The sequence below is a fragment of the Mauremys mutica genome, chromosome 13 (genome assembly GCF_020497125.1).
Source record: "Mauremys mutica isolate MM-2020 ecotype Southern chromosome 13, ASM2049712v1, whole genome shotgun sequence".
Taxonomy (NCBI): Eukaryota; Metazoa; Chordata; order Testudines; family Geoemydidae; genus Mauremys; species Mauremys mutica.
In genome coordinates, this window is record NC_059084.1 from 44,084,146 (window position 1) to 44,154,222 (window position 70,077).

The window sequence follows — 70,077 nt, forward strand, 5'->3', positions numbered from 1 at the left end:
CAGGGACTAATGTGCAAATATTAAACATGGAGCCAGGGGAACAACTGACCCGGGGCCATGGTGGAGGCAGGAGTCGCTGGGTGGCTTCTGGCTCTGGGATATCCTGGGGGCCAGGTTTGACGGTGACCATAGTCCCTCCTAATCTTGCAATTGATGGGTCTGAGTATCTCGGTGCAGAGAAGCTCAGGGGTGTTTCTTACACCCGTAGTAGGGAAGGGCCTACTGCAGCCAGGCCGAGTGGGCACCAGAGCAAGGAGGAAACCTTTCTCCTGCTCCATGGTGCCCAGGTGGGGAATGGGGCCTGTGGGAAGCAGGGCCTTCACCGGGTCACGGAGCTGTGGGCTGCAATGAGGGTCTCCCCACTGATCCTGCTGGGGCCAAGCACCTGTAGCGAACCCTGCAGCCTCTCTTGAGTGCGGCCAGGGCTGGATTTCCCATTAAGCACAGTAGGCATCTGCCTGAGGCACTCTAGAGAGCAGGGGTGGGGCTGAGGGGAAGACGGCTACATGCAGCCCTGCTGGAGCACTCCTCGCTCAGCCCGGCGGAGAGAGTCATCTCCCAGTGGGGCCACGGAGTGCTTGAGAGAGGGGGTCTCTGGGGCAGATTGTGTTTGGGGGTCTCTGGGCAATGAGGGGTGGGGGGTGCTGGGCACTGGGGAGTCTGTGTGGGGGACTGGGACGTTGTGCTGGGGCTGTGGCAGGGGGCCTGTGGTTAAATTTAAAAAAAAAAAGTGGTGGGGGAACCTCTACCGCCCGCAGTGGTGTGTGTGCGTGTGCGTGTGCAGGGGGGAGGGGTTCCCAACCCCTGCTCGTAGGGGTGCCCAAAGTGCAAATCCAACCCTGAATGCAGCTTGGGTTCTCAGACCAGCCCAAGGGATTGGGTGACCCAGCCCCCATAGGCTTCTTTGGGTCACTTCTTCCAGTCTGTGTCCCAGACAGGGAGGCCAGCTAAGGCCAACTAAGACACAAGGCTAGAACCCAAGAAATCTGGGACCAGTTCCCAGCTCTGCCCAGGATCTCTGTGGACAGAGACTTGCATGGAATTGCCAATGGGCATCCAAATCCCTTAGGCAGACTGACAAAGAATCTCCCTGGGCCTCAGTTTCCCCATCAGTACAATGTGAATAATGATTCTGCCTAGGTCTGTATGCTGTTAGGGGCAGGGTTTGTGGGTAAGTGCAGCGCCCGTCACAATGTGGGGCCCTTATCTTGGTCTAAGTACAACTTGTTAAAGTTGGGATTTTCCAACACACCCACCCACCTGGGTGAGGACTTCTTCACAGCTGATCACAAAATGTTTTTTTTTCCTTGAGAAAAATGCCAAAAATGTTTCTTTTACAGTGACCAAAACCTGAAAATGTTCACCTCTATATTACCCACAACTGGAGGGAAAGAATCAGTTTCCCCACAATAATTCAGGCAGGTTCGAGAAGAGGCTTTCTGAGAACAAATGTCATTTGTAAAAACCACAATTTCCCATTGGAACAAACATTTCATGGATCGGTCTTGGCACAGCCCTGGCTGGTCACCGTTGGCTGATGGAGAAGGAGAAGTGTCCACAAGGTACCTGTCAGTGCCTGTCTGGAGGCTGCCTGGCTTAATTTGGGGTGACCTCACCCCCAAAGCCGTTAAGTTAAAGCAGTGCAATTACTGACCAACTCCCAGTGCGTTTGGCATCGATTCTCCACCCAGGGAGGTCAGTGCTTTAGATTTATCCTCCAGTCCCCTGGGGTGTCCAATCTGGGGGAGAGCTGAGGAGGGGGCAGGGTTTCAGGCACAGGGATCCTCCAAGGAGATCATCACAGGGGTGGGTTGAGGTTGTGGGGACTCCCCTTCGGGATGGGAAGCTCAGTCCCAGCAGGAATCAGATTCTCTCTATTCAATCCTATAGGATGGGGCAAAGAAAAAAAATAGAAAGGTGTGTAGTGGAGCTGGCGCCTCTCAGAGGGGAAAGGCCCTATTCCCATTCCACCCCAGCTGGTCCCCCCGACGGGTTTAGTCACGGAGACCCCCTTGAGACTCTCCCTTGATGTGCTGGGATACCAGAATAACCCCCCTGACAGAATGGGCTCCCCTCAACTCTCTCTTGCTGAGCTAGACTCTCCAGTTCAGCTCCAGCACAAATGCAGAGATTGGGCCACACCCTACAAGATCTTTATCAAGCATTATTAGAACTACAATGACCACCTGGGGAAGTGAGGAAACAGATTGAAAGAGCAAGACGGGTACCCAGAAATCTCCGACTACAGGACAGGTCCAAAAAGGAAAATAACAGAACACCACTAGCCATCTCGTACAGCCCCCGCTAAACCTACTGCAGCACATCATCAGTGATCTACAACCTATCCTGGAAAACGATCCCTCACTCTCATTGACCTTGGGAGGCAACCCAGTCCTCACTAACAGACAGCCCCCCAACCTGAAGCAAATACTCACCAGCAACTACACACCACAGAAACACTAACCCAGGAACCAATCCCTGTAACAAACCCCGTTGCTTTCTCTGTCCCCATATCTACTCTAGCGACACCATCATAGGATGCAACCACACCAGCCCCACCATCAGGGACTCATTCACCTGCACATCTACTAATGTGATATATGCCATCACGTGCCAGCAATGCCCCTCTGTCATGTACAATGTCAAACCGGACAGTCTCTACATAAAAGAATAAATGGACACAAATTGGACATCAGGAATGGTAACACACAAAAGCCACTAGGAGAACACTTCAGTCTCCCTGGACATTCAATAACAGATTTAAAAGGAGCCATACTTCACCCAAAAAACTTCAAAAACAGACTTCAAAGAGAAACTGCTGAGCTACAATTCATTTGCAAACTTAACACCATCAATGTGGGCTTGAATAGGGACTAGGTGTGGTTGGCTTGCTACAAAAGCAATTTCCCCTCTCTTGGTATTTATACCTGCTCATCAATTATTGGGAGTGGCCAATATCCACCCTAACTAAATTGGCCTTCAGCATTGGTTCTCTACTTGTAAGGTAACTCCCTTCTCTTCCTGTGCCAATAAATATTTATGCCTGTATCTGTAATTTTCACTCCATGCATCTGAAGAAGTGGGTTTTTTACCCACGAAAGTTTATACCCAAACAAATCTCTTAGTCTTTAAGCTGCCACCAGAATCCTCCTTGTTTTTGTGGATACAGACTAACATAGCTACTCCTCTGAAACCTGTTGCCACAGCGGCCTGTTGTGGGCAAAAGGCAGAACTGCAGCGCTTCTGTTGCAGTGTGTATTTGCTGTGGGAAAAAAAGTTCCATCTTAATATGCTTAGTAAGGAATTTACCAGAATCCTTTTTTTTTCCTCTGTATTTTTACAGACATACTGGCTGACAGATATTTTGAAATAAATAACCAAAATAATTAAAACTGGTGTGATTATATTGTTTTATTTTGACAAAATATACAAAATTTTGCAGAATTTTAAAATATTGTGTGCAGAAATTTTAATTTTTTGGCACCTTTTTTTTGGCAAAGAATTCCCCTAGGAATAGGAATTGTTGCAGAAGACTTTACTAGATGCCCAGAAAGACACAATTAAGGAAAGAGTCTGTGTTGGTGAAAAAATTGACCAATGGCTTCCTTTTATTTACTCCATTCAACATTCAAACCCACAGTACTTTTTTGCAGGCAGCATTTTCCATTAGCAAGAGGTCCATTCAAAAATCCTTTTTAATGTGATGGCCTGTGATGGCCCATCTGATTTTGATCGTCCTTCTGGATGTGTGGGGTGGGGGTGGAGGGAAAATTCCAGTGCCCGGGTGCTCATGTTCAGAGCAAACATTTTGGTGTTATAAAGCAAAATGTACATCTTTCCTTATAGCCTGGATCACAGACACTGCATGTGAGATCGATGCAGGGAGGTACTTCTGAGCATTTCATAGAGTCTCAGGGGCGGCTCTACAAATTTGGCCGCCCCAAGCAGTCATGCCCGGGAGGCGCCCCCGAGCCGAGGGAGCAGCGGACCTCCCGCGGGCATGACTGCGGAGGGTCCGCTGGTCGCGCGGCTCGGCTGGACCTCCCGCAGCTGCGGGCGGTTCGCTGGTCCGGCGGCTCCGGTTGAGCTGCCGCAGGCATGCCTGCGGGAGGTCCAGCCGAGCCGCGGGACCAGCGAACCGTCCGCAGTCATGCCTGCGGCAGGTCCACTGGAGCCGCCGGCCGAGCGTCCCCTCCGCAGTCATGCCTGCGGCAGGTCCGCTGCTCCCGGGGCTCCGGTGGACCTCCCGCAGGCATGACTGCGGCAGGTCCGCCGGCCCAGCCTGCCACCCCCCCGGGAAAGGGCTGCCCCAGGCGGGTGCTTGCCCCGCTGGGCTCTGGAGCCGGCCCTGGCGTCTGAACACTAAATATTTTCTTGTAAGACTCGTCCCTATTTTGGGTGAAACTAACACACGGGTGAACAGTCTGGTCTCCAGCTATGAGTTTGTTAGTTCTCAGTTACTGCCAGCTGCCTAGGTCTGCCAGTGTCTCACCGTGTAGTCCACCACTGGCTAGCTGGGGGGTGGGGGTGAGGACTGCCAGCTCACTCCTGCATGAATGGGCCATTCCCAAGCCATGAGATTCCCTGGAGGATCACCCTAAGACCATTAACCGTAGGTGTCAGGATAAGGACATTAGCCATCCATATGCAGGGCTTGCAGAGGGCATGAGGCTTAACAAGTTACTGGCTTTCAGTAAAGCCCTCTCATGCAGTAAAGCCCAGGGAAGTGGTGTCTGAGCTGCAGTGAGTTTGTTTGGTCTGAGACCGGAGTGGCTTGTAAAGGACAGTGAACACTTTGCTTGTTGGTACCAACGGGGTCACAGAGAACTGGGAGCCAGGAGTCCCCATGTTTCCTGCAAGCCGCGCAGCCACACACCCATCTATTAGCGCTGTGCAGGTGCTCATGGAACCTGCCCGGGGACATGCCGCAGCCAGGGGAGAGACGCCCCTCCCCCAGCCCCAACCTAGCCTGTCCTCCAATGAGCCATGGGTGGGGGAGGAGTGGCTGGAACCCAGCGCCGGCCTGGACCTGCCACTAACGGGGTGCCCCTCCCCTGGCTGTAACTGTGCCGCAACCCGAACCCAGCCGAGGCCAGGGTGCCCCTACCCTGGCCTGAACTCAGCCAGGGCTGGGGCAGCCCGGAGCTACTGCGGCCGGGGCACCAGGATCTGCGACCCTCCCCCTGCTCCAACCCAGACCCAGGTGAAACCTGCAAGGGCCGGGGGAGGGGTGCCTTTCCTGCAGCCCCAGCCCTGGATCTGCCACGGTGGAGGGAGGCGCCTCCCCACCCCCCGGGTGCTGGTGTGAGGAGAGTGCTGGGGGGAGTCCTCTCTCCTCGCATTAGCCCCAGAGCACCGTCCTTCACCCCAAACCCCTCATCCCCAGCCCCACCCTGGAGCCTGCACCCCCAGCCCTCACACCCTTGCACCCCAACCCTCTGCCTCAGGCCTGAGCCCCCTCCCGCACTCAGAAACCTTTGGCCTCACCCCCGCCACATGGATGTTGCTATGTGCACCAATATGAAGGTGATGTGTTACACAGGGTTGTGCCACACCTCACCTCCATACTGGTGCACATAAGAACATTCATTCGGCAGAGGGGTGGGAAAAATGAGAGGGTACACTGGTGCCGGGCCCAGGACTCCTCGGTTCTATCTCTGGCTATGTGAGGGGAGTGGAGTCTAATGGTTAGAGAAGGGGAAGAGGAGTGGGTTGGGGGCCAAGTCTCCTGTGCTTTCTCCCTGGCTCTGGGAGGATTGTGGGGTCTAGCAGTTAGGGTGGGGGAAGGGGGGAGGGTTGGGAGCCAGGACACCTGGGTTATATTGCTGGCTCTGCTGTGTCATTTCCTATCTGATGCTGCACAGTCATAGCTCCCAGCTATACAGCAGCACAGATGCTGCCGCATCCCCTTCATCTGGTCACAGACTCCCCGAAAGGTGGAGGGGCTTGTCAGAAACCCTCCCACTGTGGGTGCTGTGATCAGAGCCAATGGCTGGTCTGCCCAGACCCACCCTGCTCACAGCTGGGCCAATATGAGAAAGATCAAAGGGCCACATTCCTATCAGCCACTTGAGATCACTCGCTGCCACCCACAGCCCCTATCACAGAGACACGGGCAGGGAGCCGGGCAAGGATGGAGCCAGGTGAGTTTGAATCCCAGAAGTACCCAGCAGTGTCTTCTCCATCCAGCGGTGCATAATCCAGCCAGCTGTGCAGGGAGCCAGCCATGCAGGATCCAGCCAGCTGTGCAGGATCCCCAGCTGACGTACGGCCTGTCCTTCCCCCAGGCCTATGTAGTTGGCTGTGGCTGGAAATTGAGACGCCTGAGCCCTGCATTTAGATGAGTGTGTGGTCGACCCTGAGGTTTCCTGCCTCCCCCCCCTCCTCCATCCCCTCCAAGCTGAGTCTATAAAGCCTGCAGGCCTGAGGCAGGTTCACCGTCCCTGCTCTGACTCCAAACATGCAGGCCCAGAGCTTGCTCCTGCTCCCCATGGCCTTTCTCCTATGCCCCGGGGCTTGGGCTGGTAAGTACAGCTGGGATTAGGGCTCCTGGGACATTGGGGTGAATGGGGAGGTCTCAGGGATTGGGGTCAGTGGGTGGTATCTAGGCATCTGTGACAATCTGTACCCATATATTCACTACTTTTACAGGACTATGATAAATTTTACACAAAGTGTGCCTTGTGAGTTATCATCTGAAAACTCATAATTTGCTGATCATTATTGTTCTGGTAAACTATGTGTGGCATGTAAAGTTATAACATTTATTGCATGGAGTTACTCAGACATGTTTCAAGTCTGGGGAGAACCACAAACCAGTTCCCCAGAGACAAACAGCTAGCCGATACCTCAGCCAAGTGTCAGTGTAATCAAATGGACCATCACCTGGTTACTGTCCCTGCGAGCAGGTATATGGGATCTTGGGGAGCAATTACCACACGGGTGGGGTGCAAAATAAACTTTATTAAGCAAATGCAAAAAACAGGGAAAATTCAATAGTGAGTGGTATGGGGTTGTTAAGGTAGACAATTGGGAAGGGGTTTCTTTTTGGTGAACAGTAAGGGGGTTTCAATAGTGGGGTACAACACAGTAGGATACAATACAGTGGGTAATCAGTTAACACTGAGGTATAAATGTAACAGGTAGCTAGCGATTTCTATGTAAAAAGGTGTGTCACAGCAGCATATAACCAACTAACAGTTATGGATAAAATGTGTTAAATAACAAACAATTTTAGGTAAAAATGTGTCACAGTGGTGTAAATGTAGAATGTGAGGGGTATCAGAGAGAAAAAGGTAACCAATGGGGTTTTGTGCTAGACTTCAGCAATACAATCGAGGTTTGGCAGTAGGAGCACAGACACACAGAGAACAAGCAGGCTAGGAAGACAGAGAACAAGCAGGCTAGGAAGACACAGAGAACAAGCAGGCTGTAAGTTTAAGCAGCAAGGACTTCAGCAATATAATCGAGGTTTGGCAGTAGGAGCACAGAGACACAGAGAAGCTGGGGGGGGGGGTGTTTGCAGTGGGAAGACAGACAATTACAATTATACAGAACACAGCAAAAATCTTATCTATGAGCTAACTTAACCAAGACTACACAAATTAAAACACAATGCAACAATTCTCTAAGCCTAACTTACAAAGTATAATGCTAAACTTAACTTAATGGGTGCACCTTATACTAAGGATAGTTCCAGAGGGCTGAGTGGTGTGTGTCCAGGACACAGCTCCAAAGAGGTGGGGGGGGGGGGGTGACTGTAGCAGTGGGGTGTGACTGCAAGCAGGCTTATTTCTAGCAGCAAAGGCACTGCAGAACTAGAAACAGATTACAGATATAGACCAAGGAGTTAGCTTGGGTCTGTCTGTTGGGGAAACAGAACCAGCAGCCAGGACAAGGGTGGGGGTGGTAAGAGAGGTTTTAAGACACAGACCAAGGTTTAGCTTGAGTCTGTGTGCTGGGGAGACAGAGCCAGCAGCTAACTTAATAAAATAAAAGTATAGAAAGTTTCACAGAGGGATTCTTACCAGCCCCCAAGGCAGCAGCAGAGGCAGAAGCAGCAAGAACATCAGAAGGCTCGGTACAGTCTTGATAATCAGGAGATCTCTCAGGCAGCAATTCGTTCTTCGTGGGGGGGGGGGGTTTTCAAAAACGGGGTATGCTCAAAAATAAAACGAGAGCGGAGAAAGGACCCCCAGAACCCCTGGCTGATCAGACCAGGCAGCAATGCAAGAACCTTTCTGAAGTCTGTTCAAAAAATGTCTGTTTATAAAGGCAAACCCTGGCAGCTTCCCGCCAGTAACTCTGATTGGCTCCCCCTCTTACAGGTAGGAGAGAAGGCAGAGAAAAAAAAAACTGCAGGCAGCCACCAAAACATGTTTGGACTAGCCCTGAGCCCAGAGGTATGACTCATGCCCAGGATCCTAAAAACACAATAGGTCTTGCAGCTCTGGACAGTGGCCACCCTACACCAAGCCCAGGTTTTAACAAGGTGATAACAGGACTAACCCTTTGAACAGGGCAGTGGTCCCACTTAGCATAAGTGGCCATTCCTTTGAGAAGGGCAATGGCTCTGGTTAGACAACTTAAGGGGCCCTCCCTTTGAGAAGGGCAGAGGCCCTGGTAAACAACTTAACAGCCAGGGAGGGGCGGCCACAGAGGAGAACAAGAACAAAATGGAGTAAGGGGACAGCTTTAAGAAACAAAATGGAGCTGTAACAGACAGTTACGTGGCCATTCTTGGGCAGGAAAGATGTGGGTGAAAAATGTACATCTTGACAAAGAAACAGCTCGGTGTTACTGTCTGCACAGACTTTCTGTCTTCTCAATCCCAGCCAGAGATGATTCTTGAAGAAGAAAGACCTATAAGAAGGGGAGCAGACCCCTCCCCCCCATGACCTCTCTCTTTCTTTCTATCCATGGCACACACAACACTGGAAGTACAAAGGAAGCAGCATGGGGGATGGATCCTGACTGAAAGTAACTCAGCCAGTAAGATTGCAGAAACATGCGGCGAGAGAGCCCTCCCAAGGCATGCTTTGTGCAGAGTTTATCTCCATTCTGTAATGGGTTTAACACAGGGGTACAGAATGTCAGGGGGGATCCGGGCATGGTGTCTTCCCCAGCACTGATATCAATCAGTGTCACCCACCGCCCACGTAAGGAAGAGCTTGGGAAGGGCAAAAAAAGCGACAACAGCACCGAGCAGCTCAGCACCGAGCAACAGACCCTGTGTCCCATTCCTCACCCAGTGGTGAGGCATAAGCCGGGGTGAGGTTGGCCCCCAAAGCCGTTAGCTCAAGGCAGGGCAATTACTGACCCGCTCCTGGTGCGTTTGGCACCGATTGTCCATCCAGAGACATCAGAGCTGTAGATTTACCCTCCAGCCCCACGGGGTGTCCAGTGTGGGGGAGAGCTGAGCAGGGGGCACGGTTCCAGGCACAGGAATCCCCCAGGGAGAGCATCACAGGGGTGGGATGATGTTGTGGAGACTCCGCTTTGGGATGGGGAGCTCATTCCCAGACCGGCCCAGGGAGATGATGGGATTCTTTAGATGAACCTGGTCTCCCCCTGCAGGTGAGATCATTGGAGGAAAAAATGCCAAGCCCCACTCCAGACCCTACATGGCCTATCTGGAAATACAGCGCAAAGAGAAGACCTATATCTGTGGAGGGTTCCTGGTGTCGGAGAACTTCGTGCTGACGGCCGCTCACTGCAATGGAGAGTAAGCGCCTCTGTGCTGGGGATGTCGGGGCAGGCTGGGTGCTAGCAGGTGATGGGGGGGCCGGGAGCTCTGGTGCCATCGTAGGTTGCAGGGAAGGAGCAGTTAGCAGGACAGGCTGGGAGAGCAGAGCCCAGGGGTCTGATCTGTTCAGGGGGCGTCAGTGTGTCCCTAGGGGCCTCTGCAAACCATGGTCCAGATCCAACGCTGGGTAAATCAATGGAGCTACGGCCACTGACACCAGCTGGGTTCTGGCCCATTGCCCAGATGGGACAGGGAGGGGCTCACAGCCCCAGGACAGCTCTGCAGGGCTCTGGGCTGGGGGGAGTGGGGCATAGCCCCGTATGGATCTAGGCAGGGATTGTTCTCCAGGGTGCAGAGGAGATGAGACCCATGTTCCTGGAGAACAAGGGGAAAGTGAAGCAGCTCAGGGGGACAGCCCCAGGGTGCCCTGCCCCATCCATATCACGGTTCGTGAATCAGACCGACAGGTGCCCACCCCTCACCTCACATACGCTCCTGCAATTGATGCCCCATGGGTTGTACTTGGCTTTTACAGCGAGATCACTGTCAAGCTGGGAGCCCATAACATTAGTGAACAGGAACGGAGCCAACAAGAGATCCCCGTGTGCCACCAGATCCTCCACCCACAATATGACAATGAGACCACTAACAATGACATCATGCTGCTGCAGGTACCAGCCCCATCCCATCACCCAACCCGCAGTGACCTCACATTGCTGCAGGTACCGCCCCATTCCAGAACCCCGCCCCCAGTGACCTCACACTGCTGCAGGTACCGCCCCCATCCCATCACCCCAACCCCAGTGACCTCACATTGCTGCAGGCACCACCTCAGCCTATCACCCTGTCCCCAGTAACCACATGGTCAAGGGGTTTTGCTGGGAACAGGGTGTGGATGGGTGTCCATGAGAGTGACCCTTACATTGATTTTCATTATTCTTGTCACTCAGCTGGCAGAGACAGTGAAGCTGAATAAATGGCTGAAAACCATCCCCCTGCCACGCACCAACAAGAGAGTGAAGCCAGGGACCAAATGCAGCGTTGCCGGCTGGGGCCGCACCAGCAGACAGAGTAAATCAGCCCCAGTCACCACACTCCAGGAGGCGAATTTGAAGGTGCTGGAGGATGACGTGTGTCTGAAAAATCCTGACGTGACCTACTATGACTATGATGCTTTCACCATGATGTGTGTGGGCGATCTGAAGAAGGGCAAAGCCTCTTTTATGGTGAATCTCGTTCTGGCTTCAAGCTCCCTTGATAAATCGTTATTATGAATGAGGGTTTTGGGGTTGCAGTTGGGCCTACGAGAAGCCAATAGGGGATCAGGCCCCACTGTGCTTGGTGCTGTACAAATGAATGGGAAAAGAACTGGTCTTGTCTCAGGGGAAGGCAGAGAGCAGCTGGACAGGGGAGTGGGTGGGGTGTTTAGACCAGCTGGGCTGTGGGGTTCCAGGAGAACTGGGTGGACATTGTGGGGGGACACTGGGACCAGCTGCACCCGGGGGGATCACTGAGCTGCAAATCAGCAGGAAACGACTCACTGAGCTGTTCTCCAACTGTGACTTGTTTAATTTTGCAGGGCGACTCTGGGGGCCCCCTGGTGTGTGGGAAAAGAGCCCAGGGCATCGTTTCCTGGGGATCCCAAAAGAGCGCCTCCCCTGGAGTGTACACCAGAGTCTCCACCTTCATCCCCTGGATAGAGGAGATGATGAGGACGCTGGAGCCCTGAGCAGAGCCGGGAATCACTGCACGGGCCAGAGCTGCACCACTTCTGTCCTTTGGAGAGGCCCAGACATAGGGCCTGCTTTGCAGAGGGGTGGAGCCCCTCTAAACTGAGCCCCTCCCCCAGCCTTTGTTACCCTCAGGCAGCCCCCATCCCATGAGCATCAAGGTAGGGAGCTTAGGGGAGTTAGAAGCTAGGTTTGAGGCCAGCTCCCGTCAGCTTCCTTGGAAATCCCAACCCTTAGATGACCTCTTTGCTGGGGAAACAGCTGGGTTATTTCCTCCCAGGTAACAGACTCGAGTTGAACCCTGGACTCAATGGTTGGTAGCTCTCCTCCATGTCAGCCTTTCCCATGGGTTTGTTCCTCCTGTGTGGCCACCTGCTGTTCCAGACACACCTGTTCCTGGTGCCAGCAATGACAGTGGGAAGGCAACACAGCGACGGCTACGTTGAACTGATCGCAGATCAAACATTAGCGCTGATCCTCCCCTTCCCACTTCCCCTGCCCTGCTGAGTGGCCTGCTGCATTTCGCTCCCTGCTTCGTAGCCAGCAATGAATAAAATGAAGTTATAAAAAAGAGTGATTCAGGTACTGCCACATTAACCTGAGCCGTGAAATCCAGAGCAGCTGCTGCATCTGCCACGGCCAGGAGGGAATTGGCCCCTACAGGGGAAGGCTGGGCTTGTGGTTAATGCACTAGGCTGGGACCCAGGACACCTGGGTTCAGTGATTTCATGCAGAATGAGGATCTGGCGGGTGCCAGGGGGGATTTAACCCCCTCAGGGCTGGAGGAGTCCCTGCCTGCTGGGACAGAAAGGGAACTACAAGGAGAAAAGCAACCTGAGCAATCGGCTGTCCAGGTTCCAGAGGTTCAACTTCTGGGACAAAAATGGGACAGGTTTGAAATAGTTCTAGTGACAAGAATTTGATCTGCCTCTTCCCATCCCCATCCCTCCATCGAACTATCCTATATCTATCTATCTAATCTGTGTCTCTCCACACACCTATCCCCATACACATAAGCTTCTGTCTATCAATATCTCCATGGGGCCCCCCCCCCCCCCATGCTATGTCAGAACCAGTTTTCATCTCTTTCATCTCTAGGAGGTGTGGGCACTGTCTGGCTCAGGGGAGCAGAGAATGGGACATGGGATCTTTCCCCTTTGGCCCCTGTCTGCCCTGGGCAGGGGGATTGACTAGCTCAGGGGCGTTGAGAATCAGACACATTATTCCCCCCACCTTATCAAGGGGTCTGCGGGAAATGATGCTGTCACAGATGGGGGGATCTGGTCTCTCTGACCCACATCTCTCCTCCCAGCTCACACCCACACTCAGGGCGGGGGGCAGTCGAGAAGAATTCATGACTTCCAAGGCCAGAAGTGACCATTGTGATCATCTAGCCTGAGCTCCTGTCTTACACCGGCCATGGGCCTGCCCCAAAAGAATTCCTAGAGCAGGTCCCATAGAAAAACACCCAATCTTAATTCAAGAATCAGCTGTGCCGGACTCTTGGGAAATTGTTCCAATGGTTAATGACTTTCATTCTTAAACATTTGCACATTATTTCCAGTCTGAATTTTTCAAGCTTCAACCTCCAGCCATTGGATCACATTAGACTTTCCTCTGCTAGACTGATGAGCCCATTGTTAACTATTGTCTCTAGATATTTAGAGCCTGTCATCAAGGAACCAGGTAACCTTTTCTTTGTTAAGCTTCAGAATGAGCTCCCTGAGTGTCTCACTCTCAGGCCATGGCTACACTTGCAAATTTGCAGCGCTGCAGCAGGGTGTGAAAACATACCCTCTCCAGCGCTGTAAATTGTGGCGCTGCAAAGCGCCAGTGTGGTCAAAGCCCCAGCGCTGTCCGTTATTCCCCACAGGGAGGTGGAGTACGGACAGCGCTGGGAGAGAGCTCTCCCAGCGCTGGCGCTTTGACTACACTTAGCGCTTCAAAGCGCTGCCGCGCTGAAAATAATTATGAGCCAAATCGTCGATAAGAATTTAACCAGAAAAATGTCACGGTTAATTGGGAATTTATTCCTGTGGGAATTCTTCACCTCTGTTCACATGTCCCACGTACCTTTTTCCCCCAGCAGAAACCGCATTTCCACGGAAGAAGTGCTGCAGCTCCACCTTCTGCCCACCCGGGGTCCCTGCCTCTGGCTTCTGAAGAGCCAACACCCGGCATGCAGATGGATGCTCTGTTGCAAGAGCGCCCTTTTGTGGACAAAAGGCAGAACTGCAGCGCTTCTGTTGCCCTATGTATTTTCCGTGGGGGAAAAAAGTTCCATGGTAATATGTCTCCTAAGGAATTTACTTGTTAAAAAAAAATAAAAAGACCAGAATCTTATATATTGGTCTGTATTTTTACAGACCGACTGGCTGACAGATATTTTGAAATTAATTACCAAAATAATTGAAACTGGCGTGATTATATTGTTTCATTTTGGCAAATAAAATATACAAAATTTTGCAGAATTTTAAAATATTGTGTGCAGAAATTTTATTTTTTTGGCACTTTTTTTTAACTCAGCCAGTAAGTTTGCAGAAACATGTGGTGCGAGAGCCCTCCCAAGGCAGGCTTTGTGCGGCGTTTATCTCCATCCTGTAATGGGTTTAGCACAGGGGTACAGAAGGTCTGGGGGGATCGGGACACGGTGTGTCTCCCCAGCACTGATATTGATCAGTGTCACCCACCGCCCACGTAAGGGAGGGCTGGGGAAGGGCAAAAACAGCGACACCAGCACCGAGCAGCTCAGCACCGAGCAACAGACCCTGTGTCCCATTCCTCACCCAGTCCCCTCTGGGAGCAGCGTGGCCTAAGACGGGGTGAGGTTGGTCCCCAAAGGCGTTAGCTCAAGGCAGGGCAATTACTGACCCACTCCCGGTGTGTTTGGCGAATGAACCCCCGCCGAGCAGGAGGGGTCCCGCAGGCTGGAGCAGAGATGCAAAGGGAATTCCAAGGAGGAAAGCAGCCTGAGCAGTCAGCTGTCATGACTCCAGACGTTCAACTTCAGGGATAAAAGTGAGACGTGTATAGGTTTGAAACTGTTCTGGTGACAAAATAATCAATCTACCTCTTCCCATCCTCATCCACCCGTCTATTTATACCCAACCCCACCAACCTGTCCCCATAATCGATATATTCTATCCCAATCTGTCTCTCTAGCCAATCCCTATCTAATCTATCTAATCCCCATCTATCTGTTTCCTCTCTATCAATCCCCACAGCCATTCATCTATCTTCACTCATACATCTATCTGTCCCCATCTATCTCTCTGTTCCACCCCCATCCATCTACCTGTCCCCATCCATCTTTATATCCCCATCCCCACTTACCTATTCATCCACATCCATATCTGTCTGTCTGTCTGTCTGTCTCTCCGCACCCTCATCCAGCTATCCCCACACCTCTATCAATATCTCCATATTTCTCCCACCAAGTCGTTAGAACCAGGTTCCATCTCTTTCATCTCTGGGGGGTGTGGGGACTGGCTGGCTCAGGGGGTGTTGAGAATCAGACACTTTATTTTCCACCCTCATCAAGGAGTTGGTGGGAAACGATGCTGTCAGAGATGGGAGGATCTGGTCTCTCTGACTCACATCCCTCCCCTTGGCTCACACGCAGGGTGGGGGACACTTGACAAGGATTCATGACTTCATAGGGCCAGAAGGGACCATTGTGATCACCTAGCCTGACCTGCTGTTTAGCACAGGCCAGAGACCTGCCCCAGAATAATCCTGGAGCAGATCTGTTTGACCAACATCCAACCTTGACTGAACAATTGCCACTGATGGAGAATCCACCATGACTCTTGGTAAATTGTCCCAATGGTTAATTACTCTTTCTGTTAAAAATGTTACGCCTTATTTCCAGGCTTGATTTGTCTGGCTTCAACCTGCAGCCATTGGATCATGTTAAACCTTCCTCTGCTACGCTGAAGAGCCCTGATTAAATATTTGTTGCCCAGGTAGATACTTACAACTTGTTATCAAGGAACCTGGTAACCTTCTCTTTTTTAAGCTAAATAGATGGAGTTCCTTGAGTCTCTCACTCTAAGGCTGATTTTCTAATCCTTTCATCATTCTTGTGGCTCTTCTCTGACCCCTCTCCAATTTTTCAACATCCTTCGAGAAGTGTGGACACCAGAACTGGACACAGGATCCTAACAATAATTGCCCCAGTGTCACATAGAGAGGGAAAAAAACCTTCTCGGCTCCTACTGAGTTATTCCCCATTTTTTACCTGTGGATTTGATTTTGCCTTCCTAAGTGAAGTACTTTGCATTTGTCTTTACTGAATTTCATCTTGTTGATTCCAGACCAATTCTCTCATCTGCCAATTTCATTTTGAAATCTAATGCTGTCGTCCAAAGTGCTTGCAACCCCTCCAAGCTTCGTGTCATCTGCAAATTTCAGAAGTATATGCTCCACCCCTTCTCCAACTCATTATTGGAAAGATTGCAGGACTGACCACTGTACTGACCACTAGAAACACCCTCCCACTTTAACAGCAAACTATTAAGACCTTTTTTTGAGGATGGTCTTTCAACGTATTTTCCCCTCACCTTATAGTAATTTCATTTACAGCACATTTCCCTACTCTGCTTATGTAACCCTTCTGCCAGGTGCAGTGGGCAGCAACAAGGGCCGGGTTCAACATCTAGGGGTTCCTTGTCAACAATACAACACAAAACCGGCTCAGGCCCCAACCAGTAACCTAGGAGAATTACACAGCACCCCCTGGGTGCCCACTCACAAGCACAGACTCTGAATATAGAAAATAAACTTAATTAAAAGGGGGAAGGTAACCCAGCATTAACTTGGAAAGACACCACAAGAAGGATTTGTAAGCATAAAACCATGAGCAACCCCCCCCCTCCCCCTCTTCAGACTCCACTGGGCAGTGTCCTTTCACCTCAGGTTCTTAAGTCCAGCCACCAAAAGTTCCTTTAACGTGCCCCTCATTTCACTGCACTCGCTCACAGTTGTTCTCCTTGGTCAGTGCAGACCCAGAGTTCAGAGGTGAATCTGCAGAGTTCACCTCCCATTCTGGCTGGAGGGGGCAAGAAGGCACTTTGCTCACTCCTCTCAGCTGGCTGCTCTGCTGGCTGCTCTGCTGCTCCTCTCTGCCAACTGCCCTCCGCTCCGCCAGACACCTGCCGGCTACTCGCTGCTTCTCTCCACCAGCCACTCTGCTGCTCCTCTCCACTAGCCACCTGCTGCTCTGCCGGCTGTTCGCCGCTTCTCTCTGCTGCCCCCACTGCTGGCCACTTCACTGCTCCTGTCTGCCAGCCACCTGAAGCTCTGCCAGCTGCCAGCCCCTTTGCCAGCAACTTCCAATGCTCTCTGCCAGCCTCCTTGCTGGCCGATCACCACTCCTCTCCACTGGCTGCCCGGCTGGTTGCTCCCCTCCACTAGGACGTCTTCAGGTCCCACCAAGTAACACAGCCCTCAGTGATTTCAGCCCTCAGTGATTTCAGCTGTTAGTGGGGAACCTCACTCCTCATGCACTGTGGGCCGTCTCTTGCATCAGAGACACTGTCCCAAAGCAAGTCTAATGCTTAGACCTCATTGTCAGTGATTTCAGCTCTGTGGTGTGTAACAAGACCCACCACTGAATCTTAATCCGCCCTGTTATTGTGCAGTGGAGAGAGGAAGGGTCAAATGTTGTCTAGGGCCCACACCACCAAGTACAAGTACCTATCCCCACCCTTTCTCAACTCCCTGGGCTTTGGCACCCATGTCCCCAGCCTAGCGAGTGCAGTTTAGTTCAAAGGTGAGTCCCTCAATCAGGGCATACCAAGCACAGTTCTGATGCCCTTGATTTACACAACAAGGATAGCACCCCATTAGGACCCCTCTTCCAACAACAAAGTGACTTGCGATTAGGGTGACCAGACAGCAAGTGTGAAAAATCAAGACAGAGCATGGGGATTAATGGGCACCTATATAAGGTAAAGCCCCAAATATCAGGAGTGTCCCCAGAAAATCAGGACATCTGGTCACCCTACTTGTGACCCTGCACCAGTCAAAAGTGATCGTTTGGGCAAGGCAGTCCCATCATGCAGAGCAGCTAGGCAGGGTGGGTGTGGCCATGCAAATAAGATTGGAGCCCGTAATGATCTTCCCCAGCTCACCACTAGATGTCAGAGGAGAGCTCATTCAGAGCCTGCTTATACTTATGAGAACGTCAGGTAGCACCGCGTCAGAAGGCTGACTAAAATCAAGATACAGTAACTCCTCACTTAAAGTTTTCCCGGTTAAAGTTGCTTTGTCGTTACGTTGCTGAGCAATTAGGGAACATGCTCATTTAAAGTTGTGCAATGTTGCACTCTTATGTTGTTTGGCTGCCTGCTTTCTCCACATCTGGCAGCCCCCCTACAGCCCCCCCTTCCCCACAGCACCTCCCGCCCGCCGGCAGACCCCGTGGATCAGCACCTTCCTCCTCCTCCCCCCGCCTCCTGTCCGCGGCAGTCAGGTGGCTTGCAGCATTCAGAAGGGAGAGAGAGAGGGGAGGAGCGAGGACGCAGCATATGAAGTAAAGGGGGAGGAGGGGGAGGGGGAGAAGAGGTGGGTCAAGGGTGGAGGCTTGGGGGAAGGGATGGAGTGGATGGGCCGAGGGTTGAGCCCCCCACCCCCAGTAAAGTCAGTGCCTGTGCTTGCAAGAACAGCAAGAGGAGCAGCCGGACAATCTAACCTCTTCCAATCCTTGACTCCACCACCTCAACCAAGCTTCATACTCAGCAGGGATGACTATAGTATTAAATTGTTTCTTTAAAATTGTTTAAAACTTCTACCTGTATTAAATTGTTTAAAATTTTTTAAAATGTATAGAATGCCTTTTGTCTGGAAAAAAAATTAAAAAATTCCCTGGAACCTAACACCCCCCCGCCCCCCTTTACATTAATTCTTATGGGGAAATTGGATTTGCTTAACATTGTTTCACTTAAAGTCACATTTTTCAGGAACATAACTACAACGTTAAGTGAGGAGTTACTGTATATCATGCCTAACATTTCACCCCATCCACAAGGCTAGCAAAACTCTCAAAGAACAAATTATAGGTTGGTTTGGCATAGAATCATAGAATCATAGAAGACGAGGGTTGGAAGAAACTACAGGAGGTCATCTAGTTCAACCCCCTGCTCAAAGCAGGACCAATCCCAACTAAATTATCCCAGCCAGGTCTTTGTCAAACTGGGCCTTAAAAATCTCTAAGGATGGAGAATCCACCACCTTCCTTGGTAACCCATTCCAGTGCTTCACCACCTTCCTAGTGAAATACTGTTTCCTAGTATCCAACCTAGACCTCCCGCACTGCAACTTGAGACCATTGCTCCTTGTTCTGTCATCCGCCACCACTGAGAACAGCTGAGCTCCATCCTCTTTGGAATGCCTGTTCGGGTAGTTGAAGGCTGTGATCAAATCCCCCTCACTCTTCTCTTCTGCAGACTAAATAAGCCCAGTTCCCTCAGCCTCTCCTCGTAAGTCATGTGCCCCAGCCCTCTAATCATTTTCATTCCCCTCTACTTAACTCTTTCTAATTTCTCCACATCCCTTCCGTAGTTGGGGCCCCAAAACTGGACGCAATACTCCAGATGTGGCCTCACCAGTGCCGAATAGAGGGCAATGCTCCTACTAATGCATCCCAATATGCCATTAGCCTCAATCTGGGACCTTTCCTCAGATCTGTCACCTAAAAAGAATGGCTGAGGTTTGGGAATCTCCCTCACATCCTCAGCCGTGAAGACTGATGAAAAGTATTCATTTAGTTTCTCCGCAATGGTCTTATCATCCTTAAGTGCTCCTTTAGCACCGCGATTGTCCAGTGGCCACGCTGGTTGTTTTGCAGGCTTCCTGCTTCTGATGTACTGAAAAAAAATTTGCTCTTACTTTTCAAGTATTTGGCTTAATGTTCCTCAAATTCTTTTTCGGCCTTCCTAATTGTATTTTTACATTTCATTTGCCAGAGTCTATGCTCCTTTCTATTTTTTCTCACTAGGATTTAACTTTCACTTTTTAAGGGATGCCTTTTTGCCTCTCAGTGCTTCTTTTACTTTGTTGTTTAGCCACAGTGGCTTTTTTCGGTTCTCTTACTATGTTTTTTTTATTTTGGGGTATACATTTAATTTGAGCCTCTATTATGGTGTCTTTAAAAAGTTTCCACATGCACCTTGCAGATATTTCACTTTTGGCACAGTACTCTTTAATTTCTGTTTAACGAACCTCCTCATTTTTGTGTAGTTTCCTGTAGTGAGGCGGTGTGGCTCCCTGCCACCTTGGAGAGGAACGAGCCCTTCTGGACACCAGATTGGGCAGAGCTAGGGAGCTCTTAGCCTGCCCCCCAGAGGACCAGGCAGTGCCCCTGAAGTATAAAGACTTGGCCTCAGAACTCACTTGAGAGACAGCCGCTGGGGAGACCAGACGCCTCCGGCCTGGCCTATGACTGGGAAGCCCCCGTGGCCTATGGTGCACCTAATGACTGGCCTGACCTCCCCTGCGCCCAATACCTGGAGCAGTTACCGGGCCTGCCCCAGGCCAGCTACCTGGAGGAGCTGTTGGATCTGCCTCTTGCCAGCTATCCCGGGGAACCCATGGTGTTGGACCCCCCCGGAGGACACCACCCTGACCCAGGTACCTCAAGAGGGGGAGTCTGGAAGTAGCCCGAGGGCAACCGACCCTAGTCTGGCTGCAGCACACCCAGAGCCTATGTCTGTGTGTTGCGGCCAGGATCCCCACTGACACAGCAGCGGGTCTTCCGCTGCTGCTAGCGCCCCGGGCTTGGACGTTCCCTCTGCCACCCAACGTGTGGGGGCCTGGGCTCATCGCTACTGTTTGCACTGCTACTGCTCAGCCCCTGCCTGAGGGCCTGACTTATTGCTGCCCCGCCCTGACCCAGGGCCTGGACATACTGCTGTTCGTGTTGCTACTGCTCAGCCCTGCCCGAGGGCCTGAGCATCTGACTCACTGTTGCCCCGCCCTGACCTAGGGCCCGGGCTTTCAGTTGCTGTAAGGGCCGCCGAGGCAGACTCCCGCGGCCAGACTAATTCCCCTCCCCCCCGACATCAACAGTGTATAGTGAGGAGGTGTGGCTCCCCACCGCCCCGGAGAGGGTTGAGCCCCGGCTAACCTCTCTACATTCCTCTTTCGGAAATTAAATGCTACAGTGTTGGGCCGCTGTGGTGTTTTTCCTGCCACAGATATATTAAATTTAATTATATTATGATCACTATTACTAAGCAGTCCAGCTATATTCACCTCTTGGACCAGATCCTGTGCTCCACTTAGGACTAAATCATAGGATAATAAAGATAGGATTTGAATTAGCAATTTCTCACCCTGACTGATGATACAAGCAGGCTTGCAGATTCTTATGGCACAGACTGCAATTGCTGTGAAGCTTGAGACCCCTTCCCCCATTCCAAGTCCTTGTCTTCCAGAGGATCTTTCACGTGTTGAGTTGAGGAGGGATGAAGTCATGATGTCACTTTCCATATAGTTTCTCCTTATGTTGGGAACCCTTTGTTCTAAGCTGAGTTCCCAGCCCAGTTTGTGGGAAAATACAGGTACTAAAATGGAGTTCAGTGTCATGAGATTTTGTCACATGTCCATGCATGCTTTGCAGAGCCATTAGCAGCCATTACTTACAGGCTGTCTGAAACGTTTACAGGACGGCTAAGCTCCTCGTGGTCCATTGTCTTTGTTGATGGGCCACCAGCATGCTTTAGCTTCTTCCTTGTTGTACATGCAGTCATGAGCGCTACTCAGAGTAAGCACATTTGAAACACATATCTGTGACAGATTGGATCACAGAACCCCCCCTGGGAGCTGCCAACTGATGTGCCAGGACTACATCTATCCCTGCTTTCCCTGCCAGCTCAGGGCCCCAGCACCCTGTCTTGCTGAGCCAGACACTCCCATCTGCTCCAACACAGACCCAGGATCTGAATTACTTGCCCCAAAGCTGCAGGTTTACCTGAAAGCAGCTCACAGACGTGTCCTCGCCTTTAGCACTCAGATGCCCAACTCCCAACGGGGCTAAACTCAAATGAATCCGTTTTACCCTGTATAAAGCTTATAGAGAGACATGCACAGCTGTTTGCTCCCCCCCCGCAGGTATTAATACAGACTCTGAGTTAATTAATAAGTAAAAAGTGATTTTATTAAATACAGAAAGTAGGATTTAAGTGGTTCCAATTGGGACAGACAGAACAAAGTAAGTCACCAAGTAATATAAAATAAAACACAAAAATCTATGTCTAATCAAACTGAATACAGATAATCTCACCCTCAGAGATGCTTTAGTAAGTTTTTTCCTCAGACTGGACACCTTAAAGGCCTGGGCACAATCCTTTCCCCTGGAACAGCTCTTGTTCCAGCTCAGGTGGTAGCCAGGGGATTCTTCCTGATGGCTCCTCTCTTTCTTCTGTTCCACTCCCTATATATCTTTTGCATAAGGTGGAAGCCTTTGTCTCTCTCTGGGTTTCCGCCTCCCTTCTCTGGAAAAGCACCAGGTTAAAGATGGATTCCAGTTCATGTGGCATGATCACATGTCACTGTAAGACCCCCAAGCCTCCATTCCTCCCAGCCTGACTTACAGGAAGGTTTGCTTGCAAACAGAGCCCAGTCAATTGTCCTGGTTGATGGGAGCCATTAAGATTCCAAACCACCATTAATGGCCCACACTTTGCATAATTACAATAGGCCCTCGGAGTTATATTTCATATTTCTAGTTTCAGCTACAAGAGTGATACATTTATACAAATAGGATGACCATACTCAGTAGATTATAATGATAAGCTTTGTAATGATACCTTACAAGAGATCTTTTGCATGAAGCATATTCCAGTTCCATTATATTCACTCATTACCATATTTTTAGAAAACCACATAGACTGCACAATGTCACACATGTTCCCACCCACCACCCAGATCAGTCGCTGTCATACACAGCCCCCAGCACAGAGCCACGGGCAGGGAGCTGAGCGAGGATGGGGCCAGATGAGTAAGTGCCCCCAGATGTGCCCAGCTGTGAGCCAGCACCCAGAGCAGTCCTGGATCTCGTTAGACACATCCTCACTAGGGTCTTCTGCATCCAGTGGTACATCATCCATCCAGATGCAGGGACCCGGGTGGTCAGCATCCATCCAGCTGTGCAGGATCCCTGGCTGACACATGGCCTGTCCTTCCCCCCCAGCCTGTGTGGTTGGCTGTGGTTGGAAACTGAGACGCCTGAGCCCTGCATTTAGATGAGTGTGTGTGACCCTGAGGTTTCCTGACCCCTTGATCCCCTCCAAGCTGAGTCGATAAAGCCTTGAGGCCTGAGGCAGATTCACGGTCCCTGCACTGATGTCGAACATGTGGGTCCAGATCTTGCTCCTTCTCCCCATGGCTTTTCTCCTGCCCCCCGGGGCTTGGGCTGGTGAGTACGGTTGGGATTGCAGGACCCTGGGAATTTGATGTGAATGAGGGGGTTTCAGGAATTGGTTTCAGTGGGTGGTATCTAGGGGCCTGTGACAGACTATACCCCTATGTTCATCCCTTGTACAAGACTATGATACATTTTATAGCAAGCATGCCTTATGAGGTATCATCTGAAAATTCATAATTTTCTGATCATTATTTTCCTGGTAAAATATTTGTGGCATGTAAAGTTATGGGATTATACTTTATTTCCCCCAGGGTGATGGACATTATGTTACTAAGACATGTTCCAAATCTGGAGAGCAATCACAAACCAGTTTTCTAGAGACAAAATGGCAACCGACACCTCAGTCAAGTGTCAATGTAATCAAAAGGACTGTCACCTGTTTAAGTGGCCATTCTTAGGCAGGAAAGAGGACGTGGGTGAAAAATTTACATCTTGATGATCAAACAGATTGGGGTGCCCCTGCCCAGAGACTTTCTGTCTCCTGAACCTCAGCTGGAGATAATTCTCAAAGAAGAGAAAGAACTAGAAGAAGGGGGAGGAGATGCCCCAAATGATGTCTCCCTTTCTCTCTACCCACGGAATTCACAACACCGGAAGTACAAAGGAAGCAGCATTAGACTGGGAGAGGGATCCTGACTGAAGGAAATTCAGCCAATAAGTTTGCAGAAACATGTGCTGAGAGAGACCTCACAAGGCATTCTCTGTACGAAATTTAGCACCGTCCTGTAAAGGGGTGTACACAGTGGTGCAGACTGTCACAGGGGACCAGGGTGTGTTGTCTCACATGGCACCGATACTAATCAATGTTAGCCACAGCCCAGGTAAGGAAGAGCTGGGGAAGGGCAAAAATAGTCCCTTGGAACAGTGACAGGAGCATCAAGCTGTCCTCAAGGGGAAAGAGCAGATGTCCCATTCCCCACCCCCTGACCCAGCTAGTGCCCTTCTAGGGGCTGTCTGGCCTAACGTTGGCCCCCCAGAGCTGTAGGCTTAAGGCAGTGCAATTACTGATCCACCCCTGGTGCGTTTGGCACCAATTCTTCACCGAGCGAGATCAGAGCTTTAGATTTACCCTCCGGCCCCATAGGGTGTCCAATCTGCAGGAGAGCGGAGCAGGGGGCAGGGTTGCAGGCCCAGGGATCCCCCAGGAGATCATCACAGGGGGTGGGGTTTGGCTCTGGGGACTCCCCTTCAGGATGGGGAGCTCAGTCCCAGCCCGGCCCAGGGAGATGATGTGGCTCTTTCTATGAACCTGGTCTCTCCCCAGGTGAGATCATCGGGGGTTGGGAAGCCAAGCCCCACTCCAGACCCTACATGGCCCATCTGAAAATACAACGCAGAGGGAAGTCGTATGTCTGCGGAGGGTTCCTGGTGTCAGAGAACTTCGTGCTGACGGCCGCTCACTGCAATGGAGAGTAAGCGCCTCTGTGCTGGGGATGTCGGGGCAGGTCGGGCGTTACTAGGTGATGGGGGAGCCGGGATCTCTGGCACTTTCATTGGTTGCAGGGAAGGAGCAATTAATATGACAGGCTGGGAGAGCAGAGCCCAGGGGCATCAGCATGTCTCTAGGACCGGGGCGGACTAACTTTTTGCCTGAGGGCCTCATCGGGTTTCTGAAATTATATGGAGGGCTGGTTAGGGGAGGCTGTGCCTCCCCAAACAGCCAGGCATGGCCCAGCCCCGTCCTCTATCTGACCCCCCTGCTTCTTGCCCCCGATGGCCCCCCCGGGACTCCTGCCCCATCCAACCCCCCCATTCCCTGCCCCATCCACCCCCCTACTCTCTGACCCCTAACTGCCCCACGCTGCCCCATCCAACCCCCTCTCTCCTTCCTGACTGCCCCCGGGGACCCCTGCCACATCCAACCACCCCTTCTCCCTCACCACTCCCAGACCCTGCACCCCTAACTGCCCCTATTACCCCATCCAACCCCCTTCCCCTTGCTGACTTCCCCCCCTGGGGACCCCTGTCCCATCTATCCCCTCTGCTCCCTGTCCCCTGACCAACCCCAGAATCCCCGCCCCTGACTGCCCCCTGCTGCCCCATCCAACACCCCCCTCCTTCCTGACTGCCACCCCGGGACTCCTGTCCTCATTCAACCCTGCTGTTCCCTGCTCTCTGACTGCCCCGGCCCCATCCACACCCCTGCCCCATCCACCCCCACCCCCACTTCCTGTCCCCTGACCACCCCCGGAACACCCACCCCTGGCTGCCCCCCGCCGCCCCATCCAACCCCGCCCCTCCTTCCTGACTGTCACCCGGGACCCCTGCTCCCATTCAACCCCCCTGTTCCCCCCCTTCTGACCGCCCCTACCCCTATGCACACCCCTGCCCCCTGACCACCTCCTCTGAACTTCCCTGCCCTTTATCCAACCCCCCTGGTCCCTGCCCCCTTACCACGTTGCCTGGAGCACCAGTGACTCTAGCCACGCCACTGCACCACCCAGAGCAGCAGGACAGGCAGCCGTGCCACCCGACTGGAGCCAGCCCTGCCACCGCGCAGCACAGAGCACCGGGGCAGGCCAGGCTCTGCAGCTGCCCTGCTGCCAAAAGCTCGCAGCCCCATCACCCAGAGCATTGCGCCATGGCACAGTGAGCTGAGGCTGTGGGGAAGGGGGAACAGCGGGGGAGGGGTTGGGGGCTAGCCTCCCGGGCTAGGAGCTCAGGGGCGGGGCAGGAGGGGCCCATGGGTCCCGCGGGCCATAGTTTGCCCACCTCTGCTCTAGGGGCCTTTACAAACCATCGTCCAGATCCAGTGCTGGGTAAATCAGTGGAGCTACAGTCAGTGACATGAACTGATGTCTGGCCCATTGCTCAGATCGACGCAGGGAGAGACTCTCAGCCCCAGGATGGGTCTGCAGGACTCTGGTCTGGGGGCAGCTGGACATGGACCCCTGTTTGGATCTAGCCAGGGAGGGGTCACTGGGGTGAGGGTAGCTGAGAACCAGGGACCAGGAGGACAGTGGGGACTGTAGGTGCTCAGGGAACAGCACAAGGGTTGGGGGAGACACCAGCTGGGACCCCAGCATCACTGGGAAGAGGCTTTGTGCTGCAATCTGAGTTGTGGGCAAGGTCCCTATGCCCACCTGAGGCAGCCAGTCCCCAACCCTGCATGCAGTGGTGTCAGTTTTTCACCTCAGCCGCAGAGTCCGAGATCTCGGCCTGAGAACCCAGGTTGCCCTGTGCCCACAAGATCAGAATTTATGAGTCAGACCCACTGTCATAAACAGATAGTTAAGGGTTAAGGTCTCTTTTACCTGTAAAGGGTTAACAAGCTCAGTAACCTGATGGACACCTGACCAGAGGACCAATCAAGGGACAAGATAATTTCAAATCTCTGTGGAGGGAAGTCTTTGTTTGTGTTCTTTGTTTGGGGGTTGTTCTCTCTTTGGATCTAAGAGGGGCCAGACGTATATCCAGGCTCTCCAAGCTTCCTGAAGTATTTTCTTCTATTCAGTATACTGAGTATTAGAAAGGCGGATTAGTCTTCTAATTAATTTTTGTATTTGCAAATGTGTGTTTGCTGGAGAAATATCTTTATTTCTGTTGCTGTTACTTTTGATTATTCTGAGAAGGGGCGGGGGGAGTCCCTCTAGGATTATAAACTAGACCCTGTAATATTTTTCATCCTGGTGTTACAGAGATAGTGTTACTTTCTTTCTTTCTTTTAATAAAATCTTTCCTTTTAAGAACCTGATTGATTTCTTCCCTTGTTTGGAATCTCAGGGGAAGAGGGGCGGGGGGAAAGGGAATCCCTCTTTGTTTGATTCAAGGAGTTTGAATCAAGGTGATGTCTCCCGATGGCTAAGGGAGGGGGAAGTGGGGGAATGGGCTATTTCCCTTTGTGTTAAGATCCAAGGAGTTTAGATTGGTGTTTCCCCGGGAAAGTTTTGGGGAACAGGGAGTGTGCTAGACACTGGAATTTCTAGCTGGTGGCAGCATTACCAGATCTAAACTAGGATTTAAGTTTAGAGGACTCCATGCAGGTCCCCATCTTGTGGACGCTAAACTTCCAAGTGGAGAATAAACCTATGACACCCACATGTGCCCGTCCCCCACCTCATGTACGCTACTGCTCCTAATACCCCATGTATTGCTCTTGGCTTTTACAGCAACATCACTGTATACCTGGGAGCCCATAACATTCAACAATGGGAATGGAGTCAACAGAAAATCTCCGTGCGCCGCCAAATCCCCCATCCGCAATACAAGAGAGAGACCCTTAACAATGACATCATGCTGCTGCAGGTATCATCCATTTCCCATCACCCCGCCCCCAGTGACCTCACACTGCTGCAGAAACTACCCCCAGCCGATCACCCCCACCCTCACTGACCCCATGTTATGGGTTTTGCTGAGGATGGGGATGTCTCCTTGTTCTTGAGCACAACTCTGACATTGATCTTCATCGTTCTTGTGTCTCAGCTGGCAAAGAGAGCGAAGCTGAAGAGAGAGGTGGGTACCATCGCCCTGCCCCGCGCCAACGAGATTGTAAAGCCAGGGACTTGGTGCAGCGTCGCTGGCTGGGGCAGAACTAGCACAGAGAGTGAATCGACCTCAGCCACGCTCCGGGAGGTGACTGTGATGGTGATGCTGGATGCCAAGTGTCCGAAGGATCCTTATGGGCCATATGATAACTATAACCCCTCCACCATGATGTGTGTGGGGGACCCAGCACAGGGCAAAGACTCTTCAAAGGTAAATCTGCTCCTGGCTTTGAGCTCTCTTGATAAATGGTTATTAATGAGGCTGTTGATGTTGCAGTCAGGTGCACGAGCGGCGATCGGAGATTAGGCCCCACGGCACTAGGTGCTGTATTAATGAATGGGAAATTAACTGGTCTCTTGGCAGGAGGCAGAGACCAGGTGGACAGGGGAGTGGGTGGGGCGCTGAGATCAGCTGGGCCATGGGGGAGCCAAGCAGAGACTGGGGGGGACATCGGGGGTGACACTGAGTCCAGCTTCACTGGGGGCTGTCACTGAGCTGTGCATCAGCTGGAATGACTCCCTGAGCTGTTCTCCATCTGTGGCTTGTTTTATTTCACAGGGCGATTCTGGAGGCCCCCTGGTGTGTCGGAAAACAGCCCAGGGCATCGTCTCCTGGGGGCCTCCCACCCCTCCTGGGGTGTACACGAGAGTCTCCACCTTCATCCCCTGGATACGGGCGACGATGAGGAGGCTGCAGCCCTGAGCCAAGCCAGGAATCACTGCACAGGCTGGAGAAGCGCCTCTTCTGTCCTTTGGCTTGGCCCAGATGTAGGGCCTGCTTTGCAGAGGGGCTAATCCCCCACCAGGCTGAGCCCCACCCCCCACTAACTGCCCCAGCCATCGCTCCACTCAGGCAGTGCCCAGCCCATGAGCATCAAGGCAGGGAGCCCAGGGGAGTTAGGAACCTGGTTCCAGACCAGTTCCTCTAAGCTCCCTTGGGAATCCCAACCCAGACCCTTAGGCTGCCTCTTCACTAGGGAAACAGCTGGTTTATTTCCCCCAGGGTGATGGACATGAGCCAAATCCTGGGGAAGACTTGGCAATTTGTATCTCTCCCCTCGTGTCAGCTGGTCGAGTGACTGTTTATGGGAGATCCTCGTCGTTATCTGTCCTTCTAAACTGGTAGTGGGTACCTGTCCTGCTAAGCTGTGTTAAAATTGCAGCCTGCCCTGTCCTCACTGGGCCTTTCCCATGGGTTAGTTCCCTCGGGGTGGTCACTTCCAAACACACCTGTCCCCATGGTTGGCAAGGTCAGCCGGACGGGAACTCAGCAAAGGCTATTGAGCGCCTCATTCCCACCTCCCCAGCCCTGCCCTGCCCTGCCCTGCTACTTGGCCTGCTGCATTTCATTCGCTGCTTCGTAGCCAGCAATGAATAAAAATGAAGTTACAAACAAAAGTGACTCAATGACTGAGCGATGGACTCAAGCCATGAAATCCAGAGCAGCTGCTGCATCTGCCAGGACCAAGAGGGAATTAGCTCCTATGGGGGAAGGCTGGGCTTGTGTTAATGCACTAGGCTGGGAACCAGGACACCTGAGTTTAGTGATTTCATGCAGAATGAGGGTCTGCTGGGCACCAGTGGGGAATTAACCCTCTCAGAGCTCGAGAGGTCCCTGCTGGCTGGGACAAAGATGCAGAGGGAACTACAATGAGAAAAACAACCTGAGCAATCAACTATCCATATCCCAGAGGTTCAACTTCCAGGACAAAAGTGGGAGAGGTTTGAAACAGTTCTAGCCACAAAAAATTGACCTACATCTTCCCATCCCCATCCATCCACAGATCTATCCATCTATCCCCATCTACTGATCTATCCTATTCCCATCCATCTATCCACATCTATTCACCAAGTATCAGGGGGTAGCCGTGTTAGTTGGTATCCACAAAAACAACGAGGAGTCCGGTGGCCCCTTAAAGACTAACAGATTTATTTGGGTAAAAAACTCACTTCTTCAGATGCATGGAGTGAAGTTACAGGTACAGGCATAAATAAATATTGGCACATGGGGTTAGTCACACTCACTGCTGCAGAAGTCATGGAGTTTGTGGAAAGTCACAGAATCCATCATTTCCACGACCTGCATGACAGACATGGAGACCTAACGATAACCCCCAGATCCTTTTTAGCAGTACTACCACATAGACAGTTATTCCCCAGTTTGTAGCTGTGCATTTGATTTTTCCTTCCTAAAAGTGAAGTACTTTGCACTTGTCTTCACTGAATTTCATCTTGGTGATTCCAGACCAATTCTTTAATTTGTCAATTTCATTTTGAAATCTAATGCTGTCCTCCAAATGGTTTTCAGCCCTTCCCAGCTTGGTATCATCTGTAAATTTTATAAGTATATTCTCTGCTCCTTTATCCAAGTCATTATTGAAAAGATTGCACAGTACCAGATCCAGGAAAGACCCCGATTGGATCCCACTAGAAATGCCCTCCCACTGTAACAGCACCACTGAGAACTACTCTTTGAATATGGTCCTTCAACCCATCCTCCCCCCTCATCTAGAGCACATTTCCCTACTTTCTTATGTAACCCTTCTGCCAGGTGCAGTGGCCAGCAACAAGGGCCGGGTTCAATATCTAGGGGTTCCTTGTCAACAATACAACACAAAATCGGCTCGAGCCCCCACCTAGGTACCTACGAGAATTACACACCACCCCCTGGGCGGCTCTCAGAGGCAATACTTCCCTATTCACAAGCACAGAGTACGAGTGTAGAAAAGAAATTATTAATAAAAAGATGGAAGTGACCCGGTACTAACTTGGGAAAATGCCACAAGAAGGATTCATAAATATAAAACAATGAAGAAAAGCCCCACCCCAGAGTACGTTGGACAGTGTCCTTTCACCTCAGGTTCTTAAGTTCAGCAACCAAAAGTTCCATTAACGTGCCCCTCATTTCATTGCATCCCACTCACAGTTGTTCTCCTTGGTCAGCACAGATCCAGAGTTCAGAGGTGCATCTGCAAAGGTCACCTCCCACCTTGGCTGAAGGGGGCAAGACATTGCATTTTGCGCTCAATTGGCAAACCAGTTTTTAACTCATTTCACATGGGCCATGTTGATGTTACAGATTCTCAATCCGAAAGTCATGTGGCAGTTTGGCAAATGTCTTCTGTGTCAGGGTCCTCAGGGTGCAACCTGGACTGTGGGACAGCTGAGCCCTCTGTCCCACCAACCTGGGCTGCCTCTCATACTGTGATGCTGATGTCAAGCTACAAGCCTCTGGCAGGCACTGCACTTACACAGCCATCCACAGGCAGGGACATGCCCAACTGAGGTACATGAATGTTCTTCCACCCATTCATGAACCCACAAGAGGGAGGCTCTAGCCAATTCCCCCAGTTCCCCAGCCTTGCACCCTAGAACTGTACTGTCTTGCACTGGTCAGAAGCCTGGCCAATGTAAGTTCATTACCTAGTTTGACACTTTTTCAAATGAAAGTGGACAAGCACCAGCCTTTGTCACCTGAGCAGATTTCCCAAGCACTTTAGACAAATTCACCGGTAAAGATAAAACATTAAAATAAGATTATTAACTATGGAAAGGTAGATCTTAAGTGCTTATAAGTAGCAAGAGTAGAGATCAAAGTTGGTTCCTTAAGAAATAAAAATAAATTTGCAGTCTGAGTTCTACAAACTCAATCAGTGTCTCACCCTGACAGAGGGTACAAAAAGGTCACAGATCCTCAATACACAGCCTGGGACTGGGACTCTTTTCCAGCCTAGGACCACCCTTCCCCCTTTCAAAGTCTTTGTTTTCCAGACGTTCTTCCAGGTGTTGAGATTTGGCAAGAGAGGCCAAGTCACGATGTCACTTTTATACTTTATTTCCAGCTTGCTGGAAAGATCTTTGTTGTGAAGTGCGTTAGTCGGCCACCATGATGTACTTGCCTTCTCCTAGAAGCCTCTGGGATAGTGGATTGGGTGTTGATGAGCCATTAATGCCGTCTGGCTATTGATGGCTACTCCTTTGTTGTAACTGAAAGGCTGGTAGTGGATGCTCCCAACCTCACAACGTATTTCAGTAACACTTGCAGAATATTTCATAACTCCACCTATAACACTAGCACACATGTGACAAAGTGGACTTACCCCCATTATTATGTTGTACGCGAGCCTATATGACTCTTACTGTTATGCATGAATACTGTGAATGCATCAGTTCCCCTGTGTATTGCACCAATGCCTAGGTGGTGGGAATAAGGGTGTGTGAATTGCTGAGACACTCAGGGGTAGGTGAGGCGGCTCCACCTCCCTGTAGGTAAGCAATGGACGGTGCCATTCGTAACCTGAAACGCAGGAGGGGGATGTGACCAGGTGACGCTTTGCCTGGGAAGTGAGACAAAAACCAGGAGGAGAGGCAACAGGCGTGTTGAAGGTTGGGTCACTGGAAGCTGGGCAGTCTCCTGTTTGAAACTTAGAGGGGGGAATCCAGCGTATCCGGCCTGGGGTCATCCCAAGATGGACTTGGCTGAAAGTCACTGATTATTGTGCTAACAAGCTCTGTTCTACGCTGTGTTCATGTTGACTAATAAAACTTCTGTGTTACAACGCTGGCTGAGAGTCACAACTGACTGTGGAGTTGCGGTGCAGGGCCCTCTGGCTTCCCCAGGGATCCTGTCCAGGTGGATCCACCAAGGGGCAATGTGAGGTGTGAACGGGGATGCTGAATGCTCCAAGATCAGACCAGGAAAGCTGTAGCCAAGGAGGCTTTTTGCCCTGGACAGGCTGCCCTGAGGGGAGTCACGCTACCCAGAGTCCTGGCTGGCTTCGTACAGAGCAGTCCCAGAGCATCGGACCTGTGACTCCATCACAACATACAAATCAACAGGATATTAATATTTAGCAGATCAAGACTTTTAAAATGATACCTCAAAAAGCACACTTTGAACAAAAATATCATGATTGTTGACTGTGGTAAATATGGGGGTTTCAGGTGCTATTTTGAAGTACAGAGTGTCACACGTCCCTGCTTAATTTACTGCAGGAGTGTTAGTCACTGACGAATGTGGAGGAAGTGAGCCCAAAATCCTCTTCATGTTTTGACCATAGACCTCTATGTTGCTAAACATTGTAGTGTTAGTCACAAGAGCTCTTGCAAAGTTCTGTCTACCTTTTAACACTTTGTAAGGGGACTGTTGCCCCCTTACTAACATTCAGTGGGGCTGTTTTGGTTGCTAGCTCCCAGCACTAAAAGGGGAGGGGTCGATGGCAAATCAGGACCCTGAGACTAACAGTCCCCAGGAACAATGGCAACAGGCCAATGCTCCAGGTCAGCCTGATTGACAGGGTGGGCCGGCTAATCAAGGAGACAGAAGGCCAGAGTGGGTCCCATCCTCCTTGTGAGCAGGAATTTGCCTGGGTTAGACAGAGTGGGGCTGAGCTAAGGAGAAAGCAGGGGCCCAAACTGAGCTGGGGAACAGAGCTGCAGCCAGAGACAGCCCAGGGAGAGCAGAGCCTGTGCTGGGAGCAGAGCTGCAGCCACAGAGCCAGAGACACGGCCCAGGGGGAGTAGAGCCTGTGCTGGGAGCAGAGCTGCACCCACAGAGCCAGAGACACGGCCCAGGGGGAGTAGAGCCTGTGCTGGGAGCAGAGCTGCAGCCACAGAGCCAGAGACACGGCCCAGGGGGAGCAGATCCTGGGCTGGGAGTAGAGCTGCAGCCAGAGAGCCAGAGACAGGGCCCAGGGGGAGTAGAGCCTGTGCTGGGAGCAGAGCTGCAGCCACAGAGCCAGAGGCACGGCCCAGGGGAGCAGATCCTGTGCTGGGAGCAGAGCTGCAGCCACAGAGCCAGAGACATGGCCCAGGGGGAGCAGATCCTGTGCTGGGAGCAGAGCTGCAGCCAGAGAGCCAGAGACACGGCCCAGGGGAGCAGATCCTGGGCTGGGAGCAGAGCTGCAGCCACAGAGCCAGAGACACGGCCCAGGGGGAGCAGATCCTGTGCTGGGAGCAGAGCTGCAGCCCCAGAGCCAGGTGTGGTGAAAAACTGGGGCCAGCCAAGGGGGGAATCTTGGGCAAAGGGCCCAGCGCAGAAAGACGCCCCAGCCAAGGGTCCATGCAGCCCAGGCTGGGAGGGGGGCTAACGTGGGGCTGACGCTGGGAAGAAGGGTCCCACCACCCAAAGCCCGGAGGTGTGTGGTCACCACCATTGCAAGTGTCTAACCGGCAGCATCCCCGCAGCACAGCCAGGGCCTGAGAAGGAGGCCTGGGACCTACAAGGAACAGACTGTGAACTGCCCTGATGTCCAGAGACACTGTTTGTGACGTTCCCTGCCAGAGAGCAGGGTGACGTGTTTTCCTGTGACCTTTCCCATTTTTTCCTTATTCTTTTCTTTAAATTAATTGTTAAGTAAACAACTTGTGTTTGCTTTAAACTGTATGGAATAATCAGTGGGTCAGGGAGGTGCCCAGTGCAGAGAGGGTACCCCGGAGTGGGGACACCTTAGCCCCTGTCCTAGGTGACCACAGCAGGGTTGGGGGTCGAGCCCCCCAGGAATCCTAGGCCCAGCCTTGTTGGGGCTACGAGAACTCCGCCAGACAGGAGAGTCCTCAAGGGCAGGGAGGCCTCTGGGTAAAGGAAGTGGGAGCGAGGACTCAGATCCTTTCACTAGCCCACTTCACCGGGGTAGTGCAGAAGCCAGGGAAGTTCCCCACAATAGCGGGACCATTCCCCAGCTTACATAATTGGCATCACGAACAGGATCCTATCCACAGGGTCCACCCCATTGGTTTACTGGTTGAATTCTAGTTGCACAGTCCGGGCCTGGTTGAGCACCCTACCATGGCTGGAATTGAAGAACTACAGGCCCAGTTTGCTGAACTTCAGCGCAGATTATCGGACCAAGCTGAGGCATTACAACAAGCTAGAACTGAACAGAGAGAAGCCTTATCACTGGCTAAGGCAGTGATAGACCAACAGACAGCAGAAGCTAAGAAACCCCCTCTATTTATGTCCCACGGGAGCGGAAGGTCAAGGAGTTTGGTGCCTTCTTGACAAGACCAGGAGACATTACGGTAGAGGAGTGGGTCAAGTCTGTGAAGGCGGCTCTGCGTGTGCTAAGAGTACCTGTAGAAGATCATGTGGACTTCATAGAGGAGCACCTCAAGGGCCAGGCCAAGGCCACAGTAAAGTTCATGGCAGTGGCAGACAAGAAAGATGTGAAAAAGGTATTTGAACTCCTTCTAGAAGTGTATGGAGACAAGGTACCTATTGGAACCCGACTAAAGGAGTTCTTTGAGAGAAAGCAGGAGCCTGGTGAAACTGTCCGGGCACACGCATATGACCTCCAGGAGAGAATGAGCAAAGTGGAGCGGCGAGACCCTCAGCAAGTTCCAGACCCAGATAGAGTTCTGAAAGAGCAGTTGGTGCTGGGGCTCCGGGATGACTCCCTCCGCCGTGAAATGAAAAGGAGGTTTAAGGAAGAGCCGAGTAAGAAGTTCCATCAACTCATGCAGGCTGCCATTATGTGGTCAGAAGAAGAGGAAGTTCCTGTGGCAGAGACAGCCAAGAGTAACCCCCGCACACGAAGTGGGGGCCTAGTGAATGCAGCTGCTGGGGAAAAGGCCCTGCCCCAAACACAGCTAACATTGGAAAGCTTAAGTGAAGCTGTCCAAAAACTGGCGGTCCAACAGGGGGAGATGCTGAAAGTGCTGACTGAGGTGATGAAAGGGAAAAAACCCACCAATATGCCAAGATATCCAGGACCCCGAAGAAGATCTCCACTGAAGGACGAGCTGGGAAGATACATTTGTTACACTTGCGAAAGGCCAGGACATACTAGCTGAGAATGTACACTGAGAAGGAGACTGAAGTCCCAGGCACCTGAAATTCAAGAGGCACAGGGAGCAAGCAGCCCACCGTCAAAAGGCCGAGTGGGGACTGAAGGGTTTCTACGGCTTTCCCTAGGAAAAGGGCAGCGTGTCAGCAGCGAGGAAAAGGACCCTGATGATATTAGTACATTCAATGACTTCTGTGGCCGAGCTTTTGGGGACTGCTTGACAGTGGAAATAACCATAGCAGGGGTGAGAACCCACTGTTTGATAGACACTGGCTCAGAAGTCACCACTATTTCTGAATCATATTTCCGAAACCACTTAAAAGAGAGAGATCTGACCATGCATAATACCCGATTTGTACAGCTAATGGCAGCTAATGGACTTGCCATCCCTGTGGTGGGGTGCCTTGAAACTGATGTAGGGTGCATGGGTCGAACAATCCCTGGGAAATGCATCTTTATCCTAAAGGACACAGCTTCAGGAAAGACTTTAATGGAGGACAGAGTACCAGGAATTCTTGGAATGAATATTATAAGAGAGCTGAAAGAATTACTGTTGGTAGGAGAAGGAATCCAGGAGATGAACCGTCGTGGGCAGCCTAGGAAGGACGCTACACTGAAGCGGGTACTAGCCCAAGTGGAGAGACATGGATGTTTCCCGGGGCCAATGGGACAAATTGGCTATCTTAAGGTGGCAGGGAGACAGAAGGTGTCTCCCTGGAGTGAGAAGATTATTGATGGACGCTGCCGGGTGCCAAGCGACTTTGACGGATACAGAGTGCTTGTCGAGCCAACACCTGGGGCCAGTCTCCCTAATGGGCTCCTGGTTGCAAATGTACTTGCTAATGTCAGCAAAGGAAAAGTGCCAGTCAGGCTGTTAAACTCAAGTAAGAAGCCCATAAAGTTGTGCCCCCGAACCAGGGTGGCAGAGATACACCAACCTGAAGGAGTGGTGCCCCAGTGGGGGTGGCCTTGGAAGAAAATGGGGATGAGCTGCAGGTGACAAAAGTAAAAAAAGGCACAAAGGTTATCACATCGCAAGTGGCACCCGATGGAGAGCTACCCATCCCAGTCCAAGTGGACCTCCAATAGCTAACCCCTACACAGGTTGGCCGTTTGCGGGCGCTACTGGAGAAACATCAAGAGGTCTTTTCCAGGGACGAGCGGGACTTCGGTTACACCACCACAGTGACACACCAAATAGCCACTGGAGATGTTGTCCCGATAAAACAGAAACACCGGCAGATTTCACCACGAGTGTTCCAGGAGGTAAAAAAACACATCCTGGACCTACTGACTCAAGGTGTCCTTAAAGAAAGCCACAGTCCGTGGGCATCACCTGCAGTGATTGTAATAAAAAAAGATGGTGGGGTGCGATTTTGCTGTGACTACAGGAAACTGAATTAGGTAACACACAAAGATACCTACCCGCTACCCAGGGTGGAAGAGTCACTGGATGCATTAGGAAGTGCAAGAGTGTTTTCAACCCTCGATTTAACTTCTGGTTATTTCCAGTTTGCAATGGAAGAACGAGACCAGGAAAAGACAGCAGTGACGACTCCATTTGGGGTGTTTGAATGGACACATATGCCATTCGGCTTGTGTAATGCACCTGCTACGTTCCAGAGACTAATGGAGGGGGTTTTGGAAGACTATATCTTAGACACTTTGCTGATATACCTGGACGATGTTATTGTGTTTTCCAAGGATTTTGAGAGTCATATGGAAAAATTGGACTTGGTTTTCACACGATTGAAGGAACACGGATTAAAGCTGAAGCCAAGCAAGTGCTACCTCCTACGTGAAAAAGTCAAATTCTTGGGCCATGTGATTTCAAAGGAGGGAATCCAGGTAGATGAGGAGAAGACCAGGGCGCTGGAAAATTGGCCGGTCCCCAAGAATGCCAAGCAAGTGTGGCAGGCTCTAGGTTTTATGAGCTATTACAGATGATTCGTTCCAAAGTTTGCGCATGTTGCTGCACCGCTATATGGACTAGTGGGCCAACCCGCCCAAAGGAAGGGAAAGGACTAATGTTTTGTGTGGGATGATGCCTGTCAGACAGCTTTTGACAAATTAAGACATCAGCTGATGTCACCACCTGTACTTGCATATCCTGACTTTAGCCTGCCATTTATAGTGACAACTGATGGAAGCCTGCACGGCCTAGGTGCGGTGCTCAGCCAGAAGCAAGAGGGGGCCGAGCGTGTATTCGCATATGCAAGCCAAGGGCTGAGGAGGTCAGAAAGAAATGACAAAAACTACAGTGCTTTTAAACTAGAACTGTTGGCCCTGAAGTGGGCTGTCACTGAAAAATGTAAGGATTATTTAGTGTACTCTAAATTCACAGTAATCTCAGACCACAATCCACTCCGATACCTGGCAACGGCTAACTTAGGTGCAATTGAACACCGCTGGGTGGCCCAACTCGCTGAGTTCACTTTTGAAGTACAGTATAAACCTGGAAGGCAGAACATCAATGCTGACACCCTGTCTAGATTGCCTCTGGAGGAGGAATCAGAAGAGGGTGAGGATCTAGAGAAAGACTTCCTAGTCATTCCTGCAGATGTTGTGCATACGTGTTTGTGGCTAGAGAATCCAAAGCCCGAGGACAAAGTGACGGTAGAAGATGCAGTACAAAATCTGGTAAAAGGGGAGAGCGCAATAATCTCGGGGTACTCTTGGGAGGAGATTCAAACTCTGCAACGAGAAGGTGATGTTGGACCTGTCTTAGTGGCAGTCATGAGCTGAACGAGGCCAGATCGGAGATTTGGGGCCAGATACCCCCAGTCTAAGAAGCTAGCCAGACAGTGGGAACGACGTAGATTACACCGTGGAGTGCTGTTCCGGGTAACATACCATCCCCGAGATGGTGAGGAAATGTGGCAGTTAGTGGTGCCTGTGTTGCTCTGCCGTTAAGTTTATGAAGCCAGGCATGATCATGGGGGACATTTCGGAGATAGGAGCACTCTGGAGGCGATGAGGAGAAACTATTACTGGCCCATGATGGGTAGCGACGTGCAAGCATGGATCCGTCAGAGTAAACGGTGTGCCTTAGCCAAAGATGTGTTTCCTCCCAACCGAGCCCCTTTGACCTGTACTAATGTGACTGCCCCAATGGAGGTCCTAGCAATGGATTACACATGGCTAGCGAGATCTTCATAGGGGTATGAGAACATACTGGTTCTCACGGACAGGTTCACCCGATTCACTGTTGCAGTTCCAACTAGAAACCAGACAGCGTGGACAACGGCTGATGCCTTCATAAAACATTGGTTTGTGTATTATGGTTGTCCGGCACGGTTACACTCGGATCAGGGGAGGAATTTTGAATCAGAAGTGATAGCTGAATTGTGTAAACTGTGTGGCATAGCCAAAAGCCGAACAACACCCTATCACCCACAAGAAAATGCTCAGTGCAAGAGATTTAACTGGACACTGCATGATATGCTAAGAACACTCCCGCCAGAAAAGAAGCAAGCCTGGCAGGAACATCTCCCTGAGCTGGTTTTGGCCTATAACAGCCATGTCCATTCGCCAACAGGTTACGCTCCTTTTTATCTCAGGTTTGGGAGGGATCCCAGGTTGCCATTGGATATTCTGCACTGAGAGGGTCCTGAGGAGGATGTGGTGATCAATTTGGATGACTGGGTCAAAGGTCACCATGACAGGCTGAAGATAGCTTGTGAAGTTGCTCTCAGTACAACTAAAGACACAGCCCAAAGTAGGAAAAGGACTTATGATCGCAAGTCCAGTGGGGCTTTCATCAGGCCCGGTTACCATGTACTAGTTCGTAACCATAGACACCGGGGGCGTAATAAAATACAGGACAAGTGGGAATCAAATCCCCACATTGTAGTCGCTCACAACAATCCCGAGCTACCAGTTTACACCATCCGGCCTGAACGAGGAGGTCCTGAGAGAGTAGTACACAGGGACCAGTTGAAACATTGCACTCTTAGTCCAGACAGGGACCATAGGAGGTGTAGATCAGTACACCCTGAGGAGGCTGAAACCAGTTGGGAAATGGTTCTAGTCCCACAAATCGAATACAGAGGGGGACAGAGTGGGGGCAAACCCAAACCCTAACGAGAATGGCCAGATCCCTCAAACTGACCCAGTATTACCCGAGGATAGGGAAACAGAAAATATGGGTAACGAACCACCAGTCTTCAGAAGGTCCCAGAGGGCTAATAAAGGTGTGCTTCCTGTTAGACTTAGAGATAATTATGTTATTGGTTCTATGTAGTGTTTTAATGAATATTGTTATGTACAGTATTAAGAAGTAGATGTGGAGTGTTAACTATGTTAAATGTTCTTTTGATAATTGTTAATGGGTTTTTAATATAATACGATGGGGATTTATGTTGTTTTTATGGGGCCCGGATGTACTGGTGTAAATATTGTGGCTGTGGCAGAATTTTAGTAGGGGGGAATGTAAGGGGACTGTTGCCCCCTTACTAACATTCAGTGGGGGTGTTTTGGTTGCTAGCTCCCAGCACTAAAAGGGGAGGGATCGATGGCAAATCAGGACCCTGAGACTGACAGTCCCCAGGAACAATGGCAAGAGGCCAATGGGGAATCGTTGTCTGTCTGTATTTTGGTGTCCCCTGAGGGTGAGTGCCCTGCACTGCTGTCCCGGATACCTGGGTCCCAGTCTCTGTACAGCATTTGCCTTGCACCATCCATAATGCCTCTTCTGTCTGACAACCTGACACCAATTTTAAAAAGCAGGACCCAATTTTATCCTCCTGCCTTTCCATTCCCCTTCCCGCCACACATGAAGGAGCTGGGAGCTGGGTGTGATGAATGTGGGACTATTAGTCATGTTTTTATTATACCTGGTCATGCCTCAGTTTTCCCCTTGTGCTTTGCATTGCTGGGCATGGAGGTTAAAGGGTTAAAAAGCTGCTCTTGGGATAGAGGAGAAGCCATGAGGTGCTGGGACATGTCAGCATCTGGGGGTGGCATGAATGGGTCAGTGACCACTGGCTGAACCCGACCCAGATCACTGGAGGAGCTGGAAAGGCAATGGGTGTTCCACCCACTCACGATGGGAAATCCTGGCAGGCCATGCAGGATGGCTCAGCAGGAGGACAATGGCCCAGAGGTGCTGGGGAGAGAGCCGGCCTTTGCAGAGGCCTGGGGGCTCTCCCCTGGGACAGATAAAGAAACAAGGACGGGGAGAGAGAGCAGAACTGGGGTGCGCCCAGCTTGGCTGGCTTCTTGCACTAGTGGGGGCCAGATGGACTATGCCTAAACCTTGGCTTGTCCAGGCTAAGCCGAGGACGTCCCCAGTCTGGGTTCAGTCCAGGGAGCCAGTCAACCCGGCTCTCTTTGGAAAAGGCGGCTGGGTGTCACTGCCAATCCCGGCTGAAGTGCACGGGTCCCTGGGGAGCGTAGACACCTCCGAGCAGGAGTCTCTCTCAGGCAGAGCTCACGGTGTGATGCAGGGGGGCTGGAGTCCAGGGGCTCAGTCTCGGAGGCAGTGAGACCCCAGGGCCCATTCTGAAGGCAGTGTGGCACCCTTGGGGGACCGGCACAGTGATAGGGATATGCCGAGCGGCGGTTGGAAAGCCGGGGCACAGCAGCGATCCTGTAGAGGCGTGACACCGGGTGGAGGGGAAACGCACAGGCCGGCCTGGAATAGCCCTGGCGGTGGAGGTGCCTCAGAGGGGGACGCGGAGCCCCTGGGAGAAGGAAACATGGCAACAGAAGTGAGTACTGGGCTCCAGATGTGCATGGCCAGCAGGGTGTGCAGGGCCCCAGATGTGCACAGCCCTAGGAGTCAATGGGTCAGACCCTGAGCAGGTGTGAATGGGTCGTAGCCCCACTAGGGTCGATGGGCCAGATCCCAGCTGGGGTCAGTGGGGCACAGCAGTGCAATAACCCACAGTGCGACTGTCAGCGGTTAGGGGTCTCCCCTCCCAAGCAGTGGGAGAACCCCACGGTGTTTGTTACACAGCCAGAGACAGACTCTGTTTAACAGGAGTTGCCCTGAATACAGGTACGGAAACACGGTGAAGGTGGGAAGGTTTCTGTCACGTCAATGCTGAGCTGTTTGTAGAGCTGGAGAGGTGATGGCCAGCGGGGACCATCAGACCATCTCCTCTCCTCATCCCCATACAGTGCGGGCTGGAGCGCCCAGCGCACGGGATCTGAATGACGTTCCCTGGGAATTGGCCATTCAGATCCCTTCGTTGGCTGGGCCAGTGTCAGGCACGGAGACGCTGCTGCCAAGGGCCAGGCTGGATTCTCCATCCCTGGTGACGTGTAACTCAAGCCAGGACGTTTCTCTAACAGCTCTGCTCTAGTTCGAGCCGGGATTAGCTCAGGGCTGTCCCAGGGCCGGGGCTACACAGGGGTCAGATGGGAGAAGCACCGTGGTCCCTTCCAGCCTTGCAATGGATGGATCTATCGAAGGAACGTGGCTCTCTTATTGCAGTGGGTCAGGGTGGAGGGCAGCTCTGGGAATCTTTCTCATGCCTCTGGCTCAGACAAATCTGCTCTTTAGCCAGACAGGGATCAGCACTGCCCTTGTTACCAGACAGAAAGAGCCAGACAGAGGGGAGTGTGGAGCCATACAGATCAATTCTATCTGTATCTGCTTTTCAGCTACTGGATTTGGGTGTCAGGGTATGGTGGGGACAACCCGTAACCAGAGACCTGCCCTGCCCCAGACAACACGGGTCAGCAGAGAACTCAGTGCTGGACACGTTGGTATCAGATCTGTACTGATTCCAGAGACAAGACAGGAAGTGGAATTTACAAGCAGTGTGGTGGAGGGGTTTGGGGAGGCCATGAGTCCTAGAACTTCTGACTGAGGTGTTGTGAGTTGGGGGGCAGCTGTGGGGCCTAGTAGCAGAACCACAGGCCTGCACGTCAAGATGCCTGGGTTCTGTTCCCAGCTCTGCTGCTGGGTGACCTTGGACAAGTCATGGCCCCTCTCCATGCCTCAGTTTCCCCATCTGGGGCTAATGATCCCAGCCGCCTTTGTAAAGTGCTTGGAGATCTGCTGCTAGGAAGAGACGGGGCCCAGCTCCACAAAGATATTCACCCTCCTGCTGATTTCCAGTGGGAGTTTTGTGCCTAAACACTTCTGAAGATCTGGGCCTAGATGTTCGTATTTAGCACCAATTTTGTTAATGGCTCAACCCAGCACCTGCATCCTGCCCACTGCCCCATTATCCTAACCGAGCCCTGGGTCACTCGCACACACAAAGTCCAACCTACAGCCCAGTGATGGAAAAGGCAGCGTGAATTGTTCAAACAAGACTGGTTTTATTCAAAAATGGCCTTTTTTCCCCTCAAACAAGCGTCCGTTTTCAATATTTTCCAAATATTTGGAAATACACAATTCTTCATTTTGCCCAAAGTCTCTCAGTGATGCTTTCCAGGTTCCCAGGAATTTGGTTTTCCCAACCTCCAGTCAGTATCATGTAATATAAAATAAAGAGTTAAATATTTGTGGGGTGAGGAGAAGAAAAAAGAAAAGGAAATACTGAAAATAAATAAAAGTCAGGTCCAGCTCAAAATGTGCAAACAAAACCTTCGAAATTTCAAATTTTTTCACACAATCGTTTCAATCTTCTTTTGTCATGTGCTGTTTAATTCGACTAGCCAGGCTTTGTGGTGATAGATTGGCCACCTACGCCACATGGCCCCATCCCTGCTCTCTGGTTGGATGAAAGAATGTTTTTAAGCCAGCCAATGACACACTGCAGCTAGGAATTTTGATGATGGAAAACTCCTGAAGAATGGATTAAGTGTAAAAATGATCAGTATTTGTAGAGGGTCCATAAAATTCAACAGAAAAAATTCTACCCTTGCTCCAGAATCCACTGAGATGAAGTAAAACCCTGTACACATGGGGGGATTCTAACAACTCAGGAGGAAAGGTTTTCATCAAATATTGTTCTGGGAGTAATGGGGCATTCAGATCAGACAGACACAACACAAACAGAGAGACCCGGGAACAGAAGCAAGTCAGACGCAAAGTAATAAGCCAGGCAGAAACAACCTGGAAGCACGGGAATGTGGCCTTGAGAGACAGCTAAGAGAAGAAGCTTTTTGGGCTGAGAGACTGCTGGAGATGCAGGCTTGGGACAGCGAACAGAGCTGCTGTCTGCTGCTGTTTGGTTCCAACTGTGTTCGGGTAAAGAGGACTTTGGATATTCCTTGCAAATAAATAGATCACAGCAAAGGAAATACCAGACTCCATCATCAATTTCTGCTTCCAACCAGAACACTCGCAGGGTTCCAAACATTGATTAGCCATTTAGGGAGACAATATAACAAAGTTTCAAACATCAATGGGGTAATTTCTCGCCGCAAAAGGATTTCAGGACTGAGCCATACGTAGCATTTCTCTACCACTCAAAAAAAATACTCTCATCTAAAGAATCTCAGGGTTCCACACAGGCATGGATTCCTGTTTGGCAACATTGGCCCTTTACAGGGGAGCGTCTCCTTTAACTCAGCTTCTGCAGAGTTTCCTTGATCCAGGGGATGAATTTGGAGATTCTCGTGTATATGCTGGGGGGTCGCCCATCTGGATTTCCATTGGAGACAATGCCCTGGACCACCCCGTTGCACACCAGGGGCCCGCCGGAATCGCCCTGTCAATAAGGAGAATAACTTCAGTGACTGACATTACCCAGCCCGTCCTGTCCTGCAGAGATCTCAGATTGCATGTGGGACAGGTGCTCTCTGCAGCTGAAGGTCCAGCCCTTGCCGCTATGGGTCGGCAGAGAGAGAAATCTAGAGCTGGGCAGAATGATGTCACCATGGAAAAGGCAGTTCCTACAATATTGAAATTACTTTCACCCCTGCCTGGAAAGAAACGTTTCAATCTGTTCACATCTCAGCATGTTTCATTTTTGTTTAAAATGTTGCAATGAAACATTTCGACATTTCTGAGTCAAACCTGCTTTTGGAATTTCTGTTCTGCCAGAAATGTTGAAATCACAACTTTTCTTCAAAAACAAAGATTGGAATGTTGCTATTTCCTGTGAGATGGTGACACTGATTCTCCCTCAGCTCCAATGCCATCCCGGCCCTCTGGACTTCAGTGGCAAAGCTCCCATCCATGTCTATGGGGCTAGGATTTCACCCAGGGTCCTGGCTGTTGGGTAGCCTCAGGGCTGAGTTCACCAATAAACCCTCTAGTGAAGGTGAAGAGTAGAGACGGTTATAAAATGTGGTGGTGATGGGGGGGGGGTGTCCCCATTTTTTATTAACATTTTCCCTGGTACATTTTTAAAAAATCAAAGTCCCAAAATGTCTAGTCATGAGGCATCATGGGAGTTGTATTTCAGGGGCCTCATGCCATTATGGGAACACAGGATTGGAAGGGCCGTACTGGGTCATGGAATCCAGTTCCTGCTATCCCAGGCAGCCCTATTGTATCATAGCATCCATAAACTTATCAAGCTCTGTCTGTTTCCTTCTTAGGTTGTTCCCCCCCACCCCCGCAACTGCTTCCTTTGGACGTTGTTCCAGAACCTCCTCCCTTTGATGGTTAAAAACCTTCTCCTCACCTCCAGCTGCCATTGATCCCTGCCCCATTTATCCCCATTTGATTTGTCCTTTAGCTTCAACAGCTTGTCTCCCTTCCTGGTGTTCCCCCTCCCCCGATATATTTATAGAGCAATCAGATCCTCCTCAGCCTGTGTTTTAGGCTAACCTAGCCCAGTATTTTATTCCCCTCTTGTCAGACCGTCTCTCCATTTCCCTGATTATCCCACCAGCCCTTCTCGGCATCTGCTCTAGCCAGAATCCCTCTTTCTGGGACAGGGCTGCCCAGAACTCTGCCCTGGATTCCAGCTGAGCTCTGTCCAGTGCCTTCTCCTCTCACATTAAACCTTCCTTCTCTCTACTGGAGACACCTCGGCTGCTCCATCCCAGGATCGCATTGGCCTTTCTCCTGGTCATGGCCCACTGGTGGCCCATAGTCAACCTGGGATTGACAGACACACCCAGGTGTCCCTTCCCCTCTGTTGCTTCCAGATCATGACCACCCAGCTCAGAGCAGCAATTTTCTTGTCCCTATGTGCATGAGCCCATGTTAAATTTCAGCCCATTTCCACTAGCGCCTTGGATGAGGGCACTAACACTGGAGATACCTCTCTGGAGATGTCCTAGATATTGGTCTCCCTGGCTGGGCTGCACCTCCCATGATGCATGATGGGCTCCCCTCTTGGGGCAATGGAGCAAGGGAGGGGCATGGCCATACTGGTTTCCACCAGCTCCTTCCTCTGGAGCAGCTTGCTGTACCCCCAGTGGCTCCAGGCAGGGGGATATTTACCTGGAAGGCTGATTTATTGGCGTGAGGGCTGCCGGCACACAGCATGGTGATGGGGTTGTAATGCCGGTACCGTTCTCTGCACAGGCCATCCGACACCACCTACAGCTCCACCTCATGCAGCCGGCTGGTGGTGGTGTTCACTCTGGTCCGACCCCACCCGGCCACGCTGCACTCAGAGCCTGGGCTGACACTCTGATCAGCCTCTGGCAGGGGGAGAAGCCCCACCCACTCGGTCAGCTCCACATTGTGCCGCAGCTGCCATGGGGAGGAGAAAGAGAGAATGGACCCGGATCAGCACAGGTATCAGAGCTGGCAAGGGGCAGCACCACCTGGCCAGGGCATGGATGTGAATACAGGGAGTGAGTGTGAGGTCACTGGGGGTAGGGTGATGGGACGGGAGCGGTGCCTGCAGCAGTGTGAGGTCACAGGGGGTGGGGTGATAGGATGGGGGGGGTACCTGCAGCAGTGTGAGGTCACTGGGGGCAAGGTGATGGGATAGGGGCGGTACTTGCAGCAGTGTGAGGTCACAGGGGGCAGGAGGATGGGATGGGGCGGTGCCTGCAGCAGTGTGAGGTCACTGGGGGCGGGGTGATGGGATGGGGGCACTACCTGGAGCACTGTGAGGTCACTGGGGGTAGGGTTATGAGATGGGGGTGGTACCTGCAGCAGTGTGAGGTCACTCGGGGCAGGGTGATGGGATGGGGGCGGTGCCTGCAGCAGTGTGAGGTTACTGGGGGTAGGTGATGGGATGGGGGCGGTACCTGCAGCAGTGTGAGGTCACTGGGGGGTGATGGGATGGGGGAGGTACTTGAAGCAGTGTGAGGTCACTGGGGGCGGGGTGATGGGATGGGGGTGGTACCTGCAGCAGTGTGAGGTCACTGGGGCGGGGTGATGGAATGGGGTGGTACCTGCAGCAGTGTGAGGTCACGGGGGCAGGGGGATGGGATGGGGGCGGTGCCTGCAGCAGTGTGAGTTCACTGGGGGTGGGGTGATAGGATGGGGGCGGTACCTGCAGCAGTGTGAGGTCACTGGGGGAGGAGTGATGGGGTGGGGGCACTACCTGGAGCGGTGTGAGGTCACTGGGGGTGAGGTGATGTGATGGGGGCGGTACTTGCAGCAGTGTGAGGTCACTGGGGGCGGGGTGATGGGATGGGGGCAGTACCTGCAGCAGTGTGAGGTCACAGGGGGTGGGGTGATGGGATGGGGGTGGTACCTGCCGCAGTGTGAGGCCACAGGGGGCAGAGGGATGGGATGGGGGTGCTACCTGCAGCAGTGTGAGGTCACTGGGGGAGGAGTGATGGGGTGGGGGCACTACCTGGAGCGGTGTGAGGTCACTGGGGGCGAGGTGATGGGATGGGGGCGGTACTTGCATCAGTGTGAGGTAACTGGTGGTGGGGTGATGAAATGGGGTGGTACCTGCAGCAGTGTGAGGTCACGGGGGCAGGGAGATGGGATGGGGGCGGTGCCTGCAGCAGTGTGAGGTCACTGGGGGCGGGGTGATGGGATGGGGACGGTACCTGCAGCAGTGTGAGGTCACTGGGGGCAGGTGATGGGATGGGGGCAGTACCTTCAGCAGCATGATGTCATTGTCAAAGTTCTCATTGTTGAAGTCAGGGTGCTGGACCCAGCGACGGGCCCGGATCCGTTCCCAGTTCTGTCCCGGCTTCATGAAGTCTTGGACTCCCAGGTAGACAAAGATGTTGCTGGAAAAGCCAAGCGGAGAATATGGAACGTTAGTGCCCATTGGACAGTGGGGTCGGGCCGTCAAAGCCCCTCAGATAAGGACACCCTGCACCTGGCCTGTGCAAATTTCTATCTCTATTTGTGCGACTGAGTAACACAGAGACCCTCTTACGCACCTACATGTGGATGGACTTCCTCCTTCTCCATTCTGGCTGGCTAAAGAGACCCAAAAGACTGAGTAGTGGACTGTTCTCCTATGCAGGGTAACACATCGTGCAGTTCTTGTGTCCGTGGTTCAAAAAAGATGTTTATAAATTGGGGAGGGGTCAGAGAAGAGCCATGAGAAGGGTCAAAAGATTGGAAAACCCACCGTATACTGAGAAACTCAAGATCAATTGGTTTCTTATTCAGAGGGACTATAAAGGATTCTGTTTGTTCTTCTTTCTTAATTATTGTTTCTCAGTATGAATTATTAACAGGGTCTGTAACTAACCATTGGGAGAATTTACTAAAGTTCATCGTGGATTCTCCATCACTGATAATTTTCAAACAGGCACCCAGGGAAATTCGTAATTTTCACATCCCATAAACGCTTCTAGCATTTGGGGCAACATATTTCCAGCTCTGATCCCGCCCCAGGGTGGGGGACTAGCTGGCTTGGTGGATGGGGAATGGGACAGGGTCTTTCCCATCTAGGGGGACCGGCACTGATCCAGCCCCGTGGTGGGGGATTGTCTGGCTCAGGGGTGGGGGGTGGCGCGTTTCTTATCCCAGGTTGCAGTTACAATGAGCCGCCGTCACCACCACGTCCTCCCGAATTAGGAACCCGCCGCAGCTTCCCACTGACCCGATTTGCACGTAGGCCATGTAGGGTCTGGAGCCAAGTGGGGCTTCCTGGCCCCTGATGACCCGAGCTGGAGAGAGACAGGGAGGGGTTCAAAAGGGAGTCTGGAGAGTGGGACCAAGAACCCAGTGCAACCTAGACCCTAATCCCTCAGCCTCACCCCCTGCTGACCTGGATCAGCCCCTTGCCTCCCCCGCCACTCCCCCAGCCCAGCCTCTCCCTGGATCATCTCCCCAGCCTACTCTCTACCCAAACATATACATACTGTAATCCACATATTCCCATGTGGACCCACCCGTGCATCCATCCATCCATCCCTTATCCCATACCCAGCCATCCATTCATCTCCCTGTGGAGCCATCCCCTGGCCATCTCCCCACTCAGAGAGCTAGGCCAGAGATTCCCTAGCACTCCCCAGCCCCATTGTACCCTCTCTTGGCACCTGCCTGAGTCTGAAGGCTAATTCTAACCCCTGCCCCTGGCGTGGGCTGCGCTGCCCATGGGCACTGATCTCCCTGATCTCACCACTAGAACTGGGCAAAGTGTTCTAAGCAATTGGCAAATTCACTAAAAAATGCAACTTTGGTACATCAAAAGAACCTGTGAATTCTGGTGAATTCTGAGGATTTATTTTGGCTACAAAAAAGGGATTTTTTCTTCCGGAAAAAGTTGGCAACTTTAGTTCTGGGCACTGGGAAACAAAACAGATCACCTCTTTGTTTTGAAATGTTGTTTCATTGAGAAATGGACGGAATCATTTTTTAAAACAGTGGGGAAAAAAACCCCTAAAGCACCCTGAAATCAAATGAAAAAAACAGCCCCCAAATTTTGCTGGGATTGAAGTAAGCACCTGAAAGCAAATGAAAAAGAAAAAAACCATTTGGTTCTGGATCAACTTTTTCAGTGAGAAAAACCAAATAAAATCATTTTTTGGGTTGAACCCAATTTCTCCCCCGATTTTATATTTCAGCCCCTGAACCAAAAACTCAGCGAAATCAACCAGTTCCTCAGCTCTACTCACCGATGTGAAGCCTCGGGGGCAGGAGAAAGGCCTCGGCGAGAGGCAGGAAGGCCGTGGAGAGCAGGAGCAGCAGCATCCTTGGTACAAATCCGGGGGCTGGGACTGGTGGGTCTGTCTCAGCCCCGGGGTTTATATTGAGCGGGTAGTGGAGACGGGACCCTGGGAAGAGGTGACCCGGGAAGTGCAGGGTCATGTACCCAGTTATCAAGAAATTCCCCATCAGCGATGTGTCAGCGGTGGAGATTCCCCAAGAGGAAACGCCCACATTAGGGGCAGGGGGGTTTTCCTTCCTGCACTGGTGCCTTCCCTGCCATTAGCTGTGGTTGTGAATAACGGTGCCTCCTTCCTGCCCCTGGCTGGGACGGAGCCAGCGCTGAGGCCTCCCAGCTGCAGATGGCAGATTCCCCCCATGCTCTGTTCTGCCCCTGGATACCTGGATCCATAGATGTTGGTGCCTTCCTGAGTGACCCCAGTCGGAGAACCTCATCCAACTCCCCCGGACTGAGCCCAGTCACTGGTGTTTGATGAACACCTCTTCCAGCAAGGCTGCCAGGCTGGGCCTGATGCCACCTGGAGATGGAGGAACCCCCCTGCTCTGGGGAGCTGGTTCCAGTGGTGAATCTCCCTCCCTGTTGTGTACTGGGGCCTCCTTTCCCACTTGATTTGATCAGGCTCCAGCTTCCATGGTTAGATCTCACTCTATCTTTACCTGCTGGATTGAGGAGCCCCCAGCACCCGGCTTTGTCTCCCCACGAAGGTCCTTGTGCACTGAGTGCTGGCACCTTGCCACCGACTTGTGGAGAAGCCAAACAGAGCGAGCGCTTTCACTGTCTCCCTGCCAGGTGTTTTCGCCAGCCCTCCAATCATTTGCCTGGCCCCGTCCTGCCCTGTCTCCAGTTTGCCGCCAACCCTTTTAAAGTGCGCACCCCAGAACTGGGTGCAGGATCCCAGGATCCCCCGGGAAACACCCCTCCCTGCTCCTGCTCACCACGGCCCTGTTCACACGGCCAAGGAGGGCACTAGCCTCTTGTGCCACAGGGTCACACAAGGAGTTGGGGGGAGGGGTTATCGGGTGAAATATCGTTTGGTTGGAGAATTCTGCACTAGCTGGGATGGGAGAGAAGCTGCTTTAGGAAGGATTCTGGTTCTTTTGGGTTTGGGTGTGGGCACCCTGGAGCAGGGCCGGCTCCAGACCCCAGCGCGCCAAGCGCGCGCTTGGGGCGGCATTTTGCCAGCAGGGCGGCAGGCGGCTCTGGCGGACCTTCCGCAGTCATGCCTGCGGGAGGTCCACCAGAGCCACGGGACCGGCGACCGGCAGTGCGCCCCCTGTGGCGTGCCACCCTGCTTGGGGTGGCCAGATTCCTAGAGCCGCCCCTGCCCTGGAGACACCAAAGGCAGCATTAAAATCCCTCAGCAATCTCTGCCTCCAAGAGAAACCATGTGGTCAGATCTTAAATTATGCTGAGCCCCCAAAGGCGGACAGGGATCTCAGCAGCAGTCCACGTCAGGCTGCTTAAGAGGTATTTCGAAGACACAACAGATTTGCCAGAGATGATTACCATCTACTGGAGCTTGCAGCCCAGAATCTATCTATCTATCTATCTGAGCCATTAGTGGTTATCTTTGAGAACTCATGGATAAGGGGAAAGATCTCAGAAGACTGGAAAAGGGCAAAGATAGGACCTGTCTATAAAAAGGTGAATAAGGGCAACCCAGGGAATTATAGACCAGTCATTTATATTTTGGTACCTGGAAAGAGAATGGAGCAAATAATCCAACACTCAGGTCTCCATCCTTAGAGATTTAGAAGGCTCGACTTGACAAAGCGCTGGCAGGGATGATTTAGTTGGGTTTGGTCCCGCTTTGAGCAGGGGGTTGGGCTAGATGACCTCCTGAGGTCCCTTCCAACCCTGATATTCTATGATTCTATGATTGTAAGCACCTGAAAGAAAGGAATGTGTCCAGCTGAGGGCCCCGCACTTCAGGAAACGTGGAGAAATTGGAGGAAGTCCAAAGGAGAGCAACAAAAATGATTAAAGGACTAGAACACATGACCTCTGAAGAAAGATTCAAGCCTACAAATACCTAAAAGATTACTATGAATGGGAGGGTGATAAATTGTTCTCCTTTACCACCGAGGACAGGAAGCAATGGGCTTAAATTGAAGCAAGGGAGGTTTAGGTTGGACATTAGGAAAAAATTCCTGACTGTCCGAGTGGTTAAGCACTGGAATAAATTGCCTAGGGAGGTTGTGGAATCTCCATCTGTTAAGGCTGATTCCCCACTTAGGCACTTTGAGTGCAGAATTTGGGGACCCACGAGGATTTTTAAAATTAATACTGGCCACTCCAGGCTTGTATTAAACTCCCAAAGTTACAGCTTCTCTCTGACTTTAGATGGGTAGATGCTGCTATCACCCAAGTGCAAAAACCCCTTTGAGAACCCAGGAAGGGGCACTTGGGAATTCCTCCCTGTGGGGTACCCTCAAGCCCTTTCACCCCCAGCTGAGAAAGGAAACCAGCTGTTGCCACCAGCTAATTAAATAACGTGTTCACAAACCTCTTAGGACCCAAAATCCAATTCTGTTCTTAAAAAAGGTAAATGTTATTGAAAGCAAAAAGAAAGAAAATACATTTGAAAACTCAGGCTATTGCTAAATTTAAAAAAACCACTTACAAGAATTTAGCATCAAGAATAACTTTTTTGAGGTCCAGCTGAAAGGTTACAAGCAAAACAAAAGCATTTGGGGTTAGCACAGCAGAGTCCACAAGCCATAAAGAAAGAAAAAGAAATAAATCTGATCACGTCTTCCTAGACATTTCCTGATCTGCTTACATATCTGGGGGTTTCAAGTGAGTAGTTTCTAGGTATGATTCAGATGATTTTTCATACCTGGACTCAAGCTTTTTACAGTATAGTTCCAGCCTTGGTTCTGCTTCTCCCTCAGAACAACAGACAAAAGGGAATTTTCCCCCCCCCCAATTTTAAAAAAGTTCTAGCCTTCCCATTGGCTCTTTTGGTCAGGTGCCCACTCCCTTCCTTTTACCTATGCAGGGAGACTTTTTAACCCTTTACAGGTAAAGCATGTAGAGAACAACTACTAAGGGGGATTTTATAGCTGACTGGCTGGCAGGGTGTCCATAAAAGGAAGCTACCCACCCCCGTTCATTTATCACACCATCACTGGAGATGTTTAAGAGCAGGTTCAACAAACACCTATCAGGGATGGTCTATATAATACTTAGTCCTGCCATGAGTGCAGGGGACTGGAGTAGATGACCTCTCAAGGTCCCTTCCAGTCCTACATTTCTTTCTTTCTTTCTTCTGATTTTTGAATTGTTCAGATCTTATTTGTCTAGTTACATTTGTTTGTTGATGTTGATTTAATTCTAGGTAATTGTTTCAGGTTAGATTGGGCTTACTAAAGCAGGAGGGTGAGCCAATGTTGTGAGTGTCATCCCTACGGTGGCAAAGCCCATCCGTCCCGTCACCGTGACGTTGCGCCCCATAAGGCTTTATGGAGATATGCTTATAAATGTATATATGACATCACTGGAATATGTTTTATGCTACATGTGCCATGTAACATCTCTCTGCAAAGATTCTGATCTACTGAATATATTCATCCTATTTGTATGCATGGATCATTTTTGTATTTGAAGTTATGAATATGGGCTGTGCACTTCTTTAATTTTAGGTAGTCTTAGTAAGGCATTTGGTCAGTTTCTTTCAAGAGGAATGTGCAACTTAAGTGCCCAATCAAGAAGCACTTAAACTGACACTAGACCTTGACAGACGCCAATCCACACCTGAGCCGTCCTGGTCACATGGCTTGGCCTGTAAAGTTCTGAGTCACCCAGAGTCACATGTGACTTGCCCATGTGACTCCAAAACTCCATCTTGCAGCTGGGATTCTGCACAGGTGGAGGAAGGGGTTTAGACCCACAAGGAGAAATTATATAAACCTTTTGGAGACCCCTCTATTTTGGTCTTCAGCTGGCTCAAGAGAGAGCCTCTCCACCCCCAAGGATACCCGAAAGAAACTGGGACAAAGGACAGTAACCACAGGAGGTGTGAGCGATTGCTGGCTCAGCCTAGAAGGAGGCTAGTCTGTAAAAGAGGCTTATTGGAACATCTCTGAGAGTGAGATTTTATCTGTATTCAGCTCCTTACTGTATTAGGCATAGACTTTCGTGCTTTATTTTATTTTGCTTGGTAATTCACATTGTTCTGTGTGTTATCACTTGGAACCATTTAAATCCTACTTCTTGTATTTAATAAAATCACTTTTTACTTATTAATGAACCCAGAGTGTGTATTAATACCTGGGGGGGGGCAGCTGTGCATATCTTTCTATCAGTGTTATAGAGGGCGAACAATTGATGAGTTTACCCTGCATAAGCTTTATACAGGGTAAAACGGATTTATTTGGGGTTTGGACCCCATTGGGAGTTAGGCATCTGAGTGTTCGAGACAGGAACACTTCTTAAGCTGCTTTCAGGTAAGCCTCCAGTTTGTGGGACGTGGTTCAGACCTGGGTCTGTGTTTGTAGCCCGCAAGAATGTCTGGCACAACCAGGCAGGGTTCTGGAGTCCCAAGTTGGCAGAGAAGGCAGGGACAGAAGTAGTCTTGGCACATCAGTTGGCAGCCCAAAGGGGGTTTCTGTGATCCAACCCGTCACACATCCATCCATCCATCTGTCCCTTTACCTGTCTATCCATCTATCCATCTGTCAGGGTTCCCTCCCGACTCTGAACTCTGGGGTACAGATGTGGAGACTGCATGAAAGACCCCCTAAGCTTATTTTTTGCCAGCTTAGGTTAAAAACTTCCCCAAGGCACAAATTCCTTTTCTTGCCCTTGGTATCGCTGCCACCACCAAGTGATTTAAACAAACATTCAGGGAGGGCCACTTGGAGCCCTACCTCCCCCAAAATATCCCCCCCAAGACCCTTCACCACCTTTCCTGGGGAGGCTGGAGAATAATATCCTAACCAAATGGCTACAAAGTGAACACAGATCAACCCCCCTGGGTCTTTAGGACACTAACAATCAATCAGGTTCTTAAAAGAAGAATTTTATTTTTAAAAAAAGTAAAAGAATCACCTCTGTAAAATCAGGATGGAAGATAACTTTACAGGGTAACAAAGATTCAAAAACACAGAGGAACTCCCCCTAGGCTTCGTTTCAAAGTTACAAAAAACCAGGAATAAACCTCCTTCCAGCATAGGGAAAAATCACAAACTAACCCAAAAGATAACCTAACACACCTTGCCTGGATTTACTTACTTATTAGAGACTCGTTTCAGGATTGTTTGGAGGAGATGGATTTCTGCCTGGGGGCCCCCCTCAGTCCCAGGAGAGAACACACAAATAAAGAGCACAAACAAACTCACAAACAAACCCTTCCCGCCCCCTCCTCCCCGCAGATTTGAAAGTATCTTCTTTCTCCATTGGTCCTTTTGGTTAGGTGCCAACCAGGTTATTTGAGGTAATGGAGGAATTTTAGGCTACCCTTAGCTGTATGGTTATGACACCATCCCTGCCTATCCATCCATCCATCCTTGAATCCATCCCCACCTATCCAGCCAGCCAGCCATGCCAGCCATCTGTACATCCATCCCCACACACATCCATCCGTCCATCCCTCCCTGCACCTAAATTCATTCCAAGGCCTGGAGGGACAATGGTGATCAACTACTCTGACCTCCTGTGTAACACTGCCCAGAGAACAGCCCCACAATTATTCCCAGAATGAATCATTTAGAAAAAAACATCCAGTCTTCATATTAAAATTGTCAGCGATTAAGAATCGACCATGATTCTTGGCCAGTCATTCCAATGGTTAATTACCCTCACTGTTAAAAATTTACACCTTATTTCCAGTCTGAATTTGTCTAGCTTTAGCCTCCAGCCTTTGGATTGTGTTAGACCTTTCTCTGGAAGATTGAAGAGCCCATTATTAAATCTTTGTTCCCTGTGTAGTTACGTCTAGATTGCGATCATGTCACCCAATAGCTTTCTCTTTGTTAAGCTAAACAGACTGAGCTCTTTGAGTCTATCACTGTAAGGCAAGTTTTCTAATCCTTTGATCATTCTCATGGCTCTTCTCAGACCCTCCCCAATTTATCAAAATATTTCCTTAATTGTGGGCCCCAGATCTGGATACAGGATTCCAGCATCAGTTGCACCAGTGTCAAATCCAGAGGTAAAATAACCTCTATACTCCTACTTGAGATTCCTGTTTATGTGTCCCAGGATCGCATTAGACATTTTGCCCACAGCATCACACTGGGAGCTCATGTTCAGCTACTTATCCACCATGACCCCTAAATCTTCTGAAGAGTCGCTGCTTCCCAGGATAGAGTCCCCATCCTGTAGGTAAGGCTGACGTTCTTTTGTCTTGGATGTATACACTGACATTTAGCCATGTTAAAAAGTGTAATGTTTGCTTGCACCCAGTTTACCAAACAATCCAGATCACTCTGTGTCGGTGCCTTGTCCTCTTCATCATTTATCACTCCCCCAATCTCTGAGTCATCTGCAAACATATCAGTGATGATTTCATGTTTTTTTTCCAGGGCATTGATAAAAATGGTAAATTGCATAGGACAAGAACCGATGCCTGACCCCAGAAGAAACACACCTATTTGATGATGAGTCCCCATTTACAATTATATTTTGAGACCTCTCATTTAGCCAGCTTTTAATCCATGTCATGCGTGCCAAGGTAATTGTATATCATTCAAGTTTTTAATCAGCATGTGCGGTACCAAGTCAAATGCTTTCCAGAATTATAAGCATATAACATTAGCACTATTACCTTTACCAACCACAGTTGTAATCTGATCAAAAGGAGACAAGGTCTGTGAGGGGATATCTTTTATTGGACCAACTGTTGTTGGTGAGAGAGACAAGCTCTTGAGCCTACACAGAGCTTTTCTTCAGGTCTTATGTGATGCTCCCCTTGGGAGATTCCTGTACCAGGAACTTTGCCCTGTGCTGAGCTCTCCCCACACTGGACACCCCATGGGGCTGGAGGGTGAATCTAAAGTTCTCATCTTCCTGGGTGGAGAATCAGTGCCATATGCACCAGGAGTGGGTAATGGCTTTGGGGGCCAGTAGCACCCAGAACATCACTGACATGTGCCCTTTTGATATTTCACCTTCTCCATCAACCCACAGTGACAAGTGAGGGCTGCTCCCAAGCTGTCCCCGCAACTGTTTGTGTACAGAAATTCGGGTTTTCTAGATAATGAAAAATCTCCCAGAAAGTGTCTCCTTGCCTTAAACATTTCAGCATTTTTCTTGGCAAACTGATAATTTCCCCCACCTTTCGGCACTTTTCAACTGACAGTTTGTAAGATTTCAGTCGCCAAAACAATTTTCTCTTTGGTCATGCTGGAGATTAAGAAGAAGTGGCAAAGTATGCAATGGAAACATGCCGTCCAGAATCTATCTATCTATCTATCTATCTATCTATCTATCTATCTATCTATCTGAGATCTCTGAGGCATTAGTGGTTATCTTTGAGAACTCATGGGCAATGAGAAAGATCCCAGAAAACTGTAAAAGAGCAAAGACAGCACCTGTCTATAAAAAGGGGAATAAGGGCAACCCAGGGAATTATAGACCAGTCATCTATATTTTGGTACCTGGAAAGAGAATGGAGCAAATAATCCAACACTCAGGTCTCCATCCTTAGTGTTTTTTAAGGCCCGACTTGACAAAGCCCTGGCTGGGATGATTTAGTTGTGTTTGGTCCTGCTTTGAGCAGGGGGTTGGACTAGCTGACTTCCTGAAGTCCCTTCCGACCCTAATCTTCTATGGATCTATGATTCTATAATTGTAAGTATCTAAAAGAAAAGAAGGTGATAAGTAAGAGTTAACATGGATTTGTCAAGAACAAATCATGTCTAACCAAACTAGTCTCCTTTGACAGGTTAACAAGCCTAGTTGATAGGTGGGGAGCAGTAGATGTGATTTATCTCGAATTTAGTAAAACTTTTGATATGTCTCGCATTACCTTCCCTAAACAAACTAGGGAAATATGGCCTAGATGAACCTGCTATAAAGTGCGTGCACAACTGGTTGGAAAACTGTTCCCAGATAGTCGTTAGCAGTGGTTCACAGCTAAGCAAGAGGACCATATCAAGTGGGGTACTGCAGGGATCTGTCCTGGGTCAGGTTCTAGTCAATAGTTTCATAAATGATTTAGATAACGGCATAGAGAGTACACTTATAAAATATGCTGATGATACTAAACTGGGAGGGGTTGAGAGCAGTTTGAAGGACAGGATTAGAATTCAAACTGATCTTAACAAACTGGAGATATGGTCTGAAATAAATAGGACACAGTTCAATAAGGACAAATGCAAATAATTGTACTTAGGAAGGAACAATCCGTTGCACACATATAAAATGGGAAATGACTGCCTAAGAAGGAGTGGATCACAAATTAAATATGAGTCAACAATGTAATCCTGTTGCAAAACAAGCAAATGCCATTCTGAGATGTATTAGCAGGAGTGTTGTAAGCAAGACATGAGAAGTAATTCTTCTGCACTACTCACTACTACTACTATTCCTCAACTGGAATATTGTGTCCATCTGATGGTTCTGCACTTCAGGAAAGATGTGGAGAAATTGGAGAAAGTCCAGAGGAGAGCAACAAAAATGATCAAAGGACTAGAACACATGACCTATGAAGGAAGATTGAAGAAACTGGGTTTGTTTAATCTGGAGAAGAGAAGACTGAGGAGGACATGATAACAGTCTTCAAACACCTAAAAGATTATTATGAATAGGAGGATGATAAATTATTCTCCTTTACTGCTGAGGACAGGACATGAAGCAATGGGCTTAAATTGCAGCAAGAGAGATTTAGGTTGGTGTAAGGGTCCGTGTACGGGTCCCCTTGTCAGGTGAGGGGTCGCTCTTCGCCTTCGGGGCATCTGGGAACCAGGCCGCCTCACTACAGGAGGCTGAGTAGCAGTTCAGTCTTGATGTCCACGTCCTAGATCAGGGCGGGGCAACAGGCAGTAGTCCTGGGCTCAGACCCTCAGGCAGGGACCGAGCAAACAAACAAACAGTATGTTAAGCCCGAGCCCTAGGTCAGGGCGGGGCAACAGGCGGTAGTCCTGGGCTCAGACCCTCAGACCGGGGCTGAGCAAACAAACGGCAGTTCAGGGGCTCAGGCCCTCAGGCAGGGGCTGAGCAAACACAGAGCAGTTCAAGTCTGTAAAGCCCACGCCCGAACTCAGGGCGGGGCCGCAACACAGGCACAGGGCTCAGACCCTCAGGCAGGGCTGAGCAGGAGTTCAGTTTGTAAAGCCCAAGCCCTGGCTCAGGGCGGGGCAGCAACACAGGTACAGGGCTCAGACCCTCAGGCAGGGCTGAGCAGCAGTTTAAGTTTGTAAAGCCCAAGCCCTGGCACAGGGCGGGGCAGCAACACAGGAACAGGGCTCAGACCCTCAGGCAGGGCTGAGCAGCCCACAGGTAAGTCCAGGCTTCTAAGCCTGAGCGTTGGGGGTGAGGGGGAGATTGCCACCCGTGAGTAGGGGTGGCAGGGGGGACACAGGCCCACCCACTCCACTGCATCCCGGCCCGGGGCCCTAGCAGCGGTGTGGGTCCACTGCAGTCAGTGGGGATCCTGGCCGCAACACACTGACATAGGCTCAGGGTCAGCTACAGCCAGACTGGGGTCGGCTATCCCCGGGCCACTTCCAATCTCCCCCTCCGTGGGTACCTGTATCGTCGTGGATTCGGCAGGGGGGTCCACCAGCATTGGTTCCTCAGGAGACGGGTGCACAGGTGGGCTCGACTCCTCCTCGGTGTACCGGGCTCGGGGCAGGCTCGGCCAGTCCTCCTCAGGGTACTGGGCTCGGGGCAGGCTCGGCCAGTCCTCCTCAGGGTACCGGGATCGGGGCAGGCTTGGTTCAGCAGGAGCTCGGGCACCAGCATCTGTCCTCTCCCGCGGCCGGGGCACAACTGAGCGCTGGGCCCGGGCCTTTATACTTCCTGTCCCGCCCCTGGGCTTCCGGGGGGCGGGAACAGGCGGCGGTGGCTCTGCCCACTGAGGCGGCCGTTCTGGCTCATCCCTCTCCGGTGCGGCTGGGAACCAGGCCGCCTCACTACAGTTGGACAATAGGAAAAAATTCCTGACTGTCACGGTGGCTAAGCACTGGACTAAATTGCCTAGGGAGGTTGTAAAAACTCCATCAGTGGAGGTTTTTAAGAGCAGGTTAAACAAATATCTGTCAGGGATGGTCTAGATCAGTGGTCCCCAACCTTTTTCGTCTGGCGGGCACCAGACAAAGGACCTTGGTGGTGGTCAAGCATCCGCCGAAATGCTGCCAAAATTTGGCGGCATTTCGGCGGCGATGCCTCTGGATGATGTTGCTTGTCAGTGGCAAGCGGCGTAATCCAGAGGCATTGCTGCCGAAATGCTGCTGAATTTCGGTGGCATTTTGGGGGATGCTCGACTGCCGGCCAGGACACGGGCACATTTAGATGCCCCCGCGGGTGCCATGGCGCCCGCGAACACTGTGTTGGGGATCCCTGGTCTAGATAATACTTAGTCCTGCAATGACTGCAGGGGACTGGACTAGATGACTTCTCGAGGTCCCTTCCAGTCCTAGATTTCTTTCTTTCTTATTTTTGAGTTTTCAAATCTTATTTGTTTAGTTAAATTTGTTTCTTGATGTTGATTTAATTCTGGGTAATTGTTACAGGTAAGGTTGCACTTACTAAGGCAGGAGGGTGCATCAATGTTGCAAGTGTCATCTTTATGATGGAAAAGCCTATCCATCCATCCATCCACCCATCCATTCATCTGTCCATCTGTCCATCCGTCTATCCTTCTGTCCCTTCATCCATCTATCTATACATCCGTCCCTTTATCTGTCTATCCATCTATCTATCCCTGCCCATCCATCCATTTGTCCATCCATGTCAACCATCTGTACATCCATCCATCCTCATATCCATCCATCCATTTGTCCGTCCATCCATCCCTGCACCTAAATTCATAGATTCCAAGGCCTGGAGGGACCATGGTGATCATCTAATCTCATCTCCTTGTAACACTGCCCAGAGAACTGTCCCCCAATTACTCTTAGGGCGAATCATTTAGAAAAAACTTCCAGTCTTCATAGTAAAATTGTCAGTGATTAAGAATTGACCATGATTCTTGGCTAGTCGTTCCAATGGTTAATTATTCTCACTGTTAAAAATGTACACCTTATTTCCAGTCTGAATTTGTCTCCAGTTTTTGGATTGTGTTAGACCTTTCTCTGGAAGATTGAAGAGCCCATTATTAAATCTTTGTTCTCCGTGTAGTTACTTATGGACTGTGATCATGTCACCCAATAGCTTTCTTTTTGCCCCCCTGCCACAATTTATCAAAATACTTCTTTAATTGTGGACCCCAGATCTGAACACAGGATTTCAGCATCAGTTGCACCAGTGTCAAATCCAGAGGTAAAATAACCTCTATACTCCCACTTGAGATTCCTCTGTTTATGCATCCCAGGATCCCATTAGCCATTTTGGCCACAGCATCACACTGGAAGCTCATGTTCAGCTGCTTATCCACCGTGACCCCCAAATCTTTTGCAGAGTCTCTGCTTCCCAGGATAGAGTCCTCTATCCTGTAAATATGGCCAACATTCTTTTGTCTTGGATGTATACACTGACATTTAGCCATTTAAAATGCATAATGTTTGCTTGCACCCAGTTTACCAAACAGTCCAGATCACTCTGTCAGTGCCCTGTCCTCTTCATCATTTATCACCCTTCCGATTTTTGAGTCATCTGCAAACGTTGTCTGTCATGATTTCATGTTTTCTTCCAGGGTATTGATAAAAATGGTAAATTGCATAGGACAAGAGCCAACGCCTGACCCCACAAGAAACACACCTATTTTATGATGATTCCCCATTTACAATTACATCTTTAGACCTCTCATTTACCCAGCTTTTAATCCATGTCATGTGCACCATGGTAATCTTATATCATTCTAGTTTTTAATCAGCATGTGTGGTACCAAATGCCTTCTGGAATTATAAGTATATAACATTAACACTGTTACCTTTAACAACCAAAGCTGTGAGGTGATATCTTTTATTGGACCAACTTTCGTTGGTGAGAGAGACAAGCTTTCGAGGCAACACAAAGCTCTTCTTCAGGTCTGGGAAAAGATTTCAGGGTGTCACAGCCAGAGCCGGTGCTACCATTTAGGCGGACTAGGCGGTTGCCTAGGGCGCCAAGATTTGGGGGAGCCAAAAAGTGGCGCCTTCAAATTTTTTTTAAGCGTTCCAGTGGCCGCTGAGGGAGAGGGAGTCTGAGCTGCCGCTGGCAGCCCAGAGATTCCCCTGGCTCAGCGCGCCAGCAGCCAGCGGCCCAGGGGTTCCCCTGGGTCAGCGCACTGCCACCGGCAGCCGGCAGTCCAGGGATTCCCCTGACTCAGCGTGCCGCTGCCAGCAGCCAGCGGCCCAGGGGTTCCCCTGGGTCAGCGCACTGCCGCCGGCAGCCCGGGGGTTCCACCACACAGTCACTGCTTCGCTTCTCCCATCTCCCAGGCTTGCGGTGCCAATCAGCTGTTTGGCGCCTCAAGCCTGGGAGGAGAATTAGAGCAGGACAGCGTGCTCGGGGAGGACGCGGAGCCGAGGTGAGCTGGGGTGGGGAGGTACCGCAGGGCTCCCTGGGCCAGGGGGTGAGGAGCTGCTGCAGGGGATGGGGAGCTGTTGCGGGGGTGGGGGGTGCATTTCAGGGCGGAGGGAAGGGGCGGGGAGCTGCTGCAGGGCTGGGGGGGCGCAAGGTGGAAGTTTCGCCTAGGACGCGAAACTTCCTTGCACCAGCCCTGGTCACAGCTAAGCACAAGGTGGAACAGGTTGTTTAGCATAAGTATTTAGCACATTTTTCTCTCCATGCTGATCATCAGAAACTAGCTCCACACAGACCAGGACTCACCAACTCAAAGTAGCATCAGATCCTGCCAGAACAACAGATGCAAAACTGCTAGACATATCTCCACTGTTATTATGACCAACACTCCCTCCCACAATGCACCTTTCAAGATACATCAGTCCTACACATGCCAATCAAAACATGTGGTTTCTCACTAAATGCCACAATAACAAGTAGGTGGGTGAAATAAGACAGAACAAGGAGTAATGGTCTCAAGTTGCAGAGCGGGAGGTTTAGGTTGGACATTAGGAAAAACTTTTTCACTAGTAGGGTGGTGAAGCGCTGGAATGGGTTACCTAGGGAGGTAGTGGAATCTCCTTCCTTAGAGGTTTTTAAGGTCAGGCTTGACAAAGCCCTGGCTGGGATGATTTAGTTGGGTTTGGTCCTGCTTTGAGCAGGGGGTTGGACTAGATGACCTCCTGAGGTCCCTTCCAACCCTGAGATTCTATGATTCTATGAACCACTCTCGTATGAACTCACACAGAAAAATGATGAAAGACAAAAACATCTTATCACCTATCACGGACTCACAGGTCATACCCACTCTTCTCTCCGTGCAGTCCCTGGGGGGAACCCCCTTCAGTGAGACAGCCCTTCTCAGGAGTCTACTGTCTCCTGGGGGTTAAGCCCAGTGATGAGCTGCCAGAATGTTAACAACCGGTTCCCTACCGGGTCTTTGGCGACACTTTGGTGGCGGGTCCTCACTCGCTCCGGGTTTTCGGCGGAAATTCAGTGGCGGGTCCTTCAGTGCCGCCGAAGACCCGGAGCGAGTGAACGACACGCAGCTGAAGTGTCAACGACGAACCGGTAGGGAGCCAATTATTAAGTGCCGCCCGGTGAGTACAAGACCAAGACCCCTCACCCTAACTTCACCCCAGGGCCCCACCCCCTACCCAACTCACCCCTCTCCCTGTCCCCTGACTGCCCTGACCCCATCCACCACCACCCCGACAGACCCCTGGGACTCCCACGCTTACCCAACCCCTCCCGCACCCCGTTCCCCATCCCCTGATCACCCCCCAAGAACCTCCACCCCCTCCAACCACTCCCTGCCCCTTATCCAACCCCTCCTCCCAGCCCCGTCCCGGCCCCCTTACCATGCTGCTCAAAGCGGCAGGAGCTGCAGAGCTGCCCAGGAGTGGTCCAGAGCGCTGGCATCAGGCTCTGTGAGAGGAGGGAAAGGTGGGGGAGAATCTGGGGAGCCTCCCCAGCCGGGAGCTCAGACGGGCCACACTTTGCCCAGCCCTTTAACAACCCGTTCTAAACCGGCTTCTAAATTTAACAACTGGTTCGCATGAACCGGTGCGAACCAGCTCCAGCTCACCACTGGTTAAGCCCTTCCACCTCCTGGAGCCGCACCTCTTTGAGCCTTAGCACACCTGTTCCTTGCCGTGGGCCCTCTCAGGGAGTCCCCTCACTCTGGACCCCCGGGGCCTCCACTCCCAGAGGGAATAATGCCGCCCTGTTCTCTAGACTCTCAGCCAGTGTAAAACAGGAGGGTTTATTGAGCATTGAACACAGCACAGGAAACTCTCAGGGCCCTCAGGCCTGGCCTTCCTCAGCACAGCACATCCAAGTCTCCCCTCTGTCCAGGTGGGCTCTGCCTGCTCCCCATCTCCAGCCCAGATCCCCCCTGCTTCCCAGCTGGGCATCTGATATCACCGGCCCCAAGCCTCGCTTCTGTCTATTGTCTTCTATCCTGGTAAACAGGGTCACCTGGGCCTCCTCTCTTCTCTTCTGTCCTCTGGTCCCCTCTGGATGGAACTGTCTGGTTAAGTAACTGGGGTCCTCTTTTTACATCCCACTGTCCTCCCACTGGCCAGAACTGGCTGTGACTCCTGAGCTGGGCATCCGGGAAACCAGGTCGCCACGTCACCAGTTGCTGGGGTATCCATTCTCCAGCCATTGATTGGGGCCCCAAGTTCCCTCTCCGGTCCTCTGTAACAACAAACTCCCTCCCCCCTCACCTCGTTAAACCAGTAACACCCAGGGAAACTGAGTCCCACACCCTCTGCATGCAAACCCTTGAAAAAACAAGGAAGAAAATAAGAAAATCCCCCAATTCATCACATCACTCGAGGACGAACACTTTTCACAAAATGATCACTCGATATCTGACCTCTCCGTCCTCATCCTCAAAGGAAATCTGCACAACACTTGCAAAAGATGAACTTGGGAGCTTAAATACATAACTTTTCTAGACACACACAAAAATGAAGTGAATAGAGACACTGGATTCATGGCTTAATACAACAATCTGTAACCCATTAAACCCCTTTTCCCACACCTTTTCCACCCTCTTTCTTCCCCTATGATTGAAGAGATGTTAACAGGCTACTTCACCTTTTATGACCGCTTGAAATATGTGTTAACTTCTTATGTTAAACAATCTGTTTCCACTTTGCATTGATCTATGACATGCAGAGGACCTTTCCCAGACCTGAAGATGAGCTCTGTGTAAGCTCCAAAGCTTGTCTCTCTCGTTTGGAGAAATTGATGCAATAGGATATCACCTCACTCACCATGTCTCTGACATATCCTGGGACCCAAATGGCTACAACAAAGTGTATATATATATATAAAAAAAATCAAGTTCATCAATCACCAAGCTGTACATCCGCTGGGACAGTAGTGGGCACTGTTGCCACAATAAGTGAATTCCTGCTGTATCGGTATCTCTTGAAGATAGGGAACAGGGTAGCAACAAATCCTCTGTCCAGCATTCAGGAGCCATTAGGTGCAGACATGGGAAGAATGCCAGGCAGAGCAGTTACAGTCAGATGCAGACAGGAATCCAGACACAGACACACAGAGGCTGCTGCATCAAGCATTTTATTGCACCACAAGTGGCATGTGCTGGGTGGCAAGAAGAGGTTAACAACAGTTTACTCACCCAATGTGAACTGAGTGAAGGTTTCATGCACAGGGCAGAATGATGGTCCAGATCAGGATCAGTAGGAATAGAAAAGGTCAGATATGGGACCTGTCCCCTGTGGAGGGTAGCAGCTCTGATCTGACTTCAGGAAGGTGGGACCTAATGGCTCATGGGGGAGAGGGAAATGGGACATTGGGCCTTGTCCCTCTAAGGGGTGCTGGCTTCAATACCAGCCTTTCTATAGTTTGGTTTTTTTTCTTCACCATCCTATAGGGTTTAATAGAGAGACTCTGATTCCTGCTCTAGAATCCTGTAGGAGAGTCCTAAAACTCCCAGAGACACACAGAGTTTTTATCTCAACATCTACGGACTGCTTCCCCCACCCCCAATCCATTTTGACACCAATCAATTCATAGCATTTTTCTAAGACTAATGAAGATAATCTGCATTTCACACGCAAAGCCTAGTTAGCCCATGGCGGGTCTAGCCAGCCAAAGAGCCAGTAAAATGGGTGTCTACTTCAGTGCTGTTTCTGCAGAATGTTCTGGATCCAGGGGATGAAAGTGGAGAGTCTTGTGAACACGCTGGGGTGGTAGAAATTCCCATCACCATACGAAGTGATTCCCTGGGCCACTCCGTCACATGCCAAGGGGCCACCAGAATCACCCTGGGATTAGGAATAACCACAATTATGTCTTGCACTTCTCTAGCATGACTTTTTATCTACAGATGTGATTTCATGAGAGTAGAGATGGTTCAAATATTTGGCAAGAAATATTTTGTGTAAAAAATGGCCTTTTTTTCAACTTTGGCAACTTCACCAAAATGTTTTCTGTTTGGAAGTGTTTCTTTTTTTTTTGTTTGCGTAGCACTTGGTAGGGTTAGGCAGAGATTGGTAGAGTTGTGTTTGAAGTGGATAGTGTTTGAATTGGGTGGATGTGCTTAGGGATGAGTTTGGGTAGAGTTTAGTAGGACAGGGGGTATGTTGGGTAGAGCTGGATAGGACAGGGGTTAATTTAGTAGAGATTTGGTAGAGTTGGTAAAGTTTAGGGAGAGTTGGGGTTGGGGAGAGTTTTACAGTACAGGGGTTAAGTTTGATAGAGTTGGGTACGGTTGTGTTGGGGGTGAGTTTAATGTAGAGTTGGTAAGTTTATGTAGGGGGGGTTGTGTTTGGAGTAGGGTTGGTAGGATTGTGTTGGGGAGGTTGAGTTTGGGATAGGGTTGTGTTGTCCAGGGTTTCAGATGAAGGAACGTCAATATCCATGTATAATAATGGATCTTGGCCAAGCTAGTGGGAGCTGTGCTGAGCTGGTCTCATGATCACTTCACCCCTCTGGGCTGATCTGATGTCTGCATCGACACCCCATCTCCTCAGCTGGGGCAGGCTAGCTGCACAATGAGATATTTAGCCCTGGAAAGCACCTCCCAATTCCCTCCCAGCAGTGACCTCCCGGAACCAAGGAGCCTCCAGGTCAGCAGGATACTTACTCGATAAGGTGATTTGCCCAGGCCAGGCTTCCCCACACACAGCATTGCTGAGGGGTTGTATCCACGGTACACACGACACATGTTGTCCCTCATGACCTTCAGGTCCACCTCACGGAGGGTGTCAGTTCTTGAGTTCCGGCCAGTCAGACCCCACCCGGCCACGCTGCACATGGATCCTGGCCTCACCCTGGAGTTGGCGCTTGGCAGGAGGATGAGCCGCACCCAGTTATTCAGCACTGCATTGCGTGACAGCTGCCATGGACGTGAGGGAAAACAGGGAACCAGATCAGCACAGGAAGTGGAGCTGGGAGGGGCCAACACGTCCTAACAGAGGAAAATGGAGATGTGCCCAGTGCATGAGTGTGAGGTGACGGGGGTGGGATGATGGGATGGGGGAGGTACCTGCAGCAGTGTGAGGTCATTGGGGCGGGGTGAGAAAAAGGGGGCGGTACCTGCAGCAGCATGATGTCATTGTTAAGGGTCTCTCTGTTGTATTGCGGGTGGGGGATCCGGCAGCCCACAGAGATTTTCTGTCGACTCTGTTCCCATTTTTGAATGTTATGGGCTCCCAGGTACACAGTGATGTTGCTGTAAAAACCAAGAGCAATACATGGGCATTGGGGCAGGAGTGCACTGAGGTGGGGGATTGGCACATGGTGTGACATACATACTGATCTTGTGGGGACAGGGCAGTGATCTCAGACTCCTTCATTCCCCTTCTCCCCTGGGTCTCAGCTCCCCTCCAGCCAGGGGACCCCTCCCAGCTAGATCCAGACAGGGGTCTATGCCCAGATGCCTCCACCCCAGAGCCCCACAGAACTCTCCTGTGGCTGTGACCCCCTCCCTGACCCTATCGGAACAGTGTGCCAGAGCCCAGCTGGTGTCAATGGGACGTAGCTCCATCGGTGTCAATGGGGCCAGACCGCAGGTCATGCCAATGGCTGTAGCTCCATTGATTTACCCAGTGTTGGATCTGGACCATCTTGGAGAGGCCCTTAGAGACACACCGACACCCCCTGAGCAGATCAGACCGCTGGGCTCTGCTCTTCCAGACTGTCACATTCACTGTTCCTTCCATGCAACCTATGATGGTGCCAGAGCTCCTGACTCCCCCATCACCCGCTAACACTCGACCTGCCCCGACATCCCCAGCACAGAGGCGCTTACTCTCCATTGCAGTGAGCGGCCGTCAGCACGAAGTTCTTCGACACCAGGAACCCTCCACAGTAAGAACTCTTGTCTCCACGTTGTATATACAAATAGGCCATGTAGGGCCTGGAATGGGGCTGGGCTTCCCGGCCCCCGATGATCTCACCTGGGGGGAGATCAGGTTCATATAAAGAACACCTTTGTGTCCTTGGGCTGGGTGGGATCAATCTCCCCATCGCAAAGGGGAGTTCCCACAGCCTCAACCCAACACCTGTGATGCTCCCCCGGGGGGATTTCTGTACCAGGAACTCTGCCCCGTGCTGAGATCTCCTCCACACTGGACACCCCATGGGGCCGACAGGTAAATCTAAAGCTCGCAGCTTGCTGGGTGGAGAATCACTGCCAAATGCACCAGGAGTGGGTCAGTAATCGCCCTGTCCTGAGTTAATGGATTTGGGGACCAATATCACCCAGAACGCCACTGACACGTCCCCTGCTGATGTTTCAACTTCTCCATCAACAGACAGTGACAGGCAAGGGCTGCTGCCAAGCTGCCCCTCCAAGCTGTTTTTGTACAAAAATCGGGTTTTCTAGATAATGAAAAATCTCCCAGAAAGCGTCTCGTCGCCTCAAACATTTCAACATTTTTCTTGGCAAACTGATCACTTCCCCCAGCTTTTGTCACTTTTCAGCTGACAATTTGTAAGTTTTTGGTCACCAAAACAATTTTCTCTTTGGTCATGCTGGAGATTAAGAAGGAGTGACGAGGTATGCAATGGAAACATGCCGCCCCCCCATCTATTTAGCCCTGATGTCTTCACTATCCCTGACCCTTTACTGCTTTCATTTCTTGAAATGTTACTTAGATTGCCAAGAGCTATGGAACATTGTATGCACAGTTGGCCCAGCATATTTGAACTAAACACTGATCCTCTAAAAAGCATTGGGAGAAGGAACAAGGCCAATTATTTTCTGCTAACCAAATGGAAACAAACTTTAGCCACTGCTCTGAACTGCTCCTTGGAGTGACATTTAAGATTAATTCTACAGGAAATCATATGGAGGATGTATTGCACCTCCCTTTCACTGTTCAAAACAGATGCTGCTAAGTCAGACAAATATAGGTTCTGTGATTCAGCAGGTGCTGACACATAGGATTTGGGCAGAACTCAATTGGAGAGTAATTATTTTTTCCTATCAAATAAAATTAAACCTGTAATTTTCAACCTAATGATTGTTAATTGGAAACAGAATAAATCTGAAAGACTCTGGCTAAGCAGAGCACTAACAGTGGTGAACAGACCAGTCCCACAGAAATGAAAATCCAAAAAGCAACCAACAATTGAAGATTGGAGCATTGACATCCTAAGCTTGGCCACCATGGAAAGAACCAGGAGTGGGTCAGTAATCGCACTGCCTGGGGTTAACAGCTTTGGGGGCTGAAGTCACCCCAAATTAGGCCAGGCAGCCCCTGGAAGGGCACAGACAGGTCCCTTGTGGATGCTTCTTCTCCATCAGCCCTCAGTGACCAGCCAGGGCTGCTCCCAGACTGACCGGCCAAACTTTTTACGAACATCATTTTTTCTCAGAAAGCCTCGTCTCAAACCCATCCGAATTATTGTGGTGAAACTGATTCTTTCCCCCAGTGTTGGGTGATATTTAGGTGAAAATTTAAAAACACCACTTTGGGTTTTTTTCCCTTGGAAAATAAAAAACGTTTTGTGATCATCTCTGAAGAAGTCTCCACCCAGGTGGGTGGGTGTGTTGGAAAATTGCACCTCTAACAAATTACTGTTAATTGCTTGACTGTGGCACATAGACTGAGATCCAGCCTCCTATTATGCCAGGGGCTGCACAGAAATTAACCGAGACTCTCTGTTCTGTTATTTGCATATGGTGCCACCAACCCATGTGAGAGCCCCGTTGTGCCGGGTGCTGCACAGACCCTCAGGGAAAGTCAGTCCCTTCCCTAAAGAGATTCAATTTAAAGTGGCCTCACAGACAAAGGAGCTAGAACCCAGGAGTCCTGACTGCCACCCCTGAGCTCCACTCTAATCACTAGACCCTACTCCCAAGCAGGGGATAGAACCCAAGAGTCTTGGCTCCTAGCCCCTACTAAGATACCCCCATGTCTCTCCCCTGCTCTCAAGCTCCCTGTGTCTCTCTCCTGCTCTCAAGCTCTCTGTGTATCTCTCGGGGGCTTTATCTAAGCACCAGCTCCACCACCCAACTCCTTCATCTCCACCTCCAAACCCTTCCCTAGCCAAGTCCTGGGAGCCAGCGATCACCCTGGCAGACACATCTAACTCTGGGGAGGATCCGGGATTTGCAAACAGCCCAGAGAGCTCCCGGCTCCACACCCCAGGATCCCTGGCCCCTGCTCACTCACCAGCCCCAGCCCCAGGGGGCAGGAGAAAGGCCACGCTCAGCAGGATCAGGATCAGCATCGTCACCATCTGGGAAAAGTGACAGTGCTCGTGCCTCAGCCCTGGGGGATTTATAGAGTCAGCAGGAAACCACAGATCACGTACGCTCTCCCCTCGTGAGGAGCTGGGACCACGCAGGCACCTTCAGATAC

At 50.8% G+C, this 70,077-nt stretch overlaps 3 protein-coding genes and 1 pseudogene across 3 annotated transcripts; 2 read left to right on the forward strand and 2 right to left on the reverse strand.

The window, feature by feature from the left end:
• Positions 1-6,460: 6,460 nt before the first annotated feature.
• On the forward strand, positions 6,461-12,001 carry LOC123348707 (mast cell protease 1A-like). The gene is made up of 5 exons (XM_044986322.1): positions 6,461-6,524; positions 9,577-9,724; positions 10,281-10,416; positions 10,696-10,971; positions 11,325-12,001. The coding sequence occupies exons 1-5, from the start codon at positions 6,461-6,463 to the stop codon at positions 11,472-11,474; spliced, it is 774 nt and encodes a 257-aa protein (XP_044842257.1). The 3' UTR covers positions 11,475-12,001.
• A 10,829-nt stretch (positions 12,002-22,830) lies between these two features.
• On the forward strand, positions 22,831-28,090 carry LOC123348709 (cathepsin G-like). Its single transcript, XM_044986324.1, has 5 exons — positions 22,831-22,894; positions 24,168-24,315; positions 27,013-27,148; positions 27,326-27,598; positions 27,947-28,090. The coding sequence occupies exons 1-5, from the start codon at positions 22,831-22,833 to the stop codon at positions 28,088-28,090; spliced, it is 765 nt and encodes a 254-aa protein (XP_044842259.1).
• A 14,839-nt stretch (positions 28,091-42,929) lies between these two features.
• Positions 42,930-49,095, reverse strand: LOC123348962 (annotated as a pseudogene).
• Positions 49,096-64,877: 15,782 nt separating this feature from the next.
• Positions 64,878-67,660, reverse strand: LOC123347269 (cathepsin G-like). The gene is made up of 4 exons (XM_044984670.1): positions 67,518-67,660; positions 66,803-66,938; positions 66,351-66,602; positions 64,878-65,529 (listed from the first exon to the last, which is right to left on the reverse strand). The coding sequence occupies exons 1-4, from the start codon at positions 67,616-67,618 to the stop codon at positions 65,383-65,385; spliced, it is 636 nt and encodes a 211-aa protein (XP_044840605.1). The 5' UTR covers positions 67,619-67,660; the 3' UTR covers positions 64,878-65,382.
• Positions 67,661-70,077: the final 2,417 nt, after the last annotated feature.

What these genes read in the sequence shown, in the direction of transcription:
- LOC123348707 (XM_044986322.1), top strand. Translation starts at nt 6,461, where the DNA reads ATGCAGGCCCAGAGCTTGCTCCTGCTCCCCATGGCCTTTCTCCTATGC. An exon ending in ATGCCCCGGGGCTTGGGCTG is followed by an intron (nt 6,525 to 9,576) that starts GTAAGTACAGCT and finishes CTCCCCCTGCAG; the next exon opens with GTGAGATCATTGGAGGAAAA. An exon ending in ATGACATCATGCTGCTGCAG is followed by an intron (nt 10,417 to 10,695) that starts GTACCAGCCCCA and finishes CTTGTCACTCAG; the next exon opens with CTGGCAGAGACAGTGAAGCT.
- LOC123348709 (XM_044986324.1), top strand. Translation starts at nt 22,831, where the DNA reads ATGTGGGTCCAGATCTTGCTCCTTCTCCCCATGGCTTTTCTCCTGCCC. An exon ending in GCCGCTCACTGCAATGGAGA is followed by an intron (nt 24,316 to 27,012) that starts GTAAGCGCCTCT and finishes TGGCTTTTACAG; the next exon opens with CAACATCACTGTATACCTGG. An exon ending in ATGACATCATGCTGCTGCAG is followed by an intron (nt 27,149 to 27,325) that starts GTATCATCCATT and finishes CTTGTGTCTCAG; the next exon opens with CTGGCAAAGAGAGCGAAGCT.
- LOC123347269 (XM_044984670.1), bottom strand. Translation starts at nt 67,618, where the DNA reads ATGGCCTATTTGTATATACAACGTGGAGACAAGAGTTCTTACTGTGGA. An exon ending in GCCGCTCACTGCAATGGAGA is followed by an intron (nt 66,939 to 67,517) that starts GTAAGCGCCTCT and finishes TGGTTTTTACAG; the next exon opens with CAACATCACTGTGTACCTGG. An exon ending in TGGGCAAATCACCTTATCGA is followed by an intron (nt 65,530 to 66,350) that starts GTAAGTATCCTG and finishes TCCTAATCCCAG; the next exon opens with GGTGATTCTGGTGGCCCCTT.